This window comes from Schistocerca gregaria, unplaced genomic scaffold, assembly GCF_023897955.1.
Source record: "Schistocerca gregaria isolate iqSchGreg1 unplaced genomic scaffold, iqSchGreg1.2 ptg000345l, whole genome shotgun sequence".
Taxonomy (NCBI): Eukaryota; Metazoa; Arthropoda; class Insecta; order Orthoptera; family Acrididae; genus Schistocerca; species Schistocerca gregaria.
In genome coordinates this window covers 2,884,660-2,956,748 of record NW_026061808.1, presented here as the reverse complement: position 1 = coordinate 2,956,748, position 72,089 = coordinate 2,884,660, and positions in this window count along the sequence as shown.

The window sequence follows — 72,089 nt, the reverse complement described above, 5'->3', positions numbered from 1 at the left end:
TACTGGCTATTTCATCAACTTAGAAGCTTCTTCTGTGTTCTAGTATGGTGCTTTTTAGTGTCTCCGCATTCCGCACCACGCGCCATAGCTTTGCACACGATGAATGTAACCGTTTCAGAGAGAAGAGCGGCCAATGTGACGATCTGGCATTAAGTCGATTCGATAGCAAACGACGAAAACGGGCGGATTTCTCAGGTTTTTACTACATATGAACACTTTTCACATTTTAGCGTGTAACATGGCTGCTGCTCCTCCCTTCATGCAAAATCCTAAGGTCCTAGCTCCTGTCCAAGGCACCAAAGCCGGCTTAAAAGTCAAAAATCGATAACTAAACTTGAATTTTACGGCTTCGTACTGGCTATTACATCAACTTAGTAGCTTCTTCTGAGTCCTACTATGGTGCTTTTAGTGTCTCCGCATTAAGCACCAAGCGACGTAGCTTTGCACACGATAAATGTAATTGTTTCAGGAGGAAGAGCGGCCAATAAGACGATCTTGCATTAAGTCAGTTCGATAGCAAACGACGAAAACGGGCGGATTTCTCAGGTTTTTACAACATATGAACACTTTTCACATTCTAGCGTGCAACGTGGCTGCTAGTCCTCCATTCATGAAAAATCGTAAGGTCCTAGCTCATGTCCAAGGCACCAAAGCCGTCTAAAAAGTCAAAAATCGACTGCTAAAACTGTTATTGTACTGCTTCTTACTGGCTATTACATCAACTTAGAAGCTTCTTCTGTGTTCTACTATGGTGCATTTTAGTGTCTCCGCATTCCGCACCACGCGCCATAGCTTTGCACACGATGAATGTAACCGTTTCAGAGAGAAGAGCGGCCAATGTGACGATCTGGCATTAAGTCGATTCGATAGCAAACGACGAAAACGGGCGGATTTCTCAGGTTTTTACAACATATGAACACTTTTCACATTCTAGCGTGCAACGTGGCTGCTAGTCCTCCATTCATGGAAAATCGTAAGGTCCTAGCTCATGTCCAAGGCACCAAAGCCGTCTAAAAAGTCAAAAATCGATAGCTAGAACTGTTATTGTACTGCTTCTTACTGGCTATTACTTCAACTTAGAAGCTTCTTCTGTGTTCTACTATGGTGCTTTTAGTGTCTCCGCATTCCGCACCACGCGCCATAGCTTTGCACACGATGAATGTAACCGTTTCAGAGAGAAGAGCGGCCAATGTGACGATCTGGCATTAAGTCGATTCGATAGCAAACGACGAAAACGGGCGGATTTCTCAGGTTTTTACAACATATGAACACGTTTCACATTCTAGCGTGCAACGTGGCTGCTAGTCCTCCATTCATGCAAAATCGTAAGGTCCTATCTCATGTCCAAGGCACCAAAGCCGTCTAAAAAGTCAAAAATCGACAGCTAAAACTGTTATTGTACTGCTTCTTACTGGCTATTACATCAACTTAGAAGCTTCTTCTGCGTTCTACTATGGTGATTTTAGTGTCTCCGCATTCCGCACCACGCGCCATAGTTTTGCACACGATGAATGTAACCGTTTCAGAGAGAGGAGCGGCCAGTGTGACGATCTGGCATTAAGTCGATTCGAGAGCAAACGAAGAAAACGGGCGGATTTCTCAGGTTTTTACTACATATGAACACTTTTCACTATCTAGCGTGCAACGTGGCTGCTAGTCCTCTTCATGCAAAAACTTAAGGTCCTAGCTCATTTCCAAGGCACCAAAGCCGGCTAAAATGTCAATAATCGATAACTAAACTTGAATTGTACTGCTTCTTACTGGCTATTACATAAACTTAGAAGCTTCTTCTGTGTTCTACTATGGTGCTTTTAGTGTCTCCGCATTCCGCACCACGCGACATGGCTTTGCACACGATGAATGTAACCGTTTCAGAGAGAAGAGCGGCCAATGTGACGATCTGGCATTAAGTCGATTCGAGAGCAAATAACGAAAACAGGCCGATTTCTCAGGTTTTTACTACATATGAACACTTATCACATTTTAGGGTGTAACGTGGCTGCTAGTACTCCCTTCATGCAAAATCCTAAGGTCCTAGCTCCTGTCCAAGGCACCAAAGCCGTCATAAAAGTCAAAAATCGATAACTAAACTTGAATTTTACTGCTTCGTACTGGTTATTACATCAACTTAGAAGCTTCTTCTGAGTTCTACTATGGTGCTTTTAGTGTCTCCGCATTAAGCACCAAGCGACGTAGCTTTGCACACGATAAATGTAATTGTTTCAGGAGGAAGAGCATCCCATATGACGATCTTGCATTAAGTCAATTCGATAGCTAACGACGAAAACGGCGGATTTCTCAGGTTTTTACTACATATGAACACTTTTCACATTCTAGCGTGCAACGTAGCTGCTAGTGCTCCCTTCATGCAAAATCTTAAGGTCCTAGCTAATGTCCAAGATAACAAAGACGGCTAAAAAGTCAAAAATCGATAAATACACTTGAATTGTACTGCTTCTTACTGGCTATTACATCGACTTAGAAGCTTCTTCTGTGTTCTACTATGGTGCTTTTTAGTGTCTCCGCATTCCGCACCACGCGCCATAGCTTTGCACACGATGACTGTAACCGTTTCAGAGAGAAGAGCGGCCAATGTGACGATCTGGCATTAAGTCGATACGATAGCAAACGACGAAAACGGGCGGATTTCTCAGGTTTTTACAACATATGAACACTTTTCACATTCTAGCGTGCAACGTGGCTGCTAGTCCTCCATTCATGCAAAATCGTAAGGTCCTAGCTCCTGTCCAAGGCACCAAATCCGTCTAAAAAGTCAAAAATCGACAGCTAAAACTATTATAGTACTGCTTCTTACTGGCTATTACTTCAACTTAGAAGCTTCTTCTGTGTTCTACTATGATGCTTTTTAGTGTCTCCGCATTCCGCACCACGCGCCATAGCTTTTCACACGATGAATGTAACCGTTTCAGAGAGAAGAGCGGCCAATGTGACGATCTGGCATTAAGTCGATACGATAGCAAACGACGAAAACGGGAGGATTTCTCAGGTTTTTACAACATATGAACACTTTTCACATTCTAGCGCGCAACGTGGCTGCTAGTCCTCCATTCATGCAAAATCGTAAGGTCCTAGCTCATGTCCAAGGCACCAAAGCCGTCTAAAAAGTCAAAAATCGACAGCTAAAACTATAATAGTACTGCTTCTTACTGGCTATTACATCAACTTTGAAGCTTCTTCTGTGTTCTACTATGGTGCTTTTAGTGTCTCCACATTCCGCACCACGCGCCATAGTTTTGCACACGATGAATATAACCGTTTCAGAGAGAAGAGTGGCCAATGTGACGATCTGGCATTAAGTCGATTCGATAGCAAACGACGAAAACGGGCGGATTTCTCAGGTTTTTACAACATATGAACACTTTTCACATTCTAGCGTGCAACGTGGCTGCTAGTCCTCCATTCATGCAAAATCGTAAGGTCCTAGCTCATGTCCAAGGCACCAAAGCCGTCTAGAGAGTCAAAAATCGACAGCTAAAACTGTTATTTTACTGCTTCTTACTGGCTATTACATCAATTTAGAAGCTTCTTCTGTGTTCTACTATGGTGCTTTTAGTGTCTCCGCATTCCGCACCACGCGCCATAGCTTTGCACACGATGAATGTAACCGTTTCAGAGAGAAGAGCGGCCAATGTGACGATCTGGGATTAAGTCGATACGATAGCAAACGAGGAAAACGGCCGGATTTCTCTGGTTTTTACAACATATGAACGCTTTTCACATTCTAGCGTGCAACGTGGCTGCTAGTCCTCCATTCATGCAAAATCGTAAGGTCCTAGCTCATGTCCAAGGCACCAAAGCCGTCTAAAAATTCAAAAATCGACAGCTAAAACTGTTATTGTACTGCTTCTTACTGGCTCTTACATCAAATTAGAAGCTTCTTCTGTGTTCTACTATGGTGCTTTTAGTGTCTCCGCATTCCCCACCACGCGCCATAGCTTAGCACACGATGAATGTAACCGTTTCAGAGAGAAGAGCGGCCAATGTGACGATCTGGCATTAAGTCGATTCGATAGCAAACGACGAAAACGGGCGGATTTCTCAGGTTTTTACTACATATGAACACTTTTCACTTTCTAGCTTGCAACGTGGCAGCTAGTCCTCCATTCATGCAAAATCGTCAGGTCCTAGCTCATGTCCAAGGCACCAAAGCCGTCTAAAAAGTCAAAAATCGATAGCTAAAACTGTTATTGTACTGCTTCTTACTGGCTATTACTTCAACTTAGAAGCTTCTTCTGTGTTCTACTATGGTGCTTTTAGTGTCTCCGCATTCCGCACCACGCGCCATAGCTTTGCACACGATGAATGTAACCGTTTCAGAGAGAAGAGCGGCCAATGTGACGATCTGGCATTATGTCGATACGATAGCAAACGACGAAAACGGGCGGATTTCTCAGGTTTTTACAACATATGAACACTTTTCACATTCTAGCGTGCAACGTGGCTGCTAGTCCTCCATTCATGCAAAATCGTAAGGTCCTAGCTCATGTCCAAGGCACCAAAGCCGTCTAAAAAGTCAAAAATCGACAGCTAAAACTATTATAGTACTGCTTCTTACTGGCTATTACATCAACTTAGAAGCTTCTTCTGTGTTCTACTATGGTGCTTTTTAGTGTCTCCGCATTCAGCAACACTGGCCATAGCTTTGCACACGATGAATGTAACCGTTTCAGAGAGAAGAGCGGCCAATGTGACGATCTGGCATTAAGTCGATTCGATAGCAAACGACGAAAACGGGCGGATTTCTCAGGTTTTTACAACATATGAACACTTTTCACATTCTAGCGTGCAACGTGGCTGCTAGTCCTCCATTCATGCAAAATCGTAAGGTCCTAGCTCATGTCCAAGGCACCAAAGACGTCTAAAAATTCAAAAATCGACAGCTAAAACTGTTATTGTACTGCTTCTTACTGGCTATTACATCAACTTAGAAGCTTCTTCTGTGTTCTACTATGGTGCTTTTAGTGTCTCCGATTTCCGCTGCACGCGACATACCTTTGCACACGACGAATGTAACCGTTTCAGAGAGAAGAGCGGCCAATGTGACGATCTGGCATTAAGTCGATACGATAGCAAACGACGAAAACGGGAGGATTTCTCAGGTTTTTACAACATATGAACACTTTTCACATTCTAGCGTGCAACGTGTTTGCTAGTCCTCCATTCATGAAAAATCTTAAGGTCCTAGCTCATGTCCAAGGCACCAAAGCCGTCTAAAAAGTCAAAAATCGACAGCTAAAACTATTATAGTACTGCTTCTTACTGGCTATTACTTCAACTTAGAAGCTTCTTCTGTGTTCTACTATGGTGCTTTTTAGTGTCTCCGCATTCCGCACCACGCGCCATAGCTTTGCACACGATGAATGTGACCGTTTCAGAGAGAAGAGCTGCCAATGTGACGATCTGGCATTAAGTCGATTCGATAGCAAACGACGAAAACGGACGGATTTCTCAGGTTTTTACAACATATGAACACTTTTCACATTCTAGCGTGCAACGTGGCTGCTAGTCCTCCATTCATGCAAAATTGTAAGGTCCTAGCTCATGTCCAAGGCACCAAAGCCGTCTACAAAGTCAAAAATCGACAGCTAAAACTGTTATTTTACTGCTTCTTACTGGCTATTACATCAAATTAGAAGCTTCTTCTGTGTTCTACTATGGTGCTTTTAGTGTCTCCGCATTCCGCACCACGCGCCATAGCTTTGCACACGATGAATGTAACCGTTTCAGAGAGAAGAGCGGCCAATGTGACGATCTGGCATTATGTCGATACGATAGCAAACGACGAAAACGGGCGGATTTCTCAGGTTTTTACAACATATGAACACTTTTCACATTCTAGCGTGCAACGTGGCTGCTAGTCCTCCATTCATGCAAAATCGTAAGGTCCTAGCTCATGTCCAAGGCACCAAAGCAGTCTAAAAAGTCAAAAATCGACAGCTAAAACTGATATTGTACTGTTTCTTACTGGCTATTACGTCATCTTAGAAGCTTCTTCTGTGTTCTACTATGGTGCTTTTAGTGTCTCCGCATTCCGCACCACGCGCCATAGCTTTGCACACGATGAATGTAACCGTTTCAGAGAGAAGAGCGGCCAATGTGACGATCTGGCATTAAGTCGATTCGATAGCAAACGACGAAAACGGGCGGATTTCTCAGGTTTTTACTACATATGAACACTTTTCACATTTTAGCGTGTAACGTGGCTGCTAGTCCTCCCTTCATGCAAAATCCTAAGGTCCTAGCTCCTGTCCAAGGCACCAAAGCCGTCTACAAAGTCAAAAATCGACAGCTAAAACTGTTATTTTACTGCTTCTTACTGGCTATTACATCAACTTAGAAGCTTCTTCTGAGTCCTACTATGGTGCTTTTAGTGTCTCCGCATTAAGCACCAAGCGACGTAGCTTTGCACACGATAAACGTAATTGTTTCAGGAGGAAGAGCGGCCAATATGACGATCTTGCATTAAGTCAATTCGATAGCAAACGACGAAAACGGGCGGATTTCTCAGGTTTTTACAACATATGAACACTTTTCACATTCTAGCGTGCAACGTGGCTGCTAGTCCTCCATTCATGCAAAATCGTAAGGTCCTAGCTCATGTTCAAGGCACCAAAGCAGTCTAAAAAGTCAAAAATCGACAGCTAAAACTGATATTGTACTGTTTCTTACTGGCTATTACGTCAACTTAGAAGCTTCTTCTGTGTTCTACTATGGTGCTTTTTAGTGTCTCCGCATTCCCCACCACGCGCCATAGCTTTGCACACGATGAATGTAACCGTTTCAGAGAGAAGAGCGACCAATGTGACGATCTGACATTAAGTCGATTCGATAGCAAACGACGAAAACGGGCGGATTTCTCAGGTTTTTACAACATATGAACACTTTTCACATTCTAGCGTGCAACGTGGCTGCTAGTCCTCCATTCATGCAACATCGTAAGGTCCTAGCTCATGTCCAAGGCACCAAAGCCGTCTAAAAAGTCAAAAATCGACAGCAAAAACTGTTATTGTACTGCTTCTTACTGGCTATTACATCAACTTAGAAGCTTCTTCTGTGTTCTACTATGGTGCTTTTAGTGTCTCCGCATTCCGCACCACGCGCCATAGTTTTGCAAACGATGAATGTAACCGTTTCAGAGAGAAGAGTGTCCAATGTGACGATCTGGCATTAAGTCGATTCGATAGCAAACGACGAAAACGGGCGGATTTCTCTGGTTTTTACAACATATGAACACTTTTCACATTCTAGCGTGCAACGTGGCTGCTAGTCCTCCATTCATGCAAAATCGTAAGGTCCTAGCTCATGTCCAAGGCACCAAAGCCGTCTAAAAAGTCAAAAATCGACAGCTAAAACTGTTATTGTACTGCTTCTTACTGGCTATTACATCAACTTAGAAGCTTCTTCTGTGTTCTACTATGGTGCTTTTTAGTGTCTCCGCATTCCCCACCACCCGCCATAGCTTTGCACACGATGAATGTAACCGTTTCAGAGAGAAGAGCGGCCAATGTGACGATCTGGCATTAAGTCGATACGATAGCAAATGACGAAAACGGCCGGATTTCTCAGGTTTTTACAACATATGAACATTTTTCACATTCTAGCGTATAACGTGGCTGCTAGTCCTCCATTCATGCAAAATCGTAAGGTCCTAGCTCATGTCCAAGGCACCAAAGCCGTCTAAAAAGTCAAAAATCGACAGCTAAAACTGTTATTGTACTGCTTCTTACTGGCTATTACATCAACTTAGAAGCTTCTTCTGTGTTCTACTATGGTGCTTTTTAGTGTCTCCGCATTCCCCACCACCCGCCATAGCTTTGCACACGATGAATGTAACCGTTTCAGAGAGAAGAGCGGCCAATGTGACGATCTGGCATTAAGTCGATACGATAGCAAATGACGAAAACGGCCGGATTTCTCAGGTTTTTACAACATATGAACATTTTTCACATTCTAGCGTATAACGTGGCTGCTAGTCCTCCCTTCATGCAAAATCCTAAGGTCCTAGCTCCTGTCCAAGGCACCAAAGCCGGCTTAAAAGTCAAAAATCGATAACTAAACTTGAATTTTACGGCTTCGTACTGGCTATTACATCAACTTAGAAGCTTCTTCTGTGTTCTACTATGGTGCTTTTAGTGTCTCCGCATTAAGCACCAAGCGACGTAGCTTTGCACACGATAAATGTAATTGTTTCAGGAGGAAGAGCGGCCAATATGACGATCTTGCATTAAGTCAATTCGATAGCAAACGACGAAAACGGGCGGATTACTCAGGTTTTTACAACATATGAACACTTTTCACATTCTAGCGTGCAACGTGGCTGCTAGTCCTCCATTCATGCAAAATCGTAAGGTCCTAGCTCATGTCCAAGGCACCAAAGCAGTCTAAAAAGTCAAAAATCGACAGCTAAAACTGATATTGTACTGTTTCTTACTGGCTATTACGTCAACTTAGAAGCTTCTTCTGTGTTCTACTATGGTGCTTTTTAGTGTCTCCGCATTCCCCACCACCCGCCATAGCTTTGCACACGATGAATGTAACCGTTTCAGAGAGAAGAGCGGCCAATGTGACGATCTGGCATTAAGTCGATACGATAGCAAATGACGAAAACGGCCGGATTTCTCAGGTTTTTACAACATATGAACACTTTTCACATTCTAGCGTATAACGTGGCTGCTAGTCCTCCATTCATGCAAAATCGTAAGGTCCTAGCTCATGTCCAAGGCACCAAAGCCGTCTAAAATTTCAAAAATCGACAGCTAAAACAGTTAATGTACTGCTTCTTACTGGCTATTACTTCAACTTAGAAGCTTCTTCTGTGTTCTACTATGGTGCTTTTAGTGTCTCCGCATTCCGCACCACGCGCCATAGCTTTGCACACGATGAATGTAACCGTTTCAGAGAGAAGAGCGGCCAATGTGACGATCTGACATTAAGTCGATTCGATAGCAAACGACGAAAACGGGCGGATTTCTCAGGTTTTTACAACATATGAACACTTTTCACATTCCTGCGTGCAACGTGGCTGCTAGTCCTCCATTCATGAAAAATCGTAAGGTCCTAGCTCATGTCCAAGGCACCAAAGCCGTCTAAAAAGTCAAAAATCGACAGCTAAAACTGTTATTGTACTGCTTCTTACTGGCTATTACATCAATTTAGAAGCTTCTTCTGTGTTCTACTATGGTGCTTTTAGTGTCTCCGCATTCCGCACCACGCGCCATAGCTTTGCACACGATGAATGTAACCGTTTCAGAGAGAAGAGCGGCCAATGTGACGATCTGGCATTAAGTCGATTCGATAGCAAACGACGAAAACGGGCGGATTTCTCAGATTTTTACAACATATGAACGCTTTTCACACTCTAGCGTGCAACGTGGCTGCTAGTCCTCCATTCATGCAAAATCGTAAGGTCCTAGCTCATGTCCAAGGCACCAAAGCCGTCTAAAAATTCAAAAATCGACAGCTAAAACGGTTATTGTACTGCTTCTTACTGGCTATTACATCAACTTAGAAGCTTCTTCTGTGTTCTACTATGGTGCTTTTCGTGTCTCCGCATTCCCCACCACGCGCCATAGCTTTGCACACGATGAATGTAACCGTTTCAGAGAGAAGAGCGGCCAATGTGACGATCTGGCATTAAGTCGATTCGATAGCATATGACGAAAACGGATGGATTTCTCAGGTTTTTACTACATATGAACGCTTTACACATTCTAGCGTGCAACGTGGCTGTTAGTCCTCCATTCATGCAAAATCGTAAGGTCCTAGCTTATGTCCAAGGCACCAGAGCCGTATAAAAATTCAAAAATCGACAGCTAAAACTGTTATTGTACTGCTTCTTACTGGCTATTACATCAACTTAGAAGCTTCTTCTGTGTTCTACTATGGTGCTTTTAGTGTCTCCGCATTCCCCACCACGCGCCATAGCTTTGCACACGATGAATGTAACCGTTTCAGAGAGAAGAGCGGCCAATGTGACGATCTGGCATTAAGTCGATTCGATAGCATATGACGAAAACGGGCGGATTTCTCAGGTTTTTACTACATATAAACACTTTTCACATTCTAGCGTGCAACGTGGCTGCTAGTCCTTCATTCATGCAAAATCGTAAGGTCCTAGCTCATGTCCAAGGCACCAAAGCCGTCTAAAAATTCAAAAATCGACAGCTAAAACTGTTATTGTACTGCTTCTTACTGGCTATTACATCAACTTAGAAGCTTCTTCTGTGTTCTACTATGGTGCTTTTAGTGTCTCCGCATTCCGCACCACGCGCCATAGTTTTGCACACGATGAATATAACCGTTTCAGAGAGAAGAGTGGCCAATGTGACGATCTGGCATTAAGTCGATTCGATAGCAAACGACGAAAACGGGCGGATTTCTCAGGTTTTTACAACATGTGAACGCTTTTCACATTCTAGCGTGCAACGTGGCTGCTAGTCCTCCATTCATGCAAAATCGTAAGGTCCTAGCTCATGTCCAAGGCACCAAAGCCGTCTAAAAAGTCAAAAATCGACAGCTAAAACTGTTATTGTACTGCTTCTTACTGGCTATTACATCAACTTAGAAGCTTCTTCTGTGTTCTACTATGGTGCTTTTAGTGTCTCCGCATTCCCCACCAGGCGCCATAGCTTTGCACACGATGAATGTAACCGTTTCAGAGAGAAGAGCGGCCAATGTGACGATCTGGCATTAAGTCGATTCGATAGCATACGACGAAAACGGACGGATTTCTCAGGTTTTTACTACATATGAACACTTTTCACATTCTTGCGTGCAACGTGGCTTCTAGTCCTCCATTCATGCAAAGTCGTCAGGTCCTAGCTCATGTCGAAGGCTCCTAAGCCGTCTAAAAAGTCAAAAATCGACAGCTAAAACTGTTATTGTACTGCTTCTTACTGGCTATTACTTCAACTTAGATGCTTCTTCTGTGTTCTACTATGGTGCTTTTAGTGTCTCCGCATTCCCCACCACGCGCCATAGCTTTGCACACGATGAATGTAACCGTTTCAGAGAGAAGAGCGGCCAATGTGACGATCTGGCATTAAGTCGATTCGATAGCATATGACGAAAACGGGCGGATTTCTCAGGTTTTTACTACATATGAACACTTTTCACATTCTTGCGTGCAACGTGGCTGCTAGTCCTCCATTCATGCAAAGTCGTCAGGTCCTAGCTCATGTCGAAGGCTCCTAAGCCGTCTAAAAAGTCAAAAATCGACAGCTAAAACAATAATTGTACTGCTTCTTACTGGCTATTACTTCAACTTAGAAGCTTCTTCTGTGTTCTACTATGGTGCATTTAGTGTCTCCGCATTCCGCACCACGCGCCATAGCTTTGCACACGATGAATGTAACCGTTTCAGAGAGAAGAGCGGCCAATGTGACGATCTGGCATTAAGTCGATACGATAGCAAACGACGAAAACGGGAGGATTTCTCAGGTTTTTACAACATATGAACACTTTTCACATTCTAGCGTGCAACGTGGCAGCTAGTCCTCCATTCATGCAAAATCGTAAGGTCCTAGCTCATGTCCAAGGCACCAAAGCCGTCTAAAAATTCAAAAATCGACAGCTAAAACTGTTATTGTACTGCTTCTTACTGGCTATTACTTCAACTTAGATGCTTCTTCTGTGTTCTACTATGGTGCTTTTAGTGTCTCCGCATTCCCCACCACGCGCCATAGCTTTGCACACGATGAATGTAACCGTTTCAGAGAGAAGAGCGGCCAATGTGACGATCTGGCATTAAGTCGATTCGATAGCATATGACGAAAACGGGCGGATTTCTCAGGTTTTTACTACATATAACTACTTTTCACATTCTAGCGTGCAACGTGGCTGCTAGTCCTCCATTCATGCAAAATCGTAAGGTCCTAGCTCATGTCCAAGGCACCAAAGCCGTCTAAAAGTCAAAAATCGATAGCTAAAACTGTTATTGTACTGCTTCTTACTGGCTATTACTTCAACTTAGAAGCTTCTTCTGTGTTCTACTATGGTGCTTTTAGTGTCTCAGCATTCCGCACCACGCGTTATAGCTTTGCACACGATGAATGTAACCGTTTCAGAGAGAAGAGCGGCCAATGTGACGATCTGGCATTAAGTCGATTTGATAGCAAACGACGAAAACGGGAGGATTTCTCAGGTTTTCACAACATATGAACACTTTTCACATTCTAGCGTGCAACGTGGCTGCTAGCCCTCCATTCATGCAAAATCGTAAGGTCCTAGCTCATGTCCAAGGCACCAAAGCCGTCTAAAAATTCAAAACTCGACAGCTAAAAGTGTTATTGCACTGCTTCTTACTGGCTATTACATCAACTTAGAAGCTTCTTCTGTGTTCTACTATGGTGCTTTTAGTGTCTCCACATTCCGCACCACGCGCCATAGTTTTGCACACGATGAATATAACCGTTTCAGAGAGAAGAGTGGCCAATGTGACGATCTGGCATTAAGTGGATTCGATAGCAAACGACGAAAACGGGCGGATTTCTCAGGTTTTTACTACATATAACTACTTTTCACATTCTAGCGTGCAACGTGGCTGCTAGTCCTCCATTCATGCAAAATCGTAAGGTCCTAGCTCATGTCCAAGGCACCAAAGCCGTCGAAAAAGTCAAAAATCGATAGCTAAAACTGTTATTGTACTGCTTCTTACTGGCTATTACTTCAACTTAGAAGCTTCTTCTGTGTTCTACTATGGTGCTTTTAGTGTCTCCGCATTCCGCACCACGCGTTATAGCTTTGCACACGATGAATGTAACCGTTTCAGAGAGAAGAGCGGCCAATGTGACGATCTGGCATTAAGTCGATACGATAGCAAACGACGAAAACGGGAGGATTTCTCAGGTTTTCACAACATATGAACACTTTTCACATTCTAGCGTGCAACGTGGCTGCTAGTCCTCCATTCATGCAAAATCGTAAGGTCCTAGCTCATGTCCAAGGCATCAAAGCCGTCTAAAAATTCAAAAATCGACAGCTAAAACGGTTATTGTACTGCTTCTTACTGGCTATTACATCAACTTAGAAGCTTCTTCTGTGTTCTACTATGGTGCTTTTCGTGTCTCCGCATTCCCCACCACGCGCCATAGCTTTGCACACGATGAATGTAACCGTTTCAGAGAGAAGAGCGGCCAATGTGACGATCTGGCATTAAGTCGATTCGATAGCATATGACGAAAACGGATGGATTTCTCAGGTTTTTACTACATATGAACGCTTTTCACATTCTAGCGTGCAACGTGGCTGCTAGTCCTCTATTCATGCAAAATCGTAAGGTCCTAGCTTATGTCCAAGGCACCAAAGCCGTCTAAAAATTCAAAAATCGACAGCTAAAACTGTTATTGTACTGCTTCTTACTGGCTATTACATCAACTTAGAAGCTTCTTCTGTGTTCTACTATGGTGCTTTTAGTGTCTCCGCATTCCCCACCACGCGCCATAGCTTTGCACACGATGAATGTAACAGTTTCAGAGAGAAGAGCGGCCAATGTGACGATCTGGCATTAAGTCGATGCGATAGCATATGACGAAAACGGGCGGATTTCTCAGGTTTTTACTACATATAACTACTTTTCACATTCTAGCGTGCAACGTGGCTGCTAGTCCTCCATTCATGCAAAATCGTAAGGTCCTAGCTCATGTCCAAGGCACCAAAGCCGTCTAAAAGTCAAAAATCGATAGCTAAAACTGTTATTGTACTGCTTCTTACTGGCTATTACTTCAACTTAGAAGCTTCTTCTGTGTTCTACTATGGTGCTTTTAGTGTCTCAGCATTCCGCACCACGCGTTATAGCTTTGCACACGATGAATGTAACCGTTTCAGAGAGAAGAGCGGCCAATGTGACGATCTGGCATTAAGTCGATTTGATAGCAAACGACGAAAACGGGAGGATTTCTCAGGTTTTCACAACATATGAACACTTTTCACATTCTAGCGTGCAACGTGGCTGCTAGCCCTCCATTCATGCAAAATCGTAAGGTCCTAGCTCATGTCCAAGGCACCAAAGCCGTCTAAAAATTCAAAACTCGACAGCTAAAAGTGTTATTGCACTGCTTCTTACTGGCTATTACATCAACTTAGAAGCTTCTTCTGTGTTCTACTATGGTGCTTTTAGTGTCTCCACATTCCGCACCACGCGCCATAGTTTTGCACACGATGAATATAACCGTTTCAGAGAGAAGAGTGGCCAATGTGACGATCTGGCATTAAGTGGATTCGATAGCAAACGACGAAAACGGGCGGATTTCTCAGGTTTTTACTACATATAACTACTTTTCACATTCTAGCGTGCAACGTGGCTGCTAGTCCTCCATTCATGCAAAATCGTAAGGTCCTAGCTCATGTCCAAGGCACCAAAGCCGTCGAAAAAGTCAAAAATCGATAGCTAAAACTGTTATTGTACTGCTTCTTACTGGCTATTACTTCAACTTAGAAGCTTCTTCTGTGTTCTACTATGGTGCTTTTAGTGTCTCCGCATTCCGCACCACGCGTTATAGCTTTGCACACGATGAATGTAACCGTTTCAGAGAGAAGAGCGGCCAATGTGACGATCTGGCATTAAGTCGATACGATAGCAAACGACGAAAACGGGAGGATTTCTCAGGTTTTCACAACATATGAACACTTTTCACATTCTAGCGTGCAACGTGGCTGCTAGTCCTCCATTCATGCAAAATCGTAAGGTCCTAGCTCATGTCCAAGGCATCAAAGCCGTCTAAAAATTCAAAAATCGACAGCTAAAACGGTTATTGTACTGCTTCTTACTGGCTATTACATCAACTTAGAAGCTTCTTCTGTGTTCTACTATGGTGCTTTTCGTGTCTCCGCATTCCCCACCACGCGCCATAGCTTTGCACACGATGAATGTAACCGTTTCAGAGAGAAGAGCGGCCAATGTGACGATCTGGCATTAAGTCGATTCGATAGCATATGACGAAAACGGATGGATTTCTCAGGTTTTTACTACATATGAACGCTTTTCACATTCTAGCGTGCAACGTGGCTGCTAGTCCTCTATTCATGCAAAATCGTAAGGTCCTAGCTTATGTCCAAGGCACCAAAGCCGTCTAAAAATTCAAAAATCGACAGCTAAAACTGTTATTGTACTGCTTCTTACTGGCTATTACATCAACTTAGAAGCTTCTTCTGTGTTCTACTATGGTGCTTTTAGTGTCTCCGCATTCCCCACCACGCGCCATAGCTTTGCACACGATGAATGTAACAGTTTCAGAGAGAAGAGCGGCCAATGTGACGATCTGGCATTAAGTCGATGCGATAGCATATGACGAAAACGGGCGGATTTCTCAGGTTTTTACTACATATAAACACTTTTCACATTCTAGCGTGCAACGTGGCTGCTAGTCCTTCATTCATGCAAAATCGTAAGGTCCTAGCTCATGTCCAAGGCACCAAAGCCGTCTAAAAAGTCAAAAATCGATAGCTAAAACTGTCATTGTACTACTTCTTACTGGCTATTACTTCAACTTAGAAGCTTCTTCTGTGTTCTACTATGGTGCTTTTAGTGTCTCCGCATTCCGCACCACGCGCAATAGCTTTGCACACGATGAATGTAACCGTTTCAGAGAGAAGAGCGGCCAATGTGACGATCTGGCATTAAGTCGATACAATAGCAAACGACGAAAACGGGAGGATTTCTCAGGTTTTTACAACATATGAACACTTTTCACATTCTAGCGTGCAACGTGGTTGCTAGTCCTCCATTCATGCAAAATCGTAAGGTCCTATCTCATGTCCAAGGCACCAAAGCCGTCTAAAAATTCAAAAATCGACAGCTAAAACTGTTATTGTACTGCTTCTTACTGGCTATTACATCAACTTAGAAGCTTCTTCTGTGTTCTACTATGGTGCTTTTAGTGTCTCCGCATTCCGCACCACGCGCCATAGTTTTGCACACGATGAATATAACCGTTTCAGAGAGAAGAGTGGCCAATGTGACGATCTGGCATTAAGTCGATTCGATAGCAAACGACGAAAACGGGCGGATTTCTCAGGTTTTTACAACATGTGAACGCTTTTCACATTCTAGCGTGCAACGTGGCTGCTAGTCCTCCATTCATGCAAAATCGTAAGGTCCTAGCTCATGTCCAAGGCACCAAAGCCGTCTAAAAAGTCAAAAATCGACAGCTAAAACTGTTATTGTACTGCTTCTTACTGGCTATTACATCAACTTAGAAGCTTCTTCTGTGTTCTACTATGGTGCTTTTAGTGTCTCCGCATTCCCCACCAGGCGCCATAGCTTTGCACACGATGAATGTAACCGTTTCAGAGAGAAGAGCGGCCAATGTGACGATCTGGCATTAAGTCGATTCGATAGCATACGACGAAAACGGACGGATTTCTCAGGTTTTTACTACATATAACTACTTTTCACATTCTAGCGTGCAACGTGGCTGCTAGTCCTCCATTCATGCAAAATCGTAAGGTCCTAGCTCATGTCCAAGGCACCAAAGCCGTCTAAAAAGTCAAAAATCGATAGCTAAAACTGTTATTGTACTGCTTCTTACTGGCTATTACTTCAACTTAGAAGCTTCTTCTGTGTTCTACTATGGTGCTTTTAGTGTCTCCGCATTCCGCACCACGCGTTATAGCTTTGCACACGATGAATGTAACCGTTTCAGAGAGAAGAGCGGCCAATGTGACGATCTGGCATTAAGTCGATACGATAGCAAACGACGAAAACGGGAGGATTTCACAGGTTTTCACAACATATGAACACTTTTCACATTCTAGCGTGCATCGTGGCTGCTAGTCCTCCATTCATGCAAAATCGTAAGGTCCTAGCTCATGTCCAAGTCACCAAAGCCGTCTAAAAATTCAAAACTCGACAGCTAAAAGTGTTATTGCACTGCTTCTTACTGGCTATTACATCAACTTAGAAGCTACTTCTGTGTTCTACTATGGTGCTTTTAGTGTCTCCACATTCCGCACCACGCGCCATAGTTTTGCACACGATGAATATAACCGTTTCAGAGAGAAGAGTGGCCAATGTGACGATCTGGCATTAAGTCGATTCGATAGCAAACGACGAAAACGGGCGGATTTCTCAGGTTTTTACTACATATGAACACTTTTCACATTCTAGCTTGCAACGTGGCAGCTAGTCCTCCATTCATGCAAAATCGTCAGGTCCTAGCTCATGTCCAAGGCACCAAACCCGTCTAAAAAGTCAAAAATCGACAGCTAAAACTGTTATTGTACTGCTTCTTACTGGCTATTACTTCAACTTAGAAGCTTCTTCTGTGTTCTACTATGGTGCTTTCACTGTCTCCGCATTCCGCACCACGCGCCATACCTTTGCACACGATGAATATAACCGTTTCAGAGAGAAGAGCGGCCAATGTAACGATCTGGCATTAAGTCGATACGATAGCAAACGACAAAAACGGGAGGATTTCTCAGGTTTTTACAACATATGGACGCTTTTCACATTCTAGCGTGCAATGTGGCTGCTAGTCCTCCATTCATGCAAAATCGTAAGGTCCTAGCTCATGTCCAAGGCACCAAAGGCGTCTAAAAAGTCAAAAATCGACAGCTAAAACTGTTATTGTACTGCTTCTTACTGGCTATTACTTCAACTTAGAAGCTTCTTCTGTGTTCTACTATGGTGCTTTTAGTGTCTCCGCATTCCGCACCACGCGCCATAGCTTTGCACACGATGAATGTAACCGTTTCAGAGAGAAGAGCGGCCAATGTGACGATCTGGCATTAAGTCGATTCGAGAGCAAACGACGAAAACGGGCTGATTTCTCAGGATTTTACAACATATGAACACTTTTCACATTCTAGCGTGCAACGTGGCTGCTAGTCCTCCATTCATGCAAAATCGTAAGGTCATAGCTCATGTCCAAGGCACCAAAGCCGTCTAAAAATTCAAAAATCGACAGCTAAAACTGTTATTGTACTGCTTCTTACTGGCTATTACATCAACTTAGAAGCTTCTTCTGTGTTCTACTATGGTGCTTTTAGTGTCTCCGCATTCCCCACCAGGCGCCATAGCTTTGCACACGATGAATGTAACAGTTTCAGAGAGAAGAGCGGCCAATGTGACGATCTGGCATTAAGTCGATTCGATAGCAAACGACGAAAACGGGCGGATTTCTCAGGTTTTTACAACATATGAACACTTTTCACATTCTAGCGTGCAACGTGGCAGCTAGTCCTCCATTCATGCAAAATCGTAAGGTCCTAGCTCATGTCCAAGGCACCAAAGCCGTCTAAAAAGTCAAAAATCGACAGCTAAAACTGTTATTGTACTGCTTCTTAAAGGCTATTACTTCAACTTAGAAGCTTCTTCTGTGTTCTACTATGGTGATTTTAGTTTCTCCGTATTCCCCACCACGCGCCATAGCTTTGCACACGATGAATGTCACCGTTTCAGAGAGAAGAGCGGCCAATGTGGCGATCTGGCATTAAGTCGATTCGATAGCATATGACGAAAACGGGCGAATTTCTCAGGTTTTTACTACATATGAACACTTTTCACATTCTAGCGTGCAACGTGGCTGCTAGTCCTCCATTCATGCAAAATCGTCAGGTACTATCTCATGTCCAAGGCACCAAAGCCGTCTAAAAAGTCAAAAATCGACAGCTAAAACTGTTATTGTACTGCTTCTTACTGGCTATTAAATCAACTTAGAAGCTTCTTCTGTGTTCTACTATGGTGCTTTTAGTGTCTCCGCATTCCGCACCACGCGCCATAGTTTTTCACACGACGAATATAACCGTTTCAGAGAGAAGAGTGGCCAATGTGACGATCTGGCATTAAGTCGATTTGATAGCAAACGAAGAAAACGGGCGGATTTCTCAGGTTTTTACAACATATGAACACTTTTCACATTCTAGCGTGCAACGTGGCTGCTAGTCCTCCATTCATGCAAAATCGTAAGGTCCTAGCTCATGTCCAAGGCACCAAAGCCGTCTAAAAAGTCAAAAATCGACAGCTAAAACTGTTATTTTACTGCTTCTTACTGGCTATTTCATCAATATAGAAGCTTCTTCTGTGTTCTACTATGGTGCTTTTAGTGTCTCCGCATTCCGCACCGCGCGCCATAGCTTTGCACACGATGAATGTAACCGTTTCAGAGAGAAGAGCGACCAATGTGACGATCTGGCATTAAGTCGATTCGAGAGCAAACGACGAACACGGGCGGATTTCTCAGGATTTTCAACATATGAACACTTTTCACATTCTAGCGTGCAACATGGCTGCTAGTCCTCCATTCATGCAAAATCGTAATGTCCTAGCTCATGTCCAAGGCACCAAAGCCGTCTAAAAATTCAAAAATCGACAGCTAAAACTATTATTGTACTGCTTCTTACTGGCTATTACATCAACTTAGAAGCTTCTTCTGTGTTCTACTATGGTGCTTTTAGTGTCTCCGCATTCCGCACCACGCGCCATAGCTTTGCACACGATGAATGTAACCGTTTCAGAGAGAAGAGCGGCTAATGTGACGATCTGGCATTAAGTCTATACAATAGCGAACGACGAAAACGGGCGAATTTCTCAGTTTTTTACAACATATGAACACTTTTCACATTCTAGCGTGCAACGTGGCTGCTAGTCCTCCATTCATGCAAAATCGTAAGGTCCTAGCTCATGTCCAAGGCACCAAAGCCGTCTAAAAATTCAAAAATCGACAGCTTAAACTGTTATTGTACTGCTTCTTACTGGCTATTACATCAACTTAGAAGCTTCTTCTGTGTTCTACTATGGTACTTTTAGTGTCTCCGCATTCCCGACCACGCGCCATAGCTTTGCACACGATGAATGTAACCGTTTCAGAGAGAAGAGCGGCCAATGTGACGATCTGGCATTAAGTCAATTCGAAAGCATATGACGAAAACGGCCGGATTTCTCAGGTTTTTACTACATATGAACACTTTTCACATTCTAGCGTGCAACGTGGCTGCTAGTCCTCCATTCATGCAAAATCGTAAGGTCCTAGCTCATGTCCAAGGCACCAAAGCCGACTAAAAATTCAAAAATCGACAGCTAAAACTGTTATTGTACTGCTTCTTACTGGCTATTACATCAACTTAGAAGCTTCTTCTGTGTTCTACTATGGTACTTTTAGTGTCTCCGCATTCCCCACCACGCGCCATAGCTTTGCACACGATGAATGTAACCGTTTCAGAGAGAAGAGCGGCCAATGTGACGATCTGGCATTAAGTCAATTCGAAAGCATATGACGAAAACGGCCGGATTTCTCAGGTTTTTACTACATATGAACACTTTTCACATTCTAGCGTGCAACGTGGCTGCTAGTCCTCCATTCATGCAAAATCGTAAGGTCCTAGCTCATGTCCAAGGCACCAAAGCCGTCTAAAAATTCAAAAATCGACAGCTAAAACTGTTATTGTACTGCTTCTTACTGGCTATTACATCAACTCAGAAGCTTCTTCTGTGTTCTACTATGGTACTTTTAGTGTCTCCGCATTCCCCACCACGCGCCATAGCTTTGCACACGATGAATGTAACCGTTTCAGAGAGAAGAGCGGCCAATGTGACGATCTGGCATTAAGTCAATTCGAAAGCATATGACGAAAACGGGCGGATTTCTCAGGTTTTTACTACATATGAACACTTTTCACATTCTAGCGTGCAACGTGGCTGCTAGTCCTCCATTCAAGCAAAATCGTAAGGTCCTAGGTCATGTCCAAGGCACCAAAGCCGTCTAAAAAGTCAAAAATCGATAGCTAAAACTGTTATTGTACTGCTTCTTACTGGCTATTACTTCAACTTAGAAGCTTCTTCTGTGTTCTACTATTGTGCTTTTAGTGTCTCCGCATTCCGCACCACGCGCCATAGCTTTGCACACGATGAATGTAACCGTTTCAGAGAGAAGAGCGGCCAATGTGTCCATCTGGCATTAAGTCGATTCGATAGCAAACGACGAAAACGGGCGGATTTCTCAGGTTTTTACAACATATGAACACTTTTCACATTCTAGCGTGCAACGTGGCTGCTAGTCCTCCATTCATGCAAAATCGTAAGGTCCTAGCTCATGTCCAAGGCACCAAAGCCGTCTAAAAAGTCAAAAATCGACAGCTAACACTGTTATTTTACTGCTTCTTACTGGCTATTACATCAATTTAGAAGCTTCTTCTGTGTTCTACTATGGTGCTTTTAGTGTCTCCGCATTCCGCACCACGCGCCATACCTTTGCACACGATGAATGTAACCGTTTCAGAGAGAAGAGCGGCCAATGTGACGATCTGGCATTAAGTCGATACGATAGCAAACGACGAAAACGGGCGGATTTCTCAGGTTTTTACAACATATGAACGCTTTTCACACTCTAGCGTGCAACGTGGCTGCTAGTCCTCCATTCATGCAAAATCGTAAGGTCCTAGCTCATGTCCAAGGCACCAAAGCCGTCTAAAAATTCAAAAATGGACAGCTAAAACGGTTATTGTACTGCTTCTTACTGGCTATTACATCAACTTAGAAGCTTCTTCTGTGTTCTACTATGGTGCTTTTCGTGTCTCCGCATTCCCCACCACGCGCCATTGCTTTGCACACGATGAATGTAACCGTTTCAGAGAGAAGAGCGGCCAATGTGACGATCTGGCATTAAGTCGATTCGATAGCATATGACGAAAACGGATGGATTTCTCAGGTTTTTACTACATATGAACGCTTTTCACATTCTAGCGTGCAACGTGGCTGCTAGTCCTCCATTCATGCAAAATCGTAAGGTCCTAGCTTATGTCCAAGGCACCAAAGCCGTCTAAAAATTCAAAAATCGACAGCTAAAACTGTTATTGTACTGCTTCTTACTGGCTATTACATCAACTTAGAAGCTTCTTCTGTGTTCTACTATGGTGCTTTTAGTGTCTCCGCATTCCCCACCACGCGCCATAGCTTTGCACACGATGAATGTAACCGTTTCAAAGAGAAGAGCGGCCAATGTGACGATCTGGCATTAAGTCGATTCGATAGCATATGACGAAAACGGGCGGATTTCTCAGGTTTTTACTACATATAAACACTTTTCACATTCTAGCGTGCAACGTGGCTGCTAGTCCTTCATTCATGCAAAATCGTAAGGTCCTAGCTCATGTCCAAGGCACCAAAGCCGTCTAAAAAGTCAAAAATCGATAGCTAAAACTGTTATTGTACTACTTCTTACTGGCTATTACATCAACTTAGAAGCTTCTTCTGTGTTCTACTATGGTACTTTTAGTGTCTCCGCATTCCCCACCACGCGCCATAGCTTTGCACACGATGAATGTAACCGTTTCAGAGAGAAGAGCGGCCAATGTGACGATCTGGCATTAAGTCAATTCGAAAGCATATGACGAAAACGGGCGGATTTCTCAGGTTTTTACTACATATGAACACTTTTCACATTCTAGCGTGCAACGTGGCTGCTAGTCCTCCATTCAAGCAAAATCGTAAGGTCCTAGGTCATGTCCAAGGCACCAAAGCCGTCTAAAAAGTCAAAAATCGATAGCTAAAACTGTTATTGTACTGCTTCTTACTGGCTATTACTTCAACTTAGAAGCTTCTTCTGTGTTCTACTATTGTGCTTTTAGTGTCTCCGCATTCCGCACCACGCGCCATAGCTTTGCACACGATGAATGTAACCGTTTCAGAGAGAAGAGCGGCCAATGTGTCCATCTGGCATTAAGTCGATTCGATAGCAAACGACGAAAACGGGCGGATTTCTCAGGTTTTTACAACATATGAACACTTTTCACATTCTAGCGTGCAACGTGGCTGCTAGTCCTCCATTCATGCAAAATCGTAAGGTCCTAGCTCATGTCCAAGGCACCAAAGCCGTCTAAAAAGTCAAAAATCGACAGCTAACACTGTTATTTTACTGCTTCTTACTGGCTATTACATCAATTTAGAAGCTTCTTCTGTGTTCTACTATGGTGCTTTTAGTGTCTCCGCATTCCGCACCACGCGCCATACCTTTGCACACGATGAATGTAACCGTTTCAGAGAGAAGAGCGGCCAATGTGACGATCTGGCATTAAGTCGATACGATAGCAAACGACGAAAACGGGCGGATTTCTCAGGTTTTTACAACATATGAACGCTTTTCACACTCTAGCGTGCAACGTGGCTGCTAGTCCTCCATTCATGCAAAATCGTAAGGTCCTAGCTCATGTCCAAGGCACCAAAGCCGTCTAAAAATTCAAAAATGGACAGCTAAAACGGTTATTGTACTGCTTCTTACTGGCTATTACATCAACTTAGAAGCTTCTTCTGTGTTCTACTATGGTGCTTTTCGTGTCTCCGCATTCCCCACCACGCGCCATTGCTTTGCACACGATGAATGTAACCGTTTCAGAGAGAAGAGCGGCCAACGTGACGATCTGGCATTAAGTCGATTCGATAGCATATGACGAAAACGGATGGATTTCTCAGGTTTTTACTACATATGAACGCTTTTCACATTCTAGCGTGCAACGTGGCTGCTAGTCCTCCATTCATGCAAAATCGTAAGGTCCTAGCTTATGTCCAAGGCACCAAAGCCGTCTAAAAATTCAAAAATCGACAGCTAAAACTGTTATTGTACTGCTTCTTACTGGCTATTACATCAACTTAGAAGCTTCTTCTGTGTTCTACTATGGTGCTTTTAGTGTCTCCGCATTCCCCACCACGCGCCATAGCTTTGCACACGATGAATGTAACCGTTTCAAAGAGAAGAGCGGCCAATGTGACGATCTGGCATTAAGTCGATTCGATAGCATATGACGAAAACGGGCGGATTTCTCAGGTTTTTACTACATATAAACACTTTTCACATTCTAGCGTGCAACGTGGCTGCTAGTCCTTCATTCATGCAAAATCGTAAGGTCCTAGCTCATGTCCAAGGCACCAAAGCCGTCTAAAAAGTCAAAAATCGATAGCTAAAACTGTTATTGTACTACTTCTTACTGGCTATTACTTTAACTTAGAAGCTTCTTCTGTGTTCTAATATGGTGCTTTTAGTGTCTCCGCATTCCGCGCCACAAGCCATAGCTTTGCACACGATGAATGTAACCGTTTCAGAGAGAAGAGCGGCCAATGTGACGATCTGGCATTAAGTCGATTCAATAGCAAACGACGAAAACGGGCGGATTTCTCAGGTTTTTACAACATTTGAACACGTTTCACATTCTAGCGTGCGACGTGGCTGCTAGTCCTCCATTCATGCAAAATCGTAAGGTCCTAGCTCATGTCCAAGGCAACAAAGCCGTCTAAAAAGTCAAAAATCGACAGCTAAAACTGTTATTGTACTGCTTCTTACTGGCTATTACATCAACTTAGAAGCTTCTTCTGTGTTCTACTATGGTGTTTTAGTGTCTCCACATTCCGCACCACGCGCCATAGTTTTGCACACAATGAATATAACCGTTTCAGAGAGAAGAGTGTTCAATTTGACGATCTGGCATTAAGTCGATTCGATAGCAAACGACGAAAACGGGCGGATTTCTCAGGTTTTTACAACATATGAACACTTTTCACATTCTAGCGTGCAACGTGGCTGCTAGTCCTCCATTCATGCAAAATCGTAAGGTCCTAGCTCATGTCCAAGGAACCAAAGCCGTCTAAAAAGTCAAAAATCGACAGCTAAAACTGTTATTGTACTGCTTCTTACTGGCTATTACATCAACTTAGAAGCTTCTTCTGTGATCTACTATGGTGCTTTTTAGTGTCTCCGCATTCCCCACCACGCGCCATAGCTTTGAACACGATGAATGTAACCGTTTCAGAGAGAAGAGCGGCCAATGTGACGATCTGTCATTAAGTCGATTCGATAGCAAACGAAGAAAACGGGCGGATTTCTCAGGTTTTTACAACATATGAACACTTTTCACATTCTAGCGTGCAACGTGGCTGCTAGTCCTCCATTCATGCAAAATCGTAAGGTCCTAGCTCATGTCCAAGGCACCAAAGCCGTCTAAAAAGTCAAAAATCGACAGCTAAAACTGTTATTGTACTGCTTCTTACTGGCTATTACATCAACTTAGAATCTTCTTCTGTGTTCTACTATGGTGCTTTTTAGTGTCTCCGCATTCCGCACCACGCGCCATAGCTTTGCACACGATGAATGTAACCGTTTCAGAGAGAAGAGCGGCCAATGTGACGATCTGGCATTAAGTCGATTCGATAGCAAACGACGAAAACGGGCGGATTTCTCAGGTTTTTACAACATATGAACAATTTTCACATTCTAGCGTGCAACGTGGCTGCTAGTCCTCCATTCATGCAAAATCGTAAGGTCCTAGCTCATGTCCAAGGCACCAAAGCCGTCTAAAAAGTCAAAAATCGACAGCTAAAACTGTTATTGTACTGCTTCTTACGGGCTATTACTTCAACTTATAAGCTTCTTTTGTGTTCTACTATGGTGCTTTTTAGTGTCTCCGCATTCCGCACCACGCGCCATAGCTTTGCACACGATGAATATAACCGTTTAAGAGAGAAGAGCGGCCAATGTGACGATCTGGCATTAAGTCGATTCGATAGCATATTACGAAAACGGGAGGATTTCTCAGGTTTTTACAACATATGAACACTTTTCACATTCTAGCGTGCAACGTGGCTGTTAGTCCTCCGTTCATGCAAAATCGTAAGGTCCTAGCTCATGTCCAAGGCACCAAAGCCGTCTAAAAAGTCAAAAATCGACAGCTAAAACTGTTATTGTACTGCTTCTTACTGGCTATTACATAAACTTAGATGCTTCTTCTGTGTTCTACTATGGTGCTTTTTAGTGTCTCCGCATTCCGCACCACGCGCCATAGCTTTGCACACGATGAATGTAACCGTTTCAGAGAGAAGAGCGGCCAATGTTTCGATCTGGCATTAAGTCGTTTGATAGCAAACGACGAAAACGGGCGAATTTCTCAGGTTTTTACTACATATGAACACTTTTCACAATCTAGCGTGCAACGTGGCTGCTAGTCCTCCATTCATGCAAAATCGTAAGGACCTAGCTCATGTCCAAGGCACCAAAGCCGTCTAAAAAGTCAAAAATCGATAGCTAAATCTGTTATTGTACTGCTTCTTACTGACTATTATTTCAACTTAGAAGCTTCTTCTGTGTTCTACTATGGTGCTTTTAGTGTCACCGCATTCCGCACCACGCGCCATAGCTTTGCACACGATGAATGTAACCGTTTCAGAGAGAAGAGCGGCCAATGTGACGATCTGGCATTAAGTCGATTCGATAGCAAACGACGAAAACGGGCGGATTTCTCAGGTTTTTACAACATATGAACACGTTTCACATTCTAGCGTGCAACGTGGCTGCTAGTCCTCCATTCATGCAAAATCGTAAGGTCCTAGCTCATGTCCAAGGCACCAAAGCCGTCTAAAAAGTCAAAAATCGACAGCTAAAACTGTTATTGTACTGCTTCTTACTGGCTATTACATCAACTTAGAAGCTTCTTCTGTGTTCTACTATGGTGCTTTTAGTGTCTCCGCATTCCGCACCACGCGCCATAGTTTTGCACACGATGAATATAATCGTTTCAGAGAGAAGAGTGGCCAATTTGACGATTTGGCATTAAGTCGATTCGATAGCAAAGGACGAAAACGGGCGGATTTCTCAGGTTTTTACAACATATGAACACTTTTCACATTCTAGCGTGCAACGTGGCTGCTAGTCCTCCATTCATGCAAAATCGTAAGGTCCTAGCTCATGTCCAAGGCACCAAAGCCGTCTAAAAAGTCAAAAATCGATAGCTAAATCTGTTATTGTACTGCTTCTTACTGACTATTACTTCAACTTAGAAGCTTCTTCTGTGTTCTACTATGGTGCTTTTAGTGTCACCGCATTCCGCACCACGCGCCATAGCTTTGCACACGATGAATGTAACCGTTTCAGAGAGAAGAGCGGCCAATGTGACGATCTGGCATTAAGTCGATTCGATAGCAAACGACGAAAACGGGCGGATTTCTCAGGTTTTTACAACATATGAACACGTTTCACATTCTAGTGTGCAACGTGGCTGCTAGTCCTCCATTCATGCAAAATCGTAAGGTCCTAGCTCATGTCCAAGGCACCAAAGCTGTCTAAAAAGTCAAAAATCGACAGCTAAAACTGTTATTGTACTGCTTCTTACTGGCTATTACATCAACTTAGAAGCTTCTTCTGTGTTCTACTATGGTGCTTTTAGTGTCTCCGCATTCCGCACCACGCGCCATAGTTTTGCACACGATGAATATAATCGTTTCAGAGAGAAGAGTGGCCAATTTGACGATTTGGCATTAAGTCGATTCGATAGCAAACGACGAAAACGGGCGGATTTCTCAGGTTTTTACAACATATGAACACTTTTCACATTCTAGCGTGCAACGTGGCTGCTAGTCCTCCATTCATGCAAAATCGTAAGGTCCTAGCTCATGTCAAGGCACCAAAGCCGTCTAAAAAGTCAAAAATCGACAGCTAAAACTATTATAGTACTGCTTCTTACTGGCTATTACATTAACTTAGAAGCTTCTTCTGTGTTCTACTATGGTGCTTTTTAGTGTCTCCGAATTCCGCACCACGCGCCATAGCTTTGCACACGATGAATGTAACCGTTTCAGAGAGAAGAGCGGCCAATGTGACGATCTGGCATTAAGTCGATATGATAGCAAACGATGAAAACGGGCGGATTTCTCAGGTTTTTACAACATATGATCACTTTTCACATTCTAGCGTGCAACGTGGCTGCTAGTCCTCCATTCATGCAAAATCGTAAGGTCCTAGCTCATGTCCAAGGCACCAAAGCCGTCTAAAGAGTCAAAAATCGACAGCTAAAACTGTTATTGTACTGCTTCTTACTGGCTATTACATCAACTTAGAAGCTTCTTCTGTGTTCTACTATGGTGCTTTTTAGTGTCTCCGCATTAAGCACCACGCGCCATAGCTTTGCACACGATGAATGTAACCGTTTCAGAGAGGAGAGCGGCCAATATGACGATCTGGCATTAAGTCGATTCGATAGCATATGACGAAAACGGGCGGATTTCTCAGGTTTTTACTACATATGAACACGTTTCACATTCTAGCGTGCAACGTGGCTGCTAGTCCTCCATTCATGCAAAATCGTAAGGTCCTAGCTCATGTCCAAGGCACCAAAGCCGTCTAAAAAGTCAAAAATCGACAGCTAAAACTGTTATTGTACTGCTTCTTAAAGGCTATTACTTCAACTTAGAGGCTTCTTCTGTGTTCTACTATGGTGCTTTTAGTGTCTCCGCATTCCGCACCACGCGCCATAGTTTTGCACACGATGAATATAACCGTATCAGAGAGAAGAGTGGCCAATTTGACGATTTGGCATTAAGTCGATTCGATAGCAAACGACGAAAACGGGCGGAATTCTCAGGTTTTTACAACATATGAACACTTTTCACATTCTAGCGTGCAACGTGGCTGCTAGTCCTCCATTCATGCAAAATCGTAAGGTCCTAGCTCATGTCCAAGGCACCAAAGCCGTCTAAAAAGTCAAAAATCGACAGCTAAAACTGTTATTGTACTGCTTCTTACTGGCTATTACATCAACTTAGAAGCTTCTTCTGTGTTCTACTATGGTGCTTTTAGTGTCTCCGCATTCCCCACCACGCGCCATAGCTTTGCACACGATGAATGTAACGGTTTCAGAGAGAAGAGCGGCCAATGTGACGATCTGGCATTAAGTCGATTCGATAGCATATGACGAAAACGGGCGGATTTCTCAGGTTTTTACTACATATGAACACGTTTCACATTCTAGCGTGCAACGTGGCTGCTAGTCCTCCATTCATGCAAAATCGTAAGGTCCTAGCTCATGTCCAAGGCACCAAAGCTGTCTAAAAAGTCAAAAATCGACAGCTAAAACTGTTATTGTACTGCTTCTTACTGGCTATTACATCAACTTAGAAGCTTCTTCTGTGTTCTACTATGGTGCTTTTAGTGTCTCCGCATTCCGCACTACGGGCCATAGTTTTGCACACGATGAATATAATCGTTTCAAAGAGAAGAGTGGCCAATTTGACGATTTGGCATTAAGTCGATTCGATAGCAAACGACGAAAACGGTCGGATTTCTCAGGTTTTTACAACATATGAACACTTTTCACATTCTAGCGTGCAACGTGGCTGCTAGTCCTCCATTCATGCAAAATCGTAAGGTCCTAGCTCATGTCCAAGGCACCAAAGCCGTCTAAAAAGTCAAAAATCGACAGCTAAAACTATTATAGTACTGCTTCTTACTGGCTATTACATTAACTTAGAAGATTCTTCTGTGTTCTACTATGGTGCTTTTTAGTGTCTCCGCATTCCGCACCACGCGCCATAGTTTTGCACACGATGAATGTAACCGTTTCAGAGAGAAGAGCGGCCAATGTGACGATCTGGCATTAAGTCGATACGATAGCAAACGACGAAAACGGGCGGATTTCTCAGGTTTTTACAACATATGAACACTTTTCACATTCTAGCGTGCAACGTGGCTGCTAGTCCTCCATTCATGCAAAATAGTAAGGTCCTAGCTCATGTCCAAGGCACCAAAGCCGTCTAAAGAGTCAAAAATCGACAGCTAAAACTGTTATTGTACTGCTTCTTACTGGCTATTACATCAACTTAGAAGCTTCTTCTGTGTTCTACTATGGTGCTTTTTAGTGTCTCCGCATTACGCACCACGCGCCATAGCTTTGCACACGATGAATGTAACCGTTTCAGAGAGGAGAGCGGCCAATATGACGATCTGGCATTAAGTCGATTCGATAGCATATGACGAAAACGGGCGGATTTCTCATGTTTTTACTACATATGAACACGTTTCACATTCTAGCGTGCAACGTGGCTGCTAGTCCTCCATTCTTGCAAAATCGTAAGGTCCTAGCTCATGTCCAAGGCACCAAAGCCGTCTAAAAAGTCAAAAATCGACAGCTAAAACTGTTATTGTACTGCTTCTTACTGGCTATTACATCAACTTAGAAGCTTCTTCTGTGTTCTACTATGGTGCTTTTAGTGTCTCCGCATTCCGCACCACGCGCCATAGTTTTGCACACTATGAATATAATCGTTTCAGAGAGAAGAGTGGCCAATTTGACGATTTGGCATTAAGTCGATTCGATAGCAAACGACGAAAACGGGCGGATTTCTCAGGTTTTTACAACATATGAACACTTTTCACATTCTAGCGTGCAACGTGGCTGCTAGTCCTCCATTCATGCAAAATCGTAAGGTCCTAGCTCATGTCCAAGGCACCAAAGCCGTCTAAAAAGTCAAAAATCGACAGCTAAAACTGTTATTGTACTGCTTCTTAAAGGCTATTACTTCAACTTAGAAGCATCTTCTGTGTTCTACTATGGTGCTTTTAGTGTCTCCGCATTACGCACCACGCGCCATAGCTTTGCACACGATGAATGTAACCGTTTCAGAGAGAAGAGCGGCCAATGTGACGATCTGGCATTAAGTCGATTCGATAGCAAACGACGAAAACGGGCGGATTTCTCAGGTTTTTAAACATATGAACACTTTTCACATTCTAGCGTGCAACGCGGCTGCTAGTCCTTCATTCATGCAAAATCTTAAGGTCCTAGCTCATGTCCAAGACATCAAAGCCGGGTTAAAAGTCAAAAATCGACAGCTAAAACTGTTATTGTACTGCTTCTTACGAGCTATTACATCAACTTAGAAGCTTCTTTTGTGTTCTACTATGGTGCTTTTTAGTGTCTCCGCATTCCGCACCACGCACCATAGCTTTGCACACGACGAATGTAACCGTTTCAGAGAGAAGAGCGGCCAATGTGACGATCTGGCATTAAGTCGATTCGACATAATATGACGAAAACGGGAGGATTTCTCAGGTTTTTACAACATATGAACACTTTTCACATTCTAGCGTGCAACGTGGCTGCTAGTCCTCCATTCATGCAAAATCGTAAGGACCTAGCTCATGTCCAAGGCACCAAAGCCGTCTAAAAAGTCAAAAATCGACAGCTATAACTATTACAGTACTGCTTCTTACTGGCTATTACATTAACTTAGAGATTCTTCTGTGTTCTACTATGGTACTTTTAGTGTCTCCGCATTCCCCACCACGCGCCATAGCTTTGCACACGATGAATGTAACCATTTCAGAGAGAAGAGCGGCCAATGTGACGATCTGGCATTAAGTCGATTCGATAGCATATGACGAAAACGGGCGGATTTCTCAGGTTTTTACTACATATGAACACGTTTCACATTCTAGCGTGCAACGTGGCTGCTAGTCCTCCATTCATGCAAAATCGTAAGGTCCTAGCTCATGTCCAAGGCACCAAAGCCGTCTAAAAAGTCAAAAATCGACAGCTAAAACTGTTATTGTACTGCTTCTTAAAGGCTATTACTTCAACTTAGAAGCTTCTTCTGTGTTCTACTATGGTGCTTTTAGTGTCTCCGCATTCCGCACCACGCGCCATAGTTTTGCACACGATGAATATAACCGTTTCAGAGAGAAGAGTGGCCAATTTGACGATTTGGCATTAAGTCGATTCGATAGCAAACGACGAAAACGGGCGGATTTCTCAGGTATTTACAACATATGAACACTTTTCACATTCTAGAATGCAACGTGGCTGCTAGTCCTCCATTCATGCAAAATCGTAAGGTCCTAGCTCATGTCCAAGGCACCAAAGCCATCTAAAAAGTCAAAAATCGACAGCTAAAACTGTTATTGTACTGCTTCTTACTGGCTATTACATCAACTTAGAAGCTTCTTCTGTGATCTACTATGGTGCTTTTAGTGTCTCCGCATTCCCCACCACGCGCCATAGCTTTGCACACGATGAATGTAACCGTTTCAGAGAGAAGAGCGGCCAATGTGACGATCTGGCATTAAGTCGATTCGATAGCATATGACGAAAACGGGCGGATTTCTCAGGTTTTTACTACATATGAACACGGTTCACATTCTAGCGTGCAACGTGGCTGCTAGTCCTCCATTCATGCAAAATCGTAAGGTCCTAGCTCATGTCCAAGGCACCAAAGCCGTCTAAAAAGTCAAAAATCGACAGCTAAAACTGTTATTGTACTGCTTCTTAAAGGCTATTACTTCAACTTAGAAGCTTCTTCTGTGTTCTACTATGGTGCTTTTAGTGTCTCCGCATTACGCACCACGCGCCATAGCTTTGCACACGATGAAAGTAACCGTTTCAGAGAGAAGAGCGGCCAATTTGACGATCTGGCATTAAGTCGATTCGATAGCAAACGACGAAAACAGGCGGATTTCTCAGGTTTTTACAACATATGAACACTTTTCACATTCTAGCGTGCAACGTGGCTGCTAGTCCTCCATTCATGCAAAATCTTAAGGTCCTAGCTCATGTCCAAGACATCAAAGCCGGCTTAAAAGTCAAAAATCGCAGCTAAAACTGTTATTGTACTGCTTCTTACGAGCTATTACTTCAACTTGTAAGCTTCTTTTGTGTTCTACTATGGTGCTTTTTAGTGTCTCCGCATTCCGCACCACGCGCCATAGCTTTGCACACGATGAATGTAACCGTTTCAGAGAGAAGAGCGGCCAATGTGACGATCTGGCATTAAGTCGATACGATAGCAAACGACGAAAACGGGCGGATTTCTCAGGTTTTTACAACATATGAACACTTTTCACATTCTAGCGTGCAACGTGGCTGCTAGTCCTCCATTCATGCAAAATCGTAAGGTCCTAGCTCATGTCCAAGGCACCAAAGCCGTCTAAAGAGTCAAAAATCGACAGCTAAAACTGTTATTGTACTGCTTCTTACTGGCTATTACATCAACTTAGAAGCTTCTTCTGTGTTCTACTATGGTGCTTTTTAGTGTCTCCGCATTACGCACCACGCGCCATAGCTTTGCACACGATGAATGTAACCGTTTCAGAGAGGAGACCGGCCAATATAACGATCGGGCATTAAGTCGATTCGATAGCATATGACGAAAACGGGCGGATTTCTCAGGTTTTTACTACATATGAACACGTTTCACATTCTAGCGTGCAACGTGGCTGCTAGTCCTCCATTCATGCAAAATCGTAAGGTCCTAGCTCATGTCCAAGGCACCAAAGCCGTCTAAAAAGTCAAAAATCGACAGCTAAAACTGTTATTGTACTGCTTCTTAAAGGCTATTACTTCAACTTAGAAGCTTCTTCTGTGTTCTACTATGGTGCTTTTAGTGTCTCCGCATTCCGCACCACGCGACATAGTTTTGCACACGATGAATATAACCGTTTCAGAGAGAAGAGTGGCCAATTTGACGATTTGGCATTAAGTCGATTCGATAGCAAACGACGAAAACGGGCGGATTTCTCCGGTATTTACAACATATGAACACTTTTCACATTCTAGAATGCAACGTGGCTGCTAGTCCTCCATTCATGCAAAATCGTAAGGTCCTAGCTCATGTCCAAGGCACCAAAGCCATCTAAAAAGTCAAAAATCGACAGCTAAAACTGTTATTGTACTGCTTCTTACTGGCTATTACATCAACTTAGAAGCTTCTTCTGTGATCTACTATGGTGCTTTTAGTGTCTCCGCATTCCCCACCACGCGCCATAGCTTTGCACACGATGAATGTAACCGTTTCAGAGAGAAGAGCGGCCAATGTGACGATCTGGCATTAAGTCGATTCGATAGCATATGACGAAAACGGGCGGATTTCTCAGGTTTTTACTACATATGAACACGGTTCACATTCTAGCGTGCAACGTGGCTGCTAGTCCTCCATTCATGCAAAATCGTAAGGTCCTAGCTCATGTCCAAGGCACCAAAGCCGTCTAAAAAGTCAAAAATCGACAGCTAAAACTGTTATTGTACTGCTTCTTAAAGGCTATTACTTCAACTTAGAAGCTTCTTCTGTGTTCTACTATGGTGCTTTTAGTGTCTCCGCATTACGCACCACGCGCCATAGCTTTGCACACGATGAAAGTAACCGTTTCAGAGAGAAGAGCGGCCAATTTGACGATCTGGCATTAAGTCGATTCGATAGCAAACGACGAAAACAGGCGGATTTCTCAGGTTTTTACAACATATGAACACTTTTCACATTCTAGCGTGCAACGTGGCTGCTAGTCCTCCATTCATGCAAAATCTTAAGGTCCTAGCTCATGTCCAAGACATCAAAGCCGGCTTAAAAGTCAAAAATCGACAGCTAAAACTGTTATTGTACTGCATCTTACGAGCTATTACTTCAACTTGTAAGCTTCTTTTGTGTTCTACTATGGTGCTTTTTAGTGTCTCCGCATTCCGCACCACGCACCATAGCTTTGCACACGGCGAATGTAACCGTTTAAGAGAGAAGAGCGGCCAATGTGACGATCTGGCATTAAGTCGATTCGATATCATATGACGAAAACGGGAGGATTTCTCAGGTTTTTACAACATATGAACACTTTTCACATTCTAGCGTGCAACGTGGCTGCTAGTCCTCCATTCATGCAAAATCGTAAGGTAAGAGCTCATGTCCAAGGCACCAAAGCCGTCTAAAAAGTCAAAAATCGACAGCTGAAACTATTATAGTACTGCTTCTTACTGGCTATTACATCAATTTAGAAGCTTCTTCTGTGTTCTACTATGGTGCTTTTTAGTGTCTCCGCATTCCGCACCACGCGCCATAGCTTTGCACACGATGAATGTAACCGTTTCAGAGAGAAGAGCGGCCAATGTGACGATCTGGCATTAAGTCGATACGATAGCAAACGACGAAAACGGGCGGATTTCTCAGGTTTTTACAACATATGAACACTTTTCACATTCTAGCGTGCAACGTGGCTGCTAGTCCTCAATTCATGCAAAATCGTAAGGTCCTAGCTCATGTCCAAGGCACCAAAGCCGTCTAAAGAGTCAAAAATCGACAGCTAAAACTGTTATTGTACTGCTTCTTACTGGCTATTACATCAACTTAGAAGCTTCTTCTGTGTTCTACTATGGTGCTTTTTAGTGTCTCCGCATTACGCACCACGCGCCATAGCTTTGCACACGATGAATGTAACCGTTTCAGAGAGGAGACCGGCCAATATAACGATCTGGCATTAAGTCGATTCGATAGCATATGACGAAAACGGGCGGATTTCTCAGGTTTTTACTACATATGAACACGTTTCACATTCTTGCGTGCAACGTGGCTGCTAGTCCTCCATTCATGCAAAATCGTAAGGTCCTAGCTCATGTCCAAGGCACTAAAGCCGTCTAAAAAGTCAAAAATCGACAGCTAAAACGGTTATTGTACTGCTTCTTAAAGGCTATTACTTCAACTTAGAATCTTCTTCTGTGTTCTACTATGGTGCTTTTAGTGTCTCCGCATTCCGCACCACGCGCCACAGTTTTGCACACGATGAATATAACCGTATCAGAGAGAAGAGTGGCCAATTTGACGATTTGGCATTAAGTCGATTCGAATTCAAACGACGAAAACGGGCGGATTTCTCAGGTTTTTACAACATATGAACACTTTTCACATTCTAGCGTGCAACGTGGCTGCTAGTCCTCCATTCATGCAAAATCGTAAGGTCCCAGCTCATGTCCAAGGCACCAAAGCCGTCTAAAAAGTCAAAAATCGACAGCTAAAGCTGTTATTGTACTGCTTCTTACTGGCTATTACATCAACTTAGAAGCTTCTTCTGTGTTCTACTATGGTGCTTTTAGTGTCTCCGCATTCCCCACCACGCGCCATAGCTTTGCACACGATGATTCTAACGGTTTCAGAGAGAAGAGCGGCCAATGTGACGATCTGGCATTAAGTCGATTCGATAGCAAACGACAAAAACGGGCGGATTTCTCAGGTTTTTACAACATATGAACACTTTTCACATTCTAGCGTGCAACGTGGCTGCTAGTCCTCCATTAATGCAAAATCGTAAGGTCCTAGCTCATGTCCAAGGCTCCAAAGCCGTCTAAAAAGTCAAAAATCGACAGCTATAACTATTACAGTACTGCTTCTTACTGGCTATTACATTAACTTAGAAGCTTCTTCTGTGTTCTACTATGGTACTTTTAGTGTCTCCGCATTCCCCACCACGCGCCATAGCTTTGCACACGATGAATGTAACCGTTTCAGAGAGAAGAGCGGCCAATGTGACGATCTGGCATTAAGTCGATTCGATAGCATATGACGAAAACGGGCGGATTTCTCAGGTTTTTACTACATATGAACACGGTTCACATTCTAGCGTGCAACGTGGCTGCTAGTCCTCCATTCATGCAAAATCGTAAGGTCCTAGCTCATGTCCAAGGCACCAAAGCCGTCTAAAAAGTCAAAAATCGACAGCTAAAACTGTTATTGTACTGCTTCTTAAAGGCTATTACTTCAACTTAGAAGCTTCTTCTGTGTTCTACTATGGTGCTTTTAGTGTCTCCGCATTACGCACCACGCGCCATAGCTTTGCACACGATGAAAGTAACCGTTTCAGAGAGAAGAGCGGCCAATTTGACGATCTGGCATTAAGTCGATTCGATAGCAAACGACGAAAACAGGCGGATTTCTCAGGTTTTTACAACATATGAACACTTTTCACATTCTAGCGTGCAACGTGGCTGCTAGTCCTCCATTCATGCAAAATCTTAAGGTCCTAGCTCATGTCCAAGACATCAAAGCCGGCTTAAAAGTCAAAAATCGACAGCTAAAACTGTTATTGTACTGCATCTTACGAGCTATTACTTCAACTTGTAAGCTTCTTTTGTGTTCTAATATGGTGCTTTTTAGTGTCTCCGCATTCCGCACCACGCACCATAGCTTTGCACACGGCGAATGTAACCGTTTAAGAGAGAAGAGCGGCCAATGTGACGATCTGGCATTAAGTCGATTCGATATCATATGACGAAAACGGGAGGATTTCTCAGGTTTTTACAACATATGAACACTTTTCACATTCTAGCGTGCAACGTGGCTGCTAGTCCTCCATTCATGCAAAATCGTAAGGTAAGAGCTCATGTCCAAGGCACCAAAGCCGTCTAAAAAGTCAAAAATCGACAGCTGAAACTATTATAGTACTGCTTCTTACTGGCTATTACATCAATTTAGAAGCTTCTTCTGTGTTCTACTATGGTGCTTTTTAGTGTCTCCGCATTCCGCACCACGCGCCATAGCTTTGCACACGATGAATGTAACCGTTTCAGAGAGAAGAGCGGCCAATGTGACGATCTGGCATTAAGTCGATACGATAGCAAACGACGAAAACGGGCGGATTTCTCAGGTTTTTACAACATATGAACACTTTTCACATTCTAGCGTGCAACGTGGCTGCTAGTCCTCCATTCATGCAAAATCGTAACGTCCTAGCTCATGTCCAAGGCACGAAAGCCGTCTAAAGAGTCAAAAATCGACAGCTAAAACTGTTATTGTACTGCTTCTTACTGGCTATTACATCAACTTAGAAGCTTCTTCTGTGTTCTACTATGGTGCTTTTAGTGTCTCCGCATTCCGCACCACGCGCCACAGTTTTGCACACGATGAATATAACCGTATCAGAGAGAAGAGTGGCCAATTTGACGATTTGGCATTAAGTCGATTCGAATTCAAACGACGAAAACGGGCGGATTTCTCAGGTTTTTACAACATATGAACACTTTTCACATTCTAGCGTGCAACGTGGCTGCTAGTCCTCCATTCATGCAAAATCGTAAGGTCCCAGCTCATGTCCAATTCACCAAAGCGGTCTAAAAAGTCAAAAATCGACAGCTAAAGCTGTTATTGTACTGCTTCTTACTGGCTATTACATCAACTTAGAAGCTTCTTCTGTGTTCTACTATGGTGCTTTTAGTGTCTCCGCATTCCCCACCACGCGCCATAGCTTTGCACACGATGATTCTAACGGTTTCAGAGAGAAGAGCGGCCAATGTGACGATCTGGCATTAAGTCGATTCGATAGCAAACGACAAAAACGGGCGGATTTCTCAGGTTTTTACAACATATGAACACTTTTCACATTCTAGCGTGCAACGTGGCTGCTAGTCCTCCATTCATGCAAAATCGTAAGGTCCTAGCTCATGTCCAAGGCTCCAAAGCCGTCTAAAAAGTCAAAAATCGACAGCTATAACTATTACAGTACTGCTTCTTACTGGCTATTACATTAACTTAGAAGCTTCTTCTGTGTTCTACTATGGTACTTTTAGTGTCTCCGCATTCCCCACCACGCGCCATAGTTTTGCACACGATGAATGTAACCATTTCAGAGAGAAGAGCGGCCAATGTGACGATCTGGCATTAAGTCGATTCGATAGCATATGACGGAAACCGGCGGATTTCTCAGGTTTTTACTACATATGAACACGTTTCACATTCTGGCGTGCAACGTGGCTGCTAGTCCTCCGTTCATGCAAAATCGTAAGGTCCTAGCTCATGTCCAAGGAACCAAAGCCGTCTAAAAAGTCAAAAATCGACAGCTAAAACTGTTATTGTACTGCTTCTTAAAGGCTATTACTTCAACTTAGAAGCTTCTTCTGTGTTCTACTATGGTGCTTTTAGTGTCTCCGCATTCCGCACCACGCGCCATAGTTTTGCACACGATGAATATAACCGTTTCAGAGAGAAGGGCGGCCAATGTGACGATCTGGCATTAAGTCGATTCGATATCATATGACGAAAACGGGAGGATTTCTCAGGTTTTTACAACATATGAACACTTTTCACATTCTAGCGTGCAACGTGGCTGCTAGTCCTCCATTCATGCAAAATCGTAAGGTAAGAGCTCATGTCCAAGGCACCAAAGCCGTCTAAAAAGTCAAAAATCGACAGCTGAAACTATTATAGTACTGCTTCTTACTGGCTATTACATCAATTTAGAAGCTTCTTCTGTGTTCTACTATGGTGCTTTTTAGTGTCTCCGCATTCCGCACCACGCGCCATAGCTTTGCACACGATGAATGTAACCGTTTCAGAGAGAAGAGCGGCCAATGTGACGATCTGGCATTAAGTCGATACGATAGCAAACGACGAAAACGGGCGGATTTCTCAGGTTTTTACAACATATGAACACTTTTCACATTCTAGCGTGCAACGTGGCTGCTAGTCCTCCATTCATGCAAAATCGTAACGTCCTAGCTCATGTCCAAGGCACGAAAGCCGTCTAAAGAGTCAAAAATCGACAGCTAAAACTGTTATTGTACTGCTTCTTACTGGCTATTACATCAACTTAGAAGCTTCTTCTGTGTTCTACTATGGTGCTTTTTAGTGTCTCCGCATTACGCACCACGCGCCATAGCTTTGCACACGATGAATGTAACCGTTTCAGAGAGGAGAGCGGCCAATATGACGATCTGGCATTAAGTCGATTCGATAGCATATGACGAAAACGGGCGGATTTCTCAGGTTTTTACTACATATGAACACGTTTCACATTCAAGCGTGCAACGTGGCTGCTAGTCCTCCATTCATGCAAAATCGTAAGGTCCTAGCTCATGTCCAAGGCACCAAAGCCGTCTAAAAAGTCAAAAATCGACAGCTAAAACTGTTATTGTACTGCTTCTTAAAGGCTATTACTTCAACTTAGAAGCATCTTCTGTGTTCTACTGTTGTGCTTTTAGTGTCTCCGCGTTCCGCAGCACCCGCCATAGTTTTGCACACGATGAATATAACCGTATCAGAGAGAAGAGTGGCCAATTTGACGATTTGGCATTAAGTCGATTCGATAGCAAACGACGAAAACGGGCGGATTTCTCAGGTTTTTACAACATATGAACACTTTTCACATTCTAGCGTGCAACGTGGCTGCTAGTCCTCCATTCATGCAAAATCGTAAGGTCCTAGCTCATGTCCAAGGCACCAAAGCCGTCTAAAAAGTCAAAAATCGACAGCTAAAACTGTTATTGTACTGCTTCTTACTGGCTATTACATCAACTTAGAAGCTTCTTCTGTGTTCTACTATGGTGCTTTTAGTGTCTCCGCATTCCCCACCACGCGCCATAGCTTTGCACACGATGATTGTAACGGTTTCTGAGAGAAGAGCGGCCAATGTGACGATCTGGCATTAAGTCGATTCGATAGCATATGACGAAAACGGGCGGATTTCTCAGGTTTTTACTACATATGAACACGTTTCACATTCTAGCGTGCAACGTGGCTGCTAGTCCTCCATTCATGCAAAATCGTAAGGTCCTAGCTCATGTCCAAGGCACCAAAGCCGTCTAAAAAGTCAAAAATCGACAGCTAAAACTGTTATTGTACTGCTTCTTAAAGGCTATTACTTCAACTTAGAAGCTTCTTCTGTGTTCTACTATGGTGATTTTAGTGTCTCCGCATTCCGCACCACGCGCCATAGTTTTGCACACGATGAATATAACCGTTTCAGAGAGAAGAGTGGCCAATTTGACGATTTGGCATTAAGTCGATTCGATAGCACACGACGAAAACGGGCGGAATTCTCAGGTTTTTACAACATATGAACACTTTTCACATTCTAGCGTGCAACGTGGCTGCTAGTCCTCCATTCATGCAAAATCGTAAGGTCCTAGCTCATGTCCAAGGCACCAAATCCGTCTAAAAAGTCAAAAATCGACAGCTATAACTATTACAGTACTGCTTCTTACTGGCTATCACATTAACTTAGAAGCTTCTTCTGTGTTCTACTATAATACTTTTAGTGTCTCCGCATTACCCACCACGCGCCATAGCTTTGCACACGATGAATGTAACCATTTCAGAGAGAAGAGCGGCCAATGTGACGATCTGGCATTAAGTCGATTCGATAGCATATGACGAAAACGGGCGGATTTCTCAGGTTTTTACTACATATGAACACTTTTCACATTCTAGCGTGCAACGTGGCTGCTAGTCCTCCATTCATGCAAAATCGTAAGGTCCTAGCTCATGTCCAAGGCACCAAAGCCGTCTAAAAAGTCAAAAATCGACAGCTAAAACTGTTATTGTACTGCTTCTTAAAGGCTATTACTTCAACTTAGAAGCTTCTTCTGTGTTCTACTATGGTGCTTTTAGTGTCTCCGCATTCCGCACCACGCGCCATAGTTTTGCACACGATGAATATAACCGTTTCAGAGAGAAGAGTGGCCAATTTGACGATTTGGCATTAAGTCGATTCGATAGCAAACGGCGAAAACGGGCGGATTTCTCAGGTTTTTACAACATATGAACACTTTTCACATTCTAGCGTGCAACGTGGCTGCTAGTCCTCCATTCATGCAAAATCGTAAGGTCCTAGCTCATGTCCAAGGCACCAAAGCCATCTAAAAAGTCAAAAATCGACAGCTAAAACTATTATTGTACTGCTTCTTACTGGCTATTACATCAACTTAGAAGCTTCTTCTGTGTTCTACTATGGTGCTTTTAGTGTCTCCGCATTCCCCACCACGCGCCATAGCTTTGCACACGATGAATGTAACCGTTTCAGAGAGAAGAGCGGCCAATGTGACGATCTGGCATTAAGTCGATTCGATAGCATATGACGAAAACGGGCGGATTTCTCAGGTTTTTACTACATATGAACACGTTTCACATTCTAGCGTGCAACGTGGCTGCTAGTCCTCCATTCATGCAAAATCGTAAGGTCCTAGCTCATGTCCAAGGCACCAAAGATGTCTAAAAAGTCAAAAATCGACAGCTAAAACTGTTATTGTACTGCTTCTTAAAGGCTATTACTTCAACTTAGAAGCTTCTTCTGTGTTCTACTATGGTGCTTTTAGTGTCTCCGCATTCCGCACCACGCGCCATAGTTTTGCACACGATGAATATAACCGTTTCAGAGAGAAGAGTGGCCAATTTGACGATTTGGCATTAAGTCGATTCGATAGCAAACGACGAAAACGGGCGGATTTCTCAGGTTTTTACAACATATGAACACTTTTCACATTCTAGCGTGCAACGTGGCTGCTAGTCCTCCATTCATGCAAAATCGTAAGGTCCTAGCTCATGTCCAAGGCACCAAATCCGTCTAAAAAGTCAAAAATCGACAGCTATAACTATTACAGTACTGCTTCTTACTGGCTATCACATTAACTTAGAAGCTTCTTCTGTGTTCTACTATAATACTTTTAGTGTCTCCGCATTACCCACCACGCGCAATAGCTTTGCACACGATGAATGTAACCATTTCAGAGAGAAGAGCGGCCAATGTGACGATCTGGCATTAAGTCGATTCGATAGCATATGACGAAAACGGGCGGATTTCTCAGGTTTTTACTACATATGAACACTTTTCACATTCTAGCGTGCAACGTGGCTGCTAGTCCTCCATTCATGCAAAATCGTAAGGTCCTAGCTCATGTCCAAGGCACCAAAGCCGTCTAAAAAGTCAAAAATCGACAGCTAAAACTGTTATTGTACTGCTTCTTAAAGGCTATTACTTCAACTTAGAAGCTTCTTCTGTGTTCTACTATGGTGCTTTTAGTGTCTCCGCATTCCGCACCACGCGCCATAGTTTTGCACACGATGAATATAACCGTTTCAGAGAGAAGAGTGGCCAATTTGACGATTTGGCATTAAGTCGATTCGATAGCAAACGACGAAAACGGGCGGATTTCTCAGGTTTTTACAACATATGAACACTTTTCACATTCTAGCGTGCAACGTGGCTGCTAGTCCTCCATTCATGCAAAATCGTAAGGTCCTAGCTCATGTCCAAGGCACCAAAGCCATCTAAAAAGTCAAAAATCGACAGCTAAAACTATTATTGTACTGCTTCTTACTGGCTATTACATCAACTTAGAAGCTTCTTCTGTGTTCTACTATGGTGCTTTTAGTGTCTCCGCATTCCCCACCACGCGCCATAGCTTTGCACACGATGAATGTAACCGTTTCAGAGAGAAGAGCGGCCAATGTGACGATCTGGCATTAAGTTGATTCGATAGCATATGACGAAAACGGGCGGATTTCTCAGGTTTTTACTACATATGAACACGTTTCACATTCTAGCGTGCAACGTGGCTGCTAGTCCTCCATTCATGCAAAATCGTAAGGTCCTAGCTCATGTCCAAGGCACCAAAGCCGTCTAAAAAGTCAAAAATCGACAGCTAAAACTGTTATTGTACTGCTTCTTAAAGGCTATTACTTCAACTTAGAAGCTTCTTCTGTGTTCTACTATGGTGCTTTTAGTGTCTCCGCATTACGCACCACGCGCCATAGCTTTGCACACGATGAATGTAACCGTTTCAGAGAGAAGAGCGGCCAATGTGACGATCTGGCATGAAGTCGATTCGATAGCAAACGACGAAAACAGGCGGATTTCTCAGGTTTTTACAACATATGAACACTTTTCACATTCTAGCGTGCAACGTGGCTGCTAGTCCTCCATTCATGCAAAATCTTAAGGTCCTAGCTCATGTCCAAGACATCAAAGCCGGCTTAAAAGTCAAAAATCGACAGCTAAAACTGTTATTGTACTGCTTCTTACGAGCTATTACTTCAACTTATAAGCTTCCTTTGTGTTCTACTATGGTGCTTTTTAGTGTCTCCGCATTCCGCACCACGCACCATAGCTTTGCACACGACGAATGTAACCGTTTAAGAGAGAAGAGCGGCCAATGTGACGATCTGGCATTAAGTCGATTCGATATCATATGACGAAAACGGGAGGATTTCTCAGGTTTTTACAACATATGAACACTTTTCACATTCTAGCGTGCAACGTGGCTGCTAGTCCTCCATTCATGCAAAATCGTAAGGTAAGAGCTCATGTCCAAGGCACCAAAGCCGTCTAAAAAGTCAAAAATCGACAGCTGAAACTATTATTGTACTGCTTCTTACTGGCTATTACATCAATTTAGAAGCTTCTTCTGTGTTCTACTATGGTGCTCTTTAGTGTCTCCGCATTCCGCACCAAGCGCCATAGCTTTGCACACGATGAATGTAACCGTTTCAGAGAGAAGAGCGGCCAATGTGACGATCTGGCATTAAGTCGATTCGATAGCAAATGACGAAAACGGGCGGATTTCTCAGGTTTTTACTACATATGAACACTTTTCACATTTTAGCGTGTATACATGGCTGCTAGTCCTCCCTTCATGCAAAATCCTAAGGTCCTAGCTCCTGTCCAAGGCACCAAAGCCGGCTTAAAAGTCAAAAATCGATAACTAAACTTGAATTTTACGGCTTCGTACTGGCTATTACATCAACTTAGAAGCTTCTTCTGAGTGCTACTATGGTGCTTTTAGTGTCTCCGCATTAAGCACCAAGCGACGTAGCTTTGCACACGATAAATGTAATTGTTTCAGGAGGAAGAGCGGCCAATATGACGATCTTGCATTAAGTCAGTTCGATAGCAAACGACGAAAACGGGCGGATTTCTCAGGTTTTTACAACATATGAACACTTTTCATATTCTAGCGTGCAACGTGGCTGCTAGTCCTCCATTCATGCAAAATCGTAAGGTCCTACCTCATGTCCAAGGCACCAAAGCCGTCTAAAAAGTCAAAAATCGATAGCTAAATCTGTTATTGTACTGCTTCTTACTGGCTATTACTTCAACTTAGAAGCTTCTTCTGTGTTCTACTATGGTGCTCTTTAGTGTCTCCGCATTCCGCACCAAGCGCCATAGCTTTGCACACGATGAATGTAACCGTTTCAGAGAGAAGAGCGGCCAATGTGACGATCTGGCATTAAGTCGATTCGATAGCAAATGACGAAAACGGGCGGATTTCTCAGGTTTTTACTACATATGAACACTTTTCACATTTTAGCGTGTATACATGGCTGCTAGTCCTCCCTTCATGCAAAATCCTAAGGTCCTAGCTCCTGTCCAAGGCACCAAAGCCGGCTTAAAAGTCAAAAATCGATAACTAAACTTGAATTTTACGGCTTCGTACTGGCTATTACATCAACTTAGAAGCTTCTTCTGAGTGCTACTATGGTGCTTTTAGTGTCTCCGCATTAAGCACCAAGCGACGTAGCTTTGCACACGATAAATGTAATTGTTTCAGGAGGAAGAGCGGCCAATATGACGATCTTGCATTAAGTCAGTTCGATAGCAAACGACGAAAACGGGCGGATTTCTCAGGTTTTTACAACATATGAACACTTTTCATATTCTAGCGTGCAACGTGGCTGCTAGTCCTCCATTCATGCAAAATCGTAAGGTCCTACCTCATGTCCAAGGCACCAAAGCCGTCTAAAAAGTCAAAAATCGATAGCTAAATCTGTTATTGTACTGCTTCTTACTGGCTATTACTTCAACTTAGAAGCTTCTTCTGTGTTCTACTATGGTGCTCTTTAGTGTCTCCGCATTCCGCACCAAGCGCCATAGCTTTGCACACGATGAATGTAACCGTTTCAGAGAGAAGAGCGGCCAATGTGACGATCTGGCATTAAGTCGATTCGATAGCAAATGACGAAAACGGGCGGATTTCTCAGGTTTTTACTACATATGAACACTTTTCACATTTTAGCGTGTATACATGGCTGCTAGTCCTCCCTTCATGCAAAATCCTAAGGTCCTAGCTCCTGTCCAAGGCACCAAAGCCGGCTTAAAAGTCAAAAATCGATAACTAAACTTGAATTTTACGGCTTCGTACTGGCTATTACATCAACTTAGAAGCTTCTTCTGAGTGCTACTATGGTGCTTTTAGTGTCTCCGCATTAAGCACCAAGCGACGTAGCTTTGCACACGATAAATGTAATTGTTTCAGGAGGAAGAGCGGCCAATATGACGATCTTGCATTAAGTCAGTTCGATAGCAAACGACGAAAACGGGCGGATTTCTCAGGTTTTTACAACATATGAACACATTTCACATTCTAGCGTGCAACGTGGCTGCTAGTCCTCCATTCATGCAAAATCGTAAGGTCCTACCTCATGTCCAAGGCACCAAAGCCGTCTAAAAAGTCAAAAATCGACAGCTAAAACTGTTATTGTACTGCTACTTACTGGCTATTACATAAACTTAGAAGCTTCTTCTGTGTTCTACAATGGTGCTTTTAGTGTCCCCGCAATCCGCACCACGCGCCATAGCTTTGCACACGATGAATGTAACCGTTTCAGAGAGAAGAGAGGCCAATGTGACGATCTGGCATTAAGTCGATTCGATAGCAAACGACGAAAACTCGCGGATTTCTCAGGTTTTTACAACATATGAACACTTTTCACATTCTAGCGTGCAACGTGGCTGCTAGTCCTCCTTCATGCAAAATCTTAAGGTCCTAGCTCATGTCCAAGACACCAAAGCCGGCTAAAAAGTCAAAAATCGACAGCTAAAACTGTTATTGTACTGCTTCTTACTGGCTATTACATAAACTTAGAAGCTTCTTCTGTGTTCTACAATGGTGCTTTTAGTGTCTCCGCATTCCCCACCACGCGCCATAGCTTTGCACACGATGAATGTAACCGTTTCAGAGAGAAGAGCGGCCAATGTGACGATCTGGCATTCAGTCGATTCGATAGCAAACGACGAAAACGGGCGGATTTCTCAGGTTTTTACAACATATGAATACTTTTCACATTCTAGCGTGCAACGTGGCTGCTAGTCCTCCATTCATGCAAAATCGTAAGGTCCTAGCTCATGTCCAAGGCACCAAAGCCGACTAAAAAGTCAATAATCGACAGCTAAAACTGTTATTGTACTGCTTCTTACTGGCTATTACATCAACTTAGAAGCTTCTTCTGTGTTCTACTATGGTGCTTTTAGTGTCTCCGCATTCCCCACCACGCGCCATAGCTTTGCACACGATGATTGTAACGGTTACTGAGAGAAGAGCGGCCAATGTGACAATCTGGCATTAAGTCGATTCGATAGCATATGACGAAAACGGGCGGATTTCTCAGGTTTTTACTACATATGAACACGTTCCACATTCTAGCGTGCAACGTGGCTGCTAGTCCTCCATTCATGCAAAATCGTAAGGTCCTAGCTCATGTCCAAGGCACCAAAGCCGTCTAAAAAGTCAAAAATCGACAGCTAAAACTGTTATTGTACTGCTTCTTAAAGGCTATTACTTCAACTTAGAAGCTTCTTCTGTGTTCTACTATGGTGCTTTTAGTGTCTCCGCATTCCGCACCACGCGCCATAGTTTTGCACACGATGAATGTAACAGTTTCAGAGAGAAGAGCGGCCAATGTGACGATCTGGCATTAAGTCGATGCGATAGCATATGACGAAAACGGGCGGATTTCTCAGGTTTTTACTACATATAACTACTTTTCACATTCTAGCGTGCAACGTGGCTGCTAGTCCTCCATTCATGCAAAATCGTAAGGTCCTAGCTCATGTCCAAGGCACCAAAGCCGTCTAAAAGTCAAAAATCGATAGCTAAAACTGTTATTGTACTGCTTCTTACTGGCTATTACTTCAACTTAGAAGCTTCTTCTGTGTTCTACTATGGTGCTCTTTAGTGTCTCAGCATTCCGCACCAAGCGCCATAGCTTTGCACACGATGAATGTAACCGTTTCAGAGAGAAGAGCGGCCAATGTGACGATCTGGCATTAAGTCGATTCGATAGCAAATGACGAAAACGGGCGGATTTCTCAGGTTTTACTACATATGAACACGTTTCACATTCTAGCGTGCAACGTGGCTGCTAGTCCTCCATTCATGCAAAATCGTAAGGTCCTAGCTCATGTCCAAGGCACCAAAGCCGTCTAAAAAGTCAAAAATCGACAGCTAAAACTGTTATTGTACTGCTTCTTAAAGGCTATTACTTCAACTTAGAAGCTTCTTCTGTGTTCTACTATGGTGCTTTTAGTGTCTCCGCATTCCGCACCACGCGCCATAGTTTTGCACACGATGAATGTAACAGTTTCAGAGAGAAGAGCGGCCAATGTGACGATCTGGCATTAAGTCGATGCGATAGCATATGACGAAAACGGGCGGATTTCTCAGGTTTTTACTACATATAACTACTTTTCACATTCTAGCGTGCAACGTGGCTGCTAGTCCTCCATTCATGCAAAATCGTAAGGTCCTAGCTCATGTCCAAGGCACCAAAGCCGTCTAAAAGTCAAAAATCGATAGCTAAAACTGTTATTGTACTGCTTCTTACTGGCTATTACTTCAACTTAGAAGCTTCTTCTGTGTTCTACTATGGTGCTCTTTAGTGTCTCAGCATTCCGCACCAAGCGCCATAGCTTTGCACACGATGAATGTAACCGTTTCAGAGAGAAGAGCGGCCAATGTGACGATCTGGCATTAAGTCGATTCGATAGCAAATGACGAAAACGGGCGGATTTCTCAGGTTTTACTACATATGAACACTTTTCACATTTTAGCGTGTATACATGGCTGCTAGTCCTCCCTTCATGCAAAATCCTAAGGTCCTAGCTCCTGTCCAAGGCACCAAAGCCGGCTTAAAAGTCAAAAATCGATAACTAAACTTGAATTTTACGGCTTCGTACTGGCTATTACATCAACTTAGAAGCTTCTTCTGAGTGCTACTATGGTGCTTTTAGTGTCTCCGCATTAAGCACCAAGCGACGTAGCTTTGCACACGATAAATGTAATTGTTTCAGGAGGAAGAGCGGCCAATATGACGATCTTGCATTAAGTCAGTTCGATAGCAAACGACGAAAACGGGCGGATTTCTCAGGTTTTTACAACATATGAACACTTTTCACATTCTAGCGTGCAACGTGGCTGCTAGTCCTCCATTCATGCAAAATCGTAAGGTCCTACCTCATGTCCAAGGCACCAAAGCCGTCTAAAAAGTCAAAAATCGACAGCTAAAACTGTTATTGTACTGCTACTTACTGGCTATTACATAAACTTAGAAGCTTCTTCTGTGTTCTACAATGGTGCTTTTAGTGTCCCCGCAATCCGCACCACGCGCCATAGCTTTGCACACGATGAATGTAACCGTTTCAGAGAGAAGAGAGGCCAATGTGACGATCTGGCATTAAGTCGATTCGATAGCAAACGACGAAAACGGGCGGATTTCTCAGGTTTTTACAACATATGAACACTTTTCACATTCTAGCGTGCAACGTGGCTGCTAGTCCTCCTTCATGCAAAATCTTAAGGTCCTAGCTCATGTCCAAGACACCAAAGCCGGCTAAAAAGTCAAAAATCGACAGCTAAAACTGTTATTGTACTGCTTCTTACTGGCTATTACATAAACTTAGAAGCTTCTTCTGTGTTCTACAATGGTGCTTTTAGTGTCTCCGCATTCCCCACCACGCGCCATAGCTTTGCACACGATGAATGTAACCGTTTCAGAGAGAAGAGCGGCCAATGTGACGATCTGGCATTCAGTCGATTCGATAGCAAACGACGAAAACGGGCGGATTTCTCAGGTTTTTACAACATATGAATACTTTTCACATTCTAGCGTGCAACGTGGCTGCTAGTCCTCCATTCATGCAAAATCGTAAGGTCCTAGCTCATGTCCAAGGCACCAAAGCCGAATAAAAAGTCAATAATCGACAGCTAAAACTGTTATTGTACTGCTTCTTACTGGCTATTACATCAACTTAGAAGCTTCTTCTGTGTTCTACTATGGTGCTTTTAGTGTCTCCGCATTCCCCACCACGCGCCATAGCTTTGCACACGATGATTGTAACGGTTTCTGAGAGAAGAGCGGCCAATGTGACGATCTGGCATTAAGTCGATTCGATAGCATATGACGAAAACGGGCGGATTTCTTAGGTTTTTACTACATATGAACACGTTTCACATTCTAGCGTGCAACGTGGCTGCTAGTCCTCCATTCATGCAAAATCGTAAGGTCCTAGCTCATGTCCAAGGCACCAAAGCCGTCTAAAAAGTCAAAAATCGACAGCTAAAACTGTTATTGTACTGCTTCTTAAAGGCTATTACTTCAACTTAGAAGCTTCTTCTGTGTTCTACTATGGTGCTTTTAGTGTCTCCGCATTACGCACCACGCGCCATAGCTTTGCACACGATGAATGTAACCGTTTCAGAGAGAAGAGCGGCCAATGTGACGATCTGGCATTAAGTCGATTCGATAGCAAACGACGAAAACAGGCGGATTTCTCAGGTTTTTACAACATATGAACACTTTTCACATTCTAGCGTGCAACGTGGCTGCTAGTCCTCCATTCATGCAAAATCTTAAGGTCCTAGCTCATGTCCAAGACATCAAAGCCGGCTTAAAAGTCAAAAATCGACAGCTAAAACTGTTATTGTACTGCTTCTTACGAGCTATTACTTCAACTTATAAGCTTCTTTTGTGTTCTACTATAGTGCTTTTTAGTGTCTCCGCATTCCGCACCACGCACCATAGCTTTGCACACGACGAATGTAACCGTTTAAGAGAGAAGAGCGGCCAATGTGACGATCTGGCATTAAGTCGATACGATATCATATGACGAAAACGGGAGGATTTCTCAGGTTTTTACAACATATGAACACTTTTCACATTCTAGCGTGCAACGTGGCTGCTAGTCCTCCATTCATGCAAAATCGTAAGGTAAGAGCTCATGTCCAAGGCACCAAAGCCGTCTAAAAAGTCAAAAATCGACAGCTGAAACTATTATAGTACTGCTTCTTACTGGCTATTACATCAATTTAGAAGCTTCTTCTGTGTTCTACTATGGTGCTCTTTAGTGTCTCCGCATTCCGCACCAAGCGCCATAGCTTTGCACACGATGAATATAACCGTTTCAGAGAGAAGAGCGGCAAATGTGACGATCTGGCATTAAGTCGATTCGATAGCAAATGACGAAAACGGGCGGATTTCTCAGGTTTTTACTACATATGAACACTTTTCACATTTTAGCGTGTATACATGGCTGCTAGTCCTCCCTTCATGCAAAATCCTAAGGTACTAGCTCCTGTCCAAGGCACCAAAGCCGGCTTAAAAGTCAAAAATCGATAACTAAACTTGAATTTTACGGCTTCGTACTGGCTATTACATCAACTTAGAAGCTTCTTCTGAGTGCTACTATGGTGCTTTTAGTGTCTCCGCATTAAGCACCAAGCGACGTAGCTTTGCACGCGATGAATGTAACCGTTTCAGAGAGAAGAGCGGCCAATGTGACGATCTGGCATTAAGTCGATTCGATAGCAAACGACGAAAACGGGCGGATTTCTCAGGTTTTTACAACATATGAACACGTTTCACATTCTAGCGTGCAACGTGGCTGCTAGTCCTCCATTCATGCAAAATCGTAAGGTCCTAGCTCATGTTCAAGGCACCAAAGCCGACTAAATGTCAAAAATCGACAGCTAAAACTGTTATTGTACTGCTACTTACTGGCTATTACATAAACTTAGAAGCTTCTTCTGTGTTCTACAATGGTGCTTTTAGTGTCCCCGCATTCCGCACCACGCGCCATAGCTTTGCACACGATGAATGTAACCGTTTCAGAGAGAAGAGAGGCCAATGTGACGATCTGGCATTAAGTCGATTCGATAGCAAACGACGAAAACCGGCGGATTTCTCAGGTTTTTACAACATATGAACACTTTTCACATTCTAGCGTGCAACGTGGCTGCTAGTCCTCCTTCATGCAAAATCTTAAGGTCCTAGCTCATGTCCAAGACACCAAAGCCGGCTAAAAAATCAAAAATCGACAGCTAAAACTGTTATTGTACTGCTTCTTACTGGCTATTACATAAACTTAGAAGCTTCTTCTGTGTTCTACAATGATGCTTTTAGTGTCTCCGCATTACGCACCACGCGCCATAGCTTTGCACACGATGAATGTAACCGTTTGAGAGAGAAGAGCGGCCAATGTGACGATCTGGCATTAAGTCGATTCGATAGCAAACGACGAAAACAGGCGGATTTCTCAGGTTTTTACAACATATGAACACTTTTCACATTCTAGCGTGCAACGTGGCTGCTAGTCCTCCATTCATGCAAAATCTTAAGGTCCTAGCTCATGTCCAAGACATCAAAGCCGGCTTAAATGTCAAAAATCGACAGCTAAAACTGTTATTGTACTGCTTCTTACGAGCTATTACTTCAACTTATAAGCTTCTTTTGTGTTCTACTATGGTGCTTTTTAGTGTCTCCGCATTCCGCACCACGCACCATAGCTTTGCACACGACGAATGTAACCGTTTAAGAGAGAAGAGCAGCCAATGTGACGATCTGGCATTAAGTCGATTCGATATCATATGACGAAAACGGGAGGATTTCTCAGGTTTTTACAACATATGAACACTTTTCACATTCTAGCGTGCAACGTGGCTGCTAGTCCTCCATTCATGCAAAATCGTAAGGTAAGAGCTCATGTCCAAGGCACCAAAGCCGTCTAAAAAGTCAAAAATCGACAGCTGAAACTATTATAGTACTGCTTCTTACTGGCTATTACATCAATTTAGAAGCTTCTTCTGTGTTCTACTATGGTGCGCTTTAGTGTCTCCGCATTCCGCACCAAGCGCCATAGCTTTGCACACGATGAATGTAACCGTTTCAGAGAGAAGAGCGGCCAATGTGACGATCTGGCATTAAGTCGATACGATAGCAAACGATGAAAACGGGCGGATTTCTCAGGTTTTTACAACATATGAACACTTTTCACATTCTAGCGTGCAACGTGGCTGCTAGTCCTCCATTCATGCAAAATCGTAAGGTCCTAGCTCATGTCCAAGGCACCAAAGCCGTCTAAAAAGTCAAAAATCGACAGCTAAAACTGTTATTGTACTGCTTCTTACTGGCTATTACATCAACTTAGAAGCTCCTTCTGTGTTCTACTATGGTACTTTTAGTGTCTCCGCATTACCCACCACGCGCCATAGCTTTGCACACGATGAATGTAACCGTTTCAGAGAGAAGAGCGGCCAATGTGACGATCTGGCATTAAGTTGATTCGATAGCATATGACGAAAACGGGCGGATTTCTCAGGTTTTTACTACATATGAACACTTTTCACATTCTAGCGTGCAACGTGGCTGCTAGTCCTCCATTCATGCAAAATCGTAAGGTCCTAGCTCATGTCCAAGGCACCAAAGCCGTCTAAAAAGTCAAAAATCGACAGCTAAAACTGTTATTGTACTGCTTCTTACTGGCTATTACTTCAACTTAGAAGCTTCTTCTGTGTTCTACTATGGTGCATTTAGTGTCTCCGCATTCCGCACGACGCGCCATAGCTTTGCACACGATGAATGTAACCGTTTCAGAGAGAAGAGCGGCCAATGTGACGATCTGGCATTAAGTCGATTCGATAGCAAACGACGAAAACGGGCGGATTTCTCAGGTTTTTACAACATATGAACACGTTTCACATTCTAGCGTGCAACGTGGCTGCTAGTCCTCCATTCATGCAAAATCGTAAGGTCCTAGCTCATGTCCAAGGCACCAAAGCCGACTAAAAAGTCAAAAATCGACAGCTAAAACTGTTATTGTACTGCTTCTTACTGGCTATTACATAAACTTAGAAGCTTCTTCTGTGTTCTACAATGGTGCTTTTAGTGTCTCCGCATTCCGCACCACGCGCCATAGCTTTGCACACGATGAATGTAACCGTTTCAGAGAGAAGAGAGGCCAATGTGACGATCTGGCATTAAGTCGATTCGATAGCAAACGACGAAAACGGGCGGATTTCTCAGGTTTTTACAACATATGAACACTTTTCACATTCTAGCGTGCAACTTGGCTGCTAGTCCTCCTTCATGCAAAATCTTAAGGTCCTAGCTCATGTCCAAGACAACAAAGCCGGCTAAAAAGTCAAAAATCGACAGCTAAAACTGTTATTGTACTGCTTCTTACTGGCTATTACATAAACTTAGAAGCTTCTTCTGTGTTCTACAATGGTGCTTTTAGTGTCTCCGCATTCCCCACCACACGCCATAGCTTTGCACACGATGAATGTAACCGTTTCAGAGAGAAGAGCGGCCAATGTGACGATCTGGCATTAAGTCGATTCCATAGCAAACGACGAAAACGGGCGGATTTCTCAGGTTTTTACAACATATGAATACTTTTCACATTCTAGCGTGAAACGTGGCTGCTAGTCCTCCATTCATGCAAAATCGTAAGGTCCTAGCTCATGTCCAAGGCACCAAAGCCGACTAAAAAGTCAAAAATCGACAGCTAAAACTGTTATTGTACTGCTTCTTACTGGCTATTACTTCAACTTAGAAGCTTCTTCTGTGTTCTACAATGATGCTTTTAGTGTCTCCGCATTCCCCACCACGCGCCATAGCTTGCACACCATGAATGTAACCGTTTCAGAGAGAAGAGCGGCCAATGTGACGATCTGGCATTAAGTCGATTCGATAGCAAACGACGAAAACGGGCGGATTTCTCAGGTTTTATAACATATGAACAATTTTCACATTCTAGCGTGCAACGTGGCTGCTAGTCCTCCATTCATGCAAAATCGTAAGGTCCTAGCTCATGTCCAAGGCACCAAAGCCGTCTAAAAAGTCAAAAATCGACAGCTAAAACTGTTATTGTACTGCTTCTTACTGGCTATTACATCAACTTAGAAGCTTCTTCTGTGTTCTACTATGGTGCTTTTTAGTGTCTCCGCATTCCGCACCACGCGCCATAGCTTTGCACACGATGAATGTAACCGTTTCAGAGAGAAGAGCGGCCAATGTGACGATCTGGCATTAAGTCGATTCGATAGCAAACGACGAAAACGGGCGGATTTCTCAGGTTTTATAACATATGAACAATTTTCACATTCTAGCGTGCAACGTGGCTGCTAGTCCTCCATTCATGCAAAATCGTAAAGTCCTAGCTCATGTCCAAGGCACCAAAGCCGTCTAAAAAGTCAAAAATCGACAGCTAAAACTATTATAGTACTGCTTCTTACTGGCTATTACGTCAACTTAGAAACTTCTTCTGTGTTCTACTATGGTGCTTTTTAGTGTCTCCGCATTCCGCACCACGCGCCATAGCTTTGCAGACGATGAATGTTATCGTTTCAGAGAGAAGAGCGGCCAATGTGATGATTTGGCATTAAGTCGATACGATAGCAAACGACGAAAACGGGCGGATTTCTCAGGTTTTTACAACATATGAACACTTTTCACATTCTAGCGTGCAACGTTTCTGCTAGTCCTCCATTCATGCATAATCGTAAGGTCCTAGCTCATGTCCAAGGCACCAAAGCCGTCTAAAAAGTCAAAAATCGACAGCTAAAACTGTTATTGTACTGCTTCTTACTGGCTATTACATAAACTTAGAAGCTTCTTCTGTGTTCTACTATGGTGCTTTTTAGTGTCTCCGCATTCCGCACCACGCGCCATAGCTTTGCACACGATGAATGTAACCGTTTCAGAGAGGAGAGGCCAATGTGACGATCTGGCATTAAGTCGATTCGATAGCAAACGACGAAAACGGGCGGATTTCTCAGGTTTTTACAACATATGAACACTTTTCACATTCTAGCGTGCAACTTGGCTGCTAGTCCTCCTTCATGCAAAATCTTAAGGTCCTAGCTCATGTCCAAGACAACAAAGCCGGCTAAAAAGTCAAAAATCGACAGCTAAAACTGTTATTGTACTGCTTCTTACTGGCTATTACATAAACTTAGAAGCTTCTTCTGTGTTCTACAATGGTGCTTTTAGTGTCTCCGCATTCCCCACCACGCGCCATAGCTTTGCACACGATGAATGTAACCGTTTCAGAGAGAAGAGCGGCCAATGTGACGATCTGGCATTAAGTCGATTCGATAGCAAACGACGAAAACGGGCGGATTTCTCAGGTTTTTACAACATATGAATACTTTTCACATTCTAGCGTGAAACGTGGCTGCTAGTCCTCCATTCATGCAAAATCGTAAGGTCCTAGCTCATGTCCAAGGCACCAAAGTCGACTAAAAAGTCAAAAATCGACAGCTAAAACTGTTATTGTACTGCTTCTTACTGGCTATTACATCAATTTAGAAGCTTCTTCTGTGTTCTACTATGGTGCTTTTTAGTGTCTCCGCATTCCGCACCACGCGCCATAGCTTTGCACACGATGAATGTAACCGTTTCAGAGAGAAGAGCGGCCAATGTGACGATCTGGCATTAAGTCGATTCGATAGCAAACGACGAAAACGGGCGGATTTCTCAGGTTTTATAACATATGAACAATTTTCACATTCTAGCGTGCAACGTGGCTGCTAGTCCTCCATTCATGCAAAATCGTAAGGTCCTAGCTCATGTCCAAGGCACCAAAGCCGTCTAAAAAGTCAAAAATCGACAGCTAAAACTGTTATTGTACTGCTTCTTGCTGGCTATTACATCAACTTAGAAGCTTCTTCTGTGTTCTACTATGGTGCTTTTAGTGTCTCCGCATTCCGCACCACGCGCCATAGTTTTGCACACGATGAATATATCCGTTTCAGAGAGAAGAGCGGCCAATGTGACGATCTGGCATTAAGTCGATACGATAGCAAACGACGAAAACGGGCGGATTCCTCAGGTTTTTTCAACATATGAACACTTTTCACATTCTAGCGTGCAACGTGGCTGCTAGTCCTCCATTCATGCAGAATCGTAAGGTCCTAGCTCATGTCCAAGGAACCAATGCCGTCTAAAAAGTCAAAAATCGACAGCTAAAACTGTTATTGTACTGCTTCTTACTGGCTATTACATCAACTTAGAAGCTTCTTCTGTGTTCTACTATGGTGCTTTTTAGTGTCTCCGCATTCCCCACCACGCGCCATAGCTTTGCACACGATGAATGTAACCGTTTCAGAGAGAAGAGCGGCCAATGTGACGATCTGGCATTAAGACGATTCGATAGCAAACGACGAAAACGGGCGGATTTCTCAGGTTTTTACTACATATGAACACTTTTCACATTCTAGCGTGCAACGTGGCTGCTAGTCCTCCATTCATGCAAAATCTTAAGGTCCTAGCTCATGTCCAAGGCACCAATGCCGTCTAAAAAGGCAAAAATCGACAGCTAAAACTGTTATTGTACTGCTTCTTACTGGCTATTACATCAACTTAGAAGCTTCTTCTGTGTTCTACTATGGTGCTTTTAGTGTCTCCGCATTCCCCACCACGCGCCATAGCTTTGCACACGATGAATGTAACCGTTTCAGAGAGCAGAGCGGCCAATGTGACGATCTGGCATTAAGTCTTTTCGATAGCAAACGAAGAAAACGGGCGGATTTCTCAGGTTTTTACAACATATGAACACTTTTCACATTCTAGCGTGCAACGTGGCTGCTAGTCCTCCATTCATGCATAATCGTAAGGTCCTAGCTCATGTCCAAGGCACCAAAGCCGTCTAAAAAGTCAAAAATCGACAGCTAAAACTGTTATTGTACTGCTTTTTACTGGCTATTACATCAACTTAGAAGCTTCTTCTGTGTTCTACTATGGTGCTTTTTAGTGTCTCCGCATTCCGCACCACGCGCCATAGCTTTGCACACGATGAATATATCCGTTTCAGAGAGAAGAGCGGCCAATGTGACGATCTGGCATTAAGTCGATACGATAGCAAACGACGAAAACGGGCGGATTTCTCAGGTTTTTTCAACATATGAACACTTTTCACATTCTAGCGTGCAACGTGGCTGCTAGTCCTCCATTCATGCAAAATCGTAAAGTCCTAGCTCATGTCCAAGGCACCAAAGCCGTCTAAAAAGTCAAATATCGACAGCTAAAACTATTATAGTACTGCTTCTTACTGGCTATTACGTCAACTTAGAAACTTCTTCTGTGTTCTACTATGGTGCTTTTTAGTGTCTCCGCATTCCGCACCACGCGCCATAGCTTTGCAGACGATGAATGTTATCGTTTCAGATAGAAGAGCGGCCAATGTGACGATCTGGCATTAAGTCGATTCGGTAGCAAACGACGAAAACGGGCGGATTTCTCAGGTTTTTACAACATATGAACACTTTTCACATCCTAGCGTGCAACGTGGCTGCTAGTCCTCCATTCATGCAAAATCGTAAGGTCCTAGCTCATGTCCAAGGCACCAAAGCCGTCTAAAAAGTCAAAAATCGACAGCTAAAACTGTTATTGTACTGCTTCTTACTGGCTATTACATCAACTTAGAAGCTTCTTCTGTGTTCTACTATGGTGCTTTTTAGTGTCTCCGCATTCCGCACCACGCGCCATAGCTTTGCACACGATGAATGTAACCGTTTCAGAGAGAAGAGCGGCCAATGTGACGATCTGGCATTAAGTCGATTCGATAGCAAACGACGAAAACGGGCGGATTTCTCAGGTTTTATAACATATGAACAATTTTCACATTCTAGCGTGCAACGTGGCTGCTAGTCCTCCATTCATGCAAAATCGTAAGGTCCTAGCTCATGTCCAAGGCACCAAAGCCGTCTAAAAAGTCAAAAATCGACAGCTAAAACTGTTATTGTACTGCTTCTTACTGGCTATTACATCAACTTAGAAGCTTCTTCTGTATTCTACTTTGGTGCTTTTAGTGTCTCCGCATTCCGCACCACGCGCCATAGTTTTGCACACGATGAATATATCCGTTTCAGAGAGAAGAGCGGCCAATGTGACGATCTGGCATTAAGTCGATACGATAGCAAACGACGAAAACGGGCGGATTTCTCAGGTTTTTTCAACATATGAACACTTTTCACATTCTAGCGTGCAACGTGGCTGCTAGTCCTCCATTCATGCAAAATCGTAAAGTCCTAGCTCATGTCCAAGGCACCAAAGCCGTCTAAAAAGTCAAAAATCGACAGCTAAAACTGTTATTGTACTGCTTCTTAAAGGCTATTACTTCAACTTAGAAGCTTCTTCTGTGTTCTACTATGGTGCTTTTAGTGTCTCCGCATTCCGCACCACGCGCCATAGCTTTGCACACGATGAATGTAACCGTTTCAGAGAGAAGAGCGGCCAATGTGACTATCTGGCATTAAGTCGATTCGATAGCAAACAACGAAAACGGGCGGATTTCTCAGGTTTTTACAACATATGAATACTTTTCACATTCTAGCGTGCAACGTTGCTGCTAGTCCTCCATTCATGCAAAATCGTAAGGTCCTAGTTCATCTCCAAGGCACCAAAGCCGACTAAAAAGTCAAAAATCGACAGCTAAAACTGTTATTGTACTGCTTCTTACTGGCTATTACTTCAACTTAGAAGCTTCTTCTGTGTTCTACAATGGAGCTTTTAGTGTCTCCGCATTCCCCACCACGCGCCATAGCTTTGCACACCATGAATGTAACCGTTTCAGAGAGAAGAGCGGCCAATGTGACGATCTGGCATTAAGTCGATTCGATAGCAAACGACGAAAACGGGCGGATTTCTCAGGTTTTTACAACATATGAACACTTTTCACATTCTAGCGTGCAACGTGGCTGCTAGTCCTCCATTCATGCAAAATCGTAAGGTCCTAGCTCATGTCCAAGGCACCAAAGCCGTCTAAAAAGTCAAAAATCGACAGCTAAAACTGTTATTGTACTGCTTCTTACTGGCTATTACATCAACTTAGAAGCTTCTTCTGCGTTCTACTATGGTGCTTTTTAGTGTCTCCGCATTCCGCACCACGCGCCATAGCTTTGCACACGATGAATGTAACCGTTTCAGAGAGAAGAGCGGCCAATGTGACGATCTGGCATTAAGTCGATTCGATAGCAAACGACGAAAACGGGCGGATTTCTCAGGTTTTTACAACATATGAACAATTTTCACATTCTAGCGTGCAACGTGGCTGCTAGTCCTCCATTCATGCAAAATCGTAAGGTCCTAGCTCATGTCCAAGGCACCAAAGCCGTCTAAAAAGTCAAAAATCGACAGCTAAAACTGTTATTGTACTGCTTCTTACTGGCTATTACATCAACTTAGAAGCTTCTTCTGTGTTCTACTATGGTGCTTTTAGTGTCTCCGCATTCCGCACCACGCGCCATAGTTTTGCACACGATGAATATAACCGTTTCAGAGAGAAGAGCGGCCAATGTGACGATCTGGCATTAAGTCGATACGATAGCAAACGACGAAAACGGGCGGATTTCTCAGGTTTTTTCAACATATGAACACTTTTCACATTCTAGCGTGCAACGTGGCTGCTAGTCCTCCATTCATGCAAAATCGTAAGGTCTTAGCTCATGTCCAAGGAACCAAAGCCGTCTAAAAAGTCAAAAATCGACAGCTAAAACTGTTATTGTACTGCTTCTTACTGGCTATTACATCAACTTAGAAGCTTCTTCTGTGTTCTACTATGGTGCTTTTTAGTGTCTCCGCCTTCCCCACCACGCGCCATAGCTTTGCACACGATGAATGTAACCGTTTCAGAGAGAAGAGCGGCCAATGTGACGATCTGGCATTAAGTCGATTCGATAGCAAACGACGAAAACGGGCGGATTACTCAGGTTTTTACAACATATGAACACTTTTCACATTCTAGCGTGCAACGTGGCTGCTAGTCCTCCATTCATGCAAAATCGTAAGGTCCTAGCTCATGTCAAAGGCACCAAAGCCGTCTAAAAAGTCAAAAATCGACAGCTAAAACTGTTATTGTACTGCTTCTTACTGGCTATTACATCAACTTAGAAGCTTCTTCTGTGTTCTACTATGGTGATTTTAGTGTCTCCGCATTCCCCACCACGCGCCATAGCTTTGCACACGATAAATGTAACCGTTTCAGAGAGCAGAGCGGCCAATGTGACGATCTGGCATTAAGTCTTTTCGATAGCAAACGACGAAAACGGGCGGATTTCTCAGGTTTTTACAACATATGAACACTTTTCACATTCTAGCGTGCAACGTGGCTGCTAGTCCTCCATTCATGCAAAATCGTAAAGTCCTAGCTCATGTCCAAGGCACCAAAGCCGTCTAAAAAGTCAAAAATCGACAGCTAAAACTGTTATTGTACTGCTTCTTAAAGGCTATTACTTCAACTTAGAAGCTTCTTCTGTGTTCTACTATGGTGCTTTTACTGTCTCCGCATTCCGCACCACGCGCCATAGCTTTGCACACGATGAATGTAACCGTTTCAGAAAGAAGAGCGGCCAATGTGACGATCTGGCATTAAGTCGATTCGATAGCAAACGACGAAAACGGGCGGATTTCTCATGTTTTTACAACATATGAACACTTTTCACATTCTAGCGTGCAACGTGGCTGCTAGTCCTCCATTCATGCAAAATCGTAAGGTCCTAGCTCATGTCCAAGGCACCAAAGCCGACTAAAAAGTCAAAAATCGACAGCCAAAACTGTTATTGTACTGCTTCTTACTGGCTATTACATCAACTTAGAAGCTTCTTCTGTGTTCTACTATGGTGCTTTTTAGTGTCTCCGCATTCCGCACCACGCGCCATAGCTTTGCACACGATGAATGTAACCGTTTCAGAGAGAAGAGCGGCCAATGTGACGATCTGGCATTAAGTCGATTCGATAGCAAACGACGAAAACGGGCGGATTTCTCGGGTTTTTACAACATATGAACAATTTTCACATTCTAGCGTGCAACGTGGCTGCTAGTCCTCCATTCATGCAAAATCGTAAGGTCCTAGCTCATGTCCAAGGCACCAAAGCCTTCTAAAAAGTCAAAAATCGACAGCTAAAACTGTTATTGTACTGCTTCTTACTGGCTATTACATCAACTTAGAAGCTTCTTCTGTGTTCTACTATGGTGCTTTTAGTGTCTCCGCATTCCGCACCACGCGCCATAGTTTTGCACACGATGAATATAACCGTTTCAGAGAGTAGAGCGGCCAATGTGACGATCTGGCATTAAGTCGATACGATAGCAAACGACGAAAACGGGCGGATTTCTCAGGTTTTTTCAACATATGAACACTTTTCACATTCTAGCGTGCAACGTGGCTGCTAGTCCTCCATTCATGCAAAATCGTAAGGTCTTAGCTCATGTCCAAGGAACCAAAGCCGTCTAAAAAGTCAAAAATCGACAGCTAAAACTGTTATTGTACTGCTTCTTACTGGCTATTACATCAACTTAGAAGCTTCTTCTGTGTTCTACTATGCGCTTTTTAGTGTCTCCGCCTTCCCCACCACGCGCCATAGCTTTGCACACGATGAATGTAACCGTTTCAGAGAGAAGAGCGGCCAATGTGACGATCTGGCATTAAGTCGATTCGATAGCAAACGACGAAAACGGGCGGATTTCTCAGGTTTTTACAACATATGAACACTTTTCACATTCTAGCGTGCAACGTGGCTGCTAGTCCTCCATTCATGCAAAATCGTAAGGTCCTAGCTCATGTCCAAGGCACCAAAGCCGTCTAAAAAGTCAAAAATCGACAGCTAAAACTGTTATTGTACTGCTTCTTACTGGCTATTACATCAACTTAGAAGCTTCTTCTGTGTTCTACTATGGTGATTTTAGTGTCTCCGCATTCCCCACCAGGCGCCATAGCTTTGCACGCGATGAATGTAACCGTTTCAGAGAGCAGAGCGGCCAATGTGACGATCTGGCATTAAGTCTTTTCGATAGCAAACGACGAAAACGGGCAGATTTCTCAGGTTTTTACAACATATGAACACTTTTCACATTCTAGCGTGCAACGTGGCTGCTAGTCCTCCATTCATGCAAAATCGTAAGGTCCTAGCTCATGTCCAAGGCACCAAAGCCGTCTAAAAAGTCAAAAATCGACAGCTAAAACTGTTATTGTACTGCTTCTTACTGGCTATTACATCAACTTAGAAGCTTCTTCTGTGTTCTACTATGGTGCTTTTAGTGTCTCCGCATTCCGCACCACGCGCCATAGCTTTGCACACGATGAATGTAACCGTTTCAGAGAGCAGAGCGGCCAATGTGACGATCTGGCATTAAGTCTTTTCGATAGCAAACGAAGAAAACGGGCGGATTTCTCAGGTTTTTACTACATAGGAACACTTTTCACATTCTAGCGTGCAACATGGCTGCTAGTCCACCATTCATGCAAAATCGTAAGGTCCTAGCTCATGTCCAAGGCACCAAAGCCGTATAAAAGTCAAAAATCGACAGCTAAAACTGTTATTGTACTGCTTCTTACTGGCTATTACATCAACTTAGAAGCTTCTTCTGTGTTCTACTATGGTGCTTTATAGTGTCTCCGCATTCCGCACCACGTGCCATAGCTTTGCACACGGTGAATGTAACCGTTTCAGAGAGAAGAGCGGCCAATGTGACGATCTGGCATTAAGTCGATTCGATAGCATATGACGAAAACGGGCGGATTTTTTAGGTTTCTACTACATATGAACACTTTTCACATTCTAGCGTGCAACGTGGCTGCTAGTCCTCCATTCATGCAAAATCGTAAGGTCCTAGCTCATGTCCAAGGCACCAAAGCCGTCTAAAAAGTCAAAAATCGACACCTAAAACTGTTATTGTACTGCTTCTTAAAGGCTATTACTTCAAGTTAGAAGCTTCTTCTGTGTTCTACTATGTTGCTTTTAGTGTCTCCGCATTCCGCACCACGCGCCATAGCTTTGCACACAATGAATGTAACCGTTTCCGAGAGAAGAGCGGCCAATGTGACGATCTGGCATTAAGTCGATTCGATAGCAAACAACGAATACGGGCGGATTTCTCAGGTTTTTACAACATATGAACACTTTTCACATTCTAGCGTGCAACGTGGCGGCTAGTCCTCCATTCATGCAAAATCGCAAGGTCCTAGCTCATGTAAAAAGCACCAAAGCCGTATAAAAGTCAAAAATCGACAGCTAAAACTGTTATTGTACTGCTTCTTACTGGCTATTACATAAACTTAGAAGCTTCTTCTGTGTTCTACTATGGTGCTTTTAGTGTCTCCGCATTCCGCACCACGCGCCATAGCTTTGCACACGATGAATGTAACCGTTTCAGAGAGAAGAGCGGATAATGTGACAATCTGGCATTAAGTCGATTCGATAGCAAACGAAGAAAACGGGCGGATTTCTCAGGTTTTTACAACATATGAACACTTTTCACATTCTAGGGTGCAACGTGGCTGCTAGTCCTCCATTCATGCAAAATCGTAAGGTCCTAGCTCATGTCCAAGGCACCAAAGCCGTCTAAAAAGTCAAAAATCGACAGCTAAAACTGTTATTGTACTGCTTCTTACTGGCTATTACATCAATTTAGAAGCTTCTTCTGTGTTCTACTATGGTGCTTTTAGTGTCTCCGCATTCCGCACCACGCGCCATAGCTTTGCAAGCGATGAATGTAACCGTTTCAGAGAGAAGAGGGGCCAATGTGACGATCTGGCATTAAGTCGATACGATAGCAAGCGAAAAAAACGGGCGGATTTCTCAGGTTTTTACAACATATGAACACTTTTCACATTCTAGCGTGCAACGTGGCTGCTAGTCCTCCATTCATGCAAAATCGTAAGGTCCTAGCTCATGTCCAAGGCACCAAAGCCGTCTAAAAAGTCAAAAATCGACAGCTAAAACTATTATAGTACTGCTTCTTACTGGCTATTACATCAACTTAGAAGCTTCTTCTGTGTTCTACTATGGTGCTTTTTAGTGTCTCCGCATTCCGCACCACGCGCCATAGCTTTGCACACGATGAATGTAACCGTTTCAGAGAGAGGAAGGCCAATGTGACGATCTGGCATTAAGTCGATACGATAGCAAACGACGAAAACGGGCGGATTTCTCAGGTTTTTACAACATATGAACACTTTTCACATTCTAACGTGCAACGTGGCTCCTAGTCCTCCATTAATGCAAAATCGTAAGGTCCTAGCTCATGTCCAAGGCACCAAAGCCGTCTAAAAAGTCAAAAATCGACAGCTAAAACTGTTATTGTACTGCTTCTTACTGGCTTTTACTTCAACTTAGAAGCTTCTTCTGTGTTCTACTATGGTGCTTTTAGTGTCTCCGCATTCCGCACCACGCGCCATACCTTTGCACACGATGAATGTAACCGTTTCAGAGAGAAGAGCGGCCAATGTGACGATCTGGCATTAAGTCGATACGATAGCAAACGAAAAAAACGGGCGGATTTCTCAGGTTTTTACAACATATGAACACTTTTCACATTCTAGCGTGCAACGTGGCTGCTAGTCCTCCATTCATGCAAAATCGTAAGGTCCTAGCTCATCTCCAAGGCACCAAAGCCGTCTAAAAAGTCAAAAATCGACAGCTAAAACTGTTATTGTACTGCTTCTTACTGGCTATTACATCAACTTAGAAGCTTCTTCTGTGTTCTACTATGGTGCTTTTTAGTGTCTCCGCATTCCGCACCACGCGCCACACCTTTGCACATGATGAATGTAACCGTTTCAGATAGAGGAGCGGCCAATCAGACGATCTGGCATTAAGTCGATACGATAGCAAACGACGAAAACGGGCGGATTTCTCAGGTTTTTACTACATATGAACACTTTTCACATTCTAGCGTGCAACGTGGCTGCTAGTCCTCCATTCATGCAAAATCGTAAGGTCCTAGCTCATGTCCAAGGCACCAAAGCCGTCTAAAAAGTCAAAAATCGACAGCTAAAACTGTTATTGTACTGCTTCTTACTGGCTACTACTTCAACTTAGAAGCTTCTTCTGTGTTCTACTATGGTGCTTTTAGTGTCTCCGCATTCCGCACCACGCGCCATACCTTTGCACACGATGAATGTAACCGTTTCAGAGAGAAGAGCGGCCAATGTGACGATCTGGCATTACGTCGATACGATAGCAAACGACGAAAACGGGCGGATTTCTCAGGTTTTTACAACATATGAACACTTTTCACATTCTAGCGTGCAACGTGGCTGCTAGTCCTCCATTCATGCAAAATCGTAAGGTCCTAGCTCATGTCCAAGGCACCAAAGCCGTCTAAAAAGTCAAAAATCGACAGCTAAAACTATTATAGTACTGCTTCTTACTGGCTATTACATCAACTTAGAAGCTTCTTCTGTGTTCTACTATGGTGCTTTTTAGTGTCTCCGCATTCCGCACCACGCGCTACAGCTTTGCACACGATGAATGTAACCGTTTCAGAGAGAAGAGCGGCCAATGTGACGATCTGGCATTAAGTCGATTCGTTAGCATATGACGAAAACGGACGGATTTCTCAGGTTTTTACAACATATGAACACTTTTCACACTCTAGCGTGCAACGTGGCTGCTAGTCCTCCATTCATGCAAAATCGTAAGGTCCTAGCTCATGTCCAAGGCACCAAAGCCGTCTAAAAAGTCAAAAATCGATAGCTAGAACTGTTATTGTACTGCTTCTTACTGGCTATTACATCAACTTAGAAGCTTCTTCTGTGTTCTACTATGGTGCTTTTAGTGTCTCCGCATTCCCCACCACGCGCCATAGCTTTGCACACGATGAATGTAACCGTTTCAGAGAGAAGAGCGGATAATGTGACGATCTGGCATTAAGTCGATTCGATACCAAACGAAGAAAACGGGCGGATTTCTCAGGTTTTTACAACATATGAACAGTTCACATTCTAGCGTGCAACGTGGCTGCTAGTCCTCCATTCATGCAAAATCGTAAGGTCCTAGCTCATGTCCAAGGCACCAAAGCCGTCTAAAAAGTCAAAAATCGACAGCTAAAACTGTTATTGTACTGCTTCTTACTGGCTATTACATCAATTTAGAAGCTTCTTCTGTGTTCTACTATGGTGCTTTTAGTGTCTCCGCATTCCGCACCACGCGCCATAGCTTTGCACGCGATAAATGTAACCGTTTCAGAGAGAAGAGCGGCCAATGTGACGATCTGGCATTAAGTCGATTCGATAGCAAACGAAAAAAACGGGCGGATTTCTCAGGTTTTTACAACATATGAACACTTTTCACATTCTAGCGTGCAACGTGGCTGCTAGTCCTCCATTCATGCAAAATCGTAAGGTCCTAGCTCATGTCCAAGGCACCAAAGCCGTCTAAAAAGTCAAAAATCGATAGCTAGAACTGTTATTGTACTGCTTCTTACTGGCTATTACATCAACTTAGAAGCTTCTTCTGTGTTCTACTATGGTGCTTTTTAGTGTCTCCGCATTCCGCACCACGCGCCATAGCTTTGCACACGATGAATGTAACCGTTTCAGAGAGAAGAGCGGCCAATGTGACGATCTGGCATTAAGTCGATTCGTTAGCATATGACGAAAACGGACGGATTTCTCAGGTTTTTACAACATATGAACACTTTTCACATTCTAGCGTGCAACGTGGCTGCTAGTCCTCCATTCATGCAAAATCGTAAGGTCCTAGCTCATGTCCAAGGCACCAAAGCCGTCTAAAAAGTCAAAAATCGACAGCTAAAACTGTTATTGTACTGCTTCTTACTGGCTATTACATCAATTTAGAATCTTCTTCTGTGTTCTACTATGGTGCTTTTAGTGTCTCCGCATTCCGCACCACGCGCCATAGCTTTGCACGCGATAAATGTAACCGTTTCAGAGAGAAGAGCGGCCAATGTGACGATCTGGCATTAAGTCGATTCGATAGCAAACGAAGAAAACGGGCAGATTTCTCAGGTTTTTACAACATATGAACACTTTTCACATTCTAGCGTGCAACGTGGCTGCTAGTCCTCCATTCATGCAAAATCGTAAGGTCCTAGCTCATGTCCAAGGCACCAAAGCCGTCTAAAAAGTCAAAAATCGACAGCTAAAACTGTTATTGTACTGCTTCTTACTGGCTATTACATCAATTTAGAAGCTTCTTCTGTGTTCTACTATGGTGCTTTTAGTGTCTCCGCATTCCGCACCACGCGCCATAGCTTTGCACGCGATAAATGTAACCGTTTCAGAGAGAAGAGCGGCCAATGTGACGATCTGGCATTAAGTCGATTCGATAGCAAACGAAGAAAACGGGCGGATTTCTCAGGTTTTTACAACATATGAACACTTTTCACATTCTAGCGTGCAACGTGGCTGCTAGTCCTCCATTCATGCAAAATCGTAAGGTCCTAGCTCATGTCCAAGGCACCAAAGCCGTCTAAAAAGTCAAAAATCGATAGCTAGAACTGTTATTGTACTGCTTCTTACTGGCTATTACATCAACTTAGAAGCTTCTTCTGTGTTCTACTATGGTGCTTTTTAGTGTCTCCGCATTCCGCACCACGCGCCATAGCTTTGCACACGATGAATGTAACCGTTTCAGAGAGAAGAGCGGCCAATGTGACGATCTGGCATTAAGTCGATTCGTTAGCATATGACGAAAACGGACGGATTTCTCAGGTTTTTACAACATATGAACACTTTTCACACTCTAGCGTGCAACGTGGCTGCTAGTCCTCCATTCTTGCAAAATCGTAAGGTCCTAGCTCATGTCCAAGGCACCAAAGCCGTCTAAAAAGTCAAAAATCGACAGCTAGAACTGTAATTGTACTGCTTCTTACTGGCTATTACATCAACTTAGAAGCTTCTTCTGTGTTCTACTATGGTGCTTTTTAGTGTCTCCGCATTCCGCACCACGCGCCATAGCTTTGCACACGATGAATGTAACCGTTTCAGAGAGAAGAGCGGCCAATGTGACGATCTGGCATTAAGTCGATTCGATAGCATATGACGAAAACGGACGGATTTCTCAGGTTTTTACAACATATGAACACTTTTCACATTCTAGCGTGCAACGTGGCTGCTAGTCCTCCATTCATGCAAAATCGTAAGGTCCTAGCTCATGTCCAAGGCACCAAAGCCGTCTAAAAAGTCAAAAATCGACAGCTAAAACTGTTATTGTACTGCTTCTTACTGGCTATTACATCAATTTAGAAGCTTCTTCTGTGTTCTACTATGGTGCTTTTAGTGTCTCCGCATTCCGCACCACGCGCCATAGCTTTGCACACGATGAATGTAACCGTTTCAGAGAGAAGAGCGGCCAATGTGACGATCTGGCATTAAGTCGATTCGATAGCAAACGACGAAAACGGGCGGATTTCTCAGGTTTTTACAACATATGAACACTTTTCACATTCTAGCGTGCAACGTGGCTGCTAGTCCTCCATTCATGCAAAATCGTAAGGTCCTAGCTCATGTCCAAGGCACCAAAGCTTTCTAAAAAGTCAAAAATCGACAGCTAAAACTGTTATTCTACTGCTTCTTACTGGCTATTACTTCAACTTAGAAGCTTCTTCTGTGTTCTACTATGGTGCTTTTAGTGTCTCCGCATTCCGCACCACGCGCCATAGCTTTGCACACGATGAATGTAACCGTTTCAGAGAGAAGAGCGGCCAATGTGACGATCTGGCATTAAGTCGATTCGATAGCAAACGACGAGAACGGGCGGATTTCTCAGGTTTTTACTACATATGAACACGTTTCACATTCTAGCGTGCAACGTGGCTGCTAGTCCTCCATTCATGCAAAATCGTAAGGTCCTAGCTCATGTCCAAGACACCAAAGCCGTCTAAAAAGTCAAAAATCGACAGCTAAAACTGTTATTGTACTGCTTCTTACTGGCTATTACATCAACTTAGAAGCTTCTTCTGTGTTCTACTATGGTGCTTTTAGTGTCTCCGCATTGCGCACCACGCGCCATAGTTTTGCACACGATGAATATAACCGTTTCAGAGAGAAGAGCGGCCAATGTGACGATCTGGCATTAAGACGATTCGATAGCAAACGACGAAAACGGGCGGATTTCTCAGGTTATTACAACATATGAACACTTTTCACATTCTAGCGTGCAACGTGGCTGCTAGTATTCCATTCATGCAAAATCGTAAGGTCCTAGCTCATGTCCAAGGCACCAAAGCCGTCTAAAAAGTCAAAAATCGACAGCTAAAACTGTTATTGTACTGCTTCTTACTGGCTATTACATCAACATAGAAGCTTCTTCTGTGTTCTACTATGGTGCTTTTTAGTGTCTCCGCATTCCGCACCACGCGCCACAGCTTTGCACACGATGAATGTAACCGTTTCAGAGAGAAGAGCGGCCAATGTGACGATCTGGCATTAAGTCGATACGATAGCAAACGACGAAAACGGGCGGATTTCTCAGGTTTTTACAACATATGAACACTTTTCACATTATAGCGTGTAACGTGGCTGCTAGTCCTCCATTCATGCAAAATCGTAAGGTCCTAGCTCATGTCCAAGGCACCAAAGCCGTCTAAAAAGTCAGAAATCGACAGCTAAAACTGTTATTGTACTGCTTCTTACTGGCTATTACATCAACTTAGAAGCTTCTTCTGTGTTCTACTATGGTGCTTTTAGTGTCTCCGCATTCCGCACCACGCGCCATAGCTTTGCAAGCGATGAATGTAACCGTTTCAGAGAGAAGGGGGGCCAATGTGACGATCTGGCATTAAGTCGATACGATAGCAAACGAAAAAAACGGGCGGATTTCTCAGGTTTTTACAACATATGAACACTTTTCACATTCTAGCGTGCAACGTGGCTGCTAGTCCTCCATTCATGCAAAATCGTAAGGTCCTAGCTCATGTCCAAGGCACCAAAGCCGTCTAAAAAGTCAAAAATCGACAGCTAAAACTATTATAGTACTGCTTCTTACTGGCTATTACATCAACTTAGAAGCTTCTTCTGTGTTCTACTATGGTGCTTTTTAGTGTCTCCGCATTCCGCACTACGCGCCATAGCTTTGCACACGATGAATGTAACCGTTTCCGAGAGAGGAGCGGCCAATGTGACGATCTGGCATTAAGTCGATACGATAGCAAACGACGAAAACGGGCGGATTTCTCAGGTTTTTACAACATATGAACACTTTTCACATTCTAACGTGCAACGTGGCTCCTAGTCCTCCATTAATGCAAAATCGTAAGGTCCTAGCTCATGTCCAAGGCACCAAAGCCGTCTAAAAATCAAAAATCGACAGCTAAAACTGTTATTGTACTGCTTCTTACTGGCTACTACTTCAACTTAGAAGCTTCTTCTGTGTTCTACTATGGTGCTTTTAGTGTCTCCGCATTCCGCACCACGCGCCATACCTTTGCACACGATGAATGTAACCGTTTCAGAGAGAAGAGCGGCCAATGTGACGATCTGGCATTACGTCGATACGATAGCAAACGACGAAAACGGGCGGATTTCTCAGGTTTTTACAACATATGAACACTTTTCACATTCTAGCGTGCAACGTGGCTGCTAGTCCTCCATTCATGCAAAATCGTAAGTTCCTAGCTCATGTCCAAGGCACCAAAGCCGTCTAAAAAGTCAAAAATCGACAGCTAAAACTGTTATTGTACTGCTTCTTACTGGCTATTACATCAACTTAGAAGCTTCTTCTGTGTTCTACTATGGTGCTTTTTAGTGTCTCCGTATTCTGCACCACGCGCCATAGCTTTGCACACGATGAATGTAACCGTTTCAGAGAGAAGAGCGGCCAATGTGACGATCTGGCATTAAGTCGATTCGATAGCATATGACGAAAACGGGCGGATTTCTCAGGTTTTTACAACATATGAACACTTTTCACATTCTAGCGTGCAACGTGGCTGCTAGTCCTCCATTCATGCAAAATCGTAAGGTCCTAGCTCATGTCCAAGGCACGAAAGCCGTCTAAAAAGTCAAAAATCGACAGCTAAAACTGTTATTGTACTGCTTCTTACTGGCTATTACATCAATTTAGAAGCTTCTTCTGTGTTCTACTATGGTGCTTTTAGTGTCTCCGCATTCCGCACCACGCGCCATAGCTTTGCACGCGATGAATGTAACCGTTTCAGAGAGAAGAGCATCCAATGTGACGATCTGGCATTAAGTCGATACGATAGCAAACGAAAAAAACGGGCGGATTTCTCAGGTTTTTACAACATATGAACACTTTTCACATTCTAGCGTGCAACGTGGCTGCTAGTCCTCCATTCATGCAAAATCGTAAGGTCCTAGCTCATGTCCAAGGCACCAAAGCCGTCTAAAAAGTCAAAAATCGACAGCTAAAACTATTATAGTACTGCTTCTTACTGGCTATTACATCAACTTAGAAGCTTCTTCTGTGTTCTACTATGGTGCTTTTTAGTGTCTCCGCATTCCGCACCACGCGCTACAGCTTTGCACACGATGAATGTAACCGTTTCAGAGAGAAGAGCGGCCAATGTGACGATCTGGCATTAAGTCGATACGATAGCAAACGAAAAAAACGGGCGGATTTCTCAGGTTTTTACAACATATGAACACTTTTCACACTCTAGCGTGCAACGTGGCTGCTAGTCCTCCATTCATGCAAAATCGTAAGGTCCTAGCTCATGTCCAAGGCACCAAAGCCGTCTAAAAAGTCAAAAATCGATAGCTAGAACTGTTATTGTACTGCTTCTTACTGGCTATTACATCAACTTAGAAGCTTCTTCTGTGTTCTACTATGGTGCTTTTAGTGTCTCCGCATTCCGCACCACGCGCCATAGCTTTGCACACGATGAATGTAACCGTTTCAGAGAGAAGAGCGGATAATGTGACGATCTGGCATTAAGTCGATTCGATAGCAAACGAAGAAAACGGGCGGATTTCTCAGGTTTTTACAACATATGAACACTTTTCACATTCTAGCGTGCAACGTGGCTGCTAGTCCTCCATTCATG